General features: G+C 41.7%; 3 protein-coding genes across 3 annotated transcripts in view; 1 reads left to right on the top strand and 2 right to left on the bottom strand.

The window, feature by feature from the left end:
- The window catches only part of sh3glb1a (SH3-domain GRB2-like endophilin B1a), an 18153-nt gene extending 3909 nt beyond the window's left edge, over positions 1-14244 (bottom strand). The window contains exons 1-5 of the mRNA XM_020509068.2: positions 13939-14244; positions 10742-10883; positions 8466-8594; positions 6567-6700; positions 6051-6143 (exon numbers count right to left, since the gene is read on the bottom strand). Coding sequence (XP_020364657.1) covers positions 6051-6143; positions 6567-6700; positions 8466-8594; positions 10742-10883; positions 13939-14001 — 561 coding nt within the window. The 5' untranslated portion in view covers positions 14002-14244. The remainder of the gene's footprint in view (positions 1-6050; positions 6144-6566; positions 6701-8465; positions 8595-10741; positions 10884-13938) is intronic.
- A 2253-nt stretch (positions 14245-16497) lies between these two features.
- LOC109909962 (crystallin J1B-like) lies at positions 16498-39356 on the bottom strand. Its single transcript, XM_020509069.2, has 10 exons — positions 39234-39356; positions 38848-38914; positions 38044-38223; positions 37795-37893; positions 35862-35954; positions 35433-35589; positions 33808-33923; positions 32793-32870; positions 19436-19575; positions 16498-17463 (listed from the first exon to the last, which is right to left on the bottom strand). The coding sequence occupies exons 1-10, from the start codon at positions 39234-39236 to the stop codon at positions 17362-17364; spliced, it is 1035 nt and encodes a 344-aa protein (XP_020364658.1). The 5' UTR covers positions 39237-39356; the 3' UTR covers positions 16498-17361.
- A 14461-nt stretch (positions 39357-53817) lies between these two features.
- Positions 53818-72089, top strand: part of vav3 (vav guanine nucleotide exchange factor 3) — a gene marked incomplete at its 3' end in the record, with an annotated part of 118697 nt that continues 100425 nt past the window's right edge. Inside the window, 1 exon segment of the mRNA XM_031796458.1 lies at positions 53818-54341. Coding sequence (XP_031652318.1) covers positions 54135-54341 — 207 coding nt within the window.

The raw sequence follows: 72089 nt of genomic DNA, 5'->3' as shown, positions 1-72089 counted from the left end.
TTGTGAAGAAGGCTTCAGGGTGCCCAAGAAAGTCCAGCAAGCGCCAGGACCGTCTCCTAAAGTTGATTCAGCTGCGGGATCGGGGCACCACCAGTACAGAGCTTGCTCAGGAATGGTGCAGGCACATGCACGTACATTGAGGCGAAGACTTTTGGATGATGGCCTGGTGTCAAGAAGGGCAGCAAAGAAGCCACTTCTCTCCAGGAAAAACATTAGGGACAGACTGATATTCTGCAAAAGGTACAGGGATTGGACTGCTGAGGACTGGGGTAAAGTCATTTTCTCTGATGAATCCCCTTTCCCGATTGTTTGGGGCATCTGAAAAAAAGCTTGTCCGGAGAAGACAAGGTGAGCGCTACCATCAGTCCTGTGTCATGCCAACAGTAAAGCATCCTGAGACCATTCTTGTGTGGGGTTGCTTCTCAGCCAAGGGAGTGGGCTCACTCACAATTTTGCCTAAGAACACAGCCATGAATAAGGATTGGTACCAACACATCCCCAGAAAGCAACTTCTTCCAAACATCCAGGAACAGTTTGGTGACGAACAATGCCTTTTTCAGCATGATGGAGCACCTTGCCATAAGGCAAAAGTGATAAAGTGGCTCGGGAGAACAAAACATCGATACTTTGGGTCCATGGCCAGGAAACTCTCCAGACCTTAATCCCATTGAACTTGTGGTCAATCCTCAAGAAGCGGTAGACAAACAAAACCCCACAAAATCTGACAAACTCCAACCATTGATGATGTAAGAATGGGTTGCAATCAGTCGGGATGTGGCCCAGAAGTTAATTGACAGCATGCCAGGTCGGATTGCAGAGGTCTTGAAAAAGAAGGGTCAACACTGCAAATATTGACTCATTGCATCAACTTCGTGTAATTGTCAATAAAAGCCTTTGACACTTGTGAAATGCTTGTAATTATACTTCAGTGTTCCATAGTAACATCTGACAAAAATATCTAAAGACACTGAAGCAGTAAACTTTGTGAAAAATTATATTTGTGTCATTCAAAACTTTTGGCCACGACTGTACACTCAATTAGTATTTGGTAGCATTGCCTTTCAATTGTTTAACTTGGGTCAAACGTTTTGGTTAGCCTTCCACAAGCTTCCCACAATATATTGGGTGAATTTTGGCCCATTCCTCCTGACAGAGCTGGTGTAACTGAGTGAGGTTTGTAGGCCTCCTTGCTCACACACGCTTTTTCAGTTCTGCCCACAAATTTTCTGTAGAATTGAGGTCAGGGCTTTGTGATTGCCACTCTAATACCTTGACTTTGTTGTCCTTGAAAACCTCTTTGGGCTGAGATAAATATGACAACAGCCAGTGAAAGTGCAGGGTGCCAAATTCATAATAACAGAAATCCCATAATTAACATTCCTCAAACATACAAGAATTTTACACCATTTTAAAGATACACTTCTTGTTAATCCCCCCACAGTGTCCGATTTCAAAAAGGCTTTACAGCGAAAGCAAACCAAACGATGATGTTAGGTCAGAGCCAAGTCACAGAAAAACAGCAATTTTTCCAGTCAGAGAGGAGTCACAAAAAGCAGAAATATAGATCAAATTAATCATTAACCTTTGATGATCTTCATCAGATGACACTCATAGGACTTAATGTTACACAATACATGTTTTGTTTGATACGGTTCATATTTATATTTAAAAAATCTCAGTTTACATTGGCGCCTTATGTTCAGTAGTTCCAAAACATCCGGTGATTTTGCAGAGAGCCACATCAATTTACAGAAATACTCATAATAAACATTGATAAAAGATACAACTATTACACACAGAATTATAGATACACTTCTGTGTCAGTTTTTTTTTTTTTTTTAATTACGGAAAAAGCACACCATGCTATAATCTGAGCACGGCTCTCAGAGACCAAAACAACACCAACAGATATCCGCCACTACCAGGAATCCCAGTTCCTGTTCAATAATGTCCATCATTTGTCCAAATACCTCCTTTTGTTAGCGCGTTCAGTTCACAAATCCAAATTCATGACGCGCGATCACTAGGAGCAGACAAAGTCAAAGTTCTGTTACAGTCTGTAGAAACATGGCAAACGATGTATAGAATCAATCTTTAGGATGTTTTTAACATAAGTCTTCAATAATGTTCCAACCGGAGAATTTCTGTGTCTGTAGAAATGCAATGGAACAAGAGCTCGCTCTCACGTGAACGAGCGTGGCCAGCTCGTGGCTCTCTGGCAGACCTCTGACTCATTCCCCTCTCATTCGCCCCACTTCACAGTAGAAGCATCAAACAAGGTTCTAAAGACTGTTGACTTCTAGTGGAAGTCTAGATGGAAGCCAATATCCCACTATCTTTGATAGGCAATGAGTTGAAAACCTACAAACCTCAGATTTCCCACTTCCGGGTTGGATTTTTTCTCAGGTTTTTGCCTGCCATATGAGTTCTGTTATACTTACAGACATCAATCAAACAGTTTTAGAAACTTCAGTGTTTTCTATCCAAATATACTAATACTATGCATATCTTAGCTTTTGGGACTGAGTAGCAGGTAGTTTCATCCAAGCTACTCAATACTGCCCCCAGCCATAAGAAGTTAAGTTAAGAAGTTAATTTGGAAGTATGCTTGGGGCCAATGTCCATTTAGAAGACCCATTTGTGACCAAACTTTAACTTCCTGACTGATGTCTTTAGATGTTGCTTCAATATATTCACATCATTTTCCTCCTCATGATGCCACCTATTTTGTGAAGAGCATCAGTCAGTGCATCAGTCCCTCCTGCAACATGATGCTGCCATCACCGTGCTTCATGGTTGGGATGTTGTTCTTCGGCTTGCAAGCCTACCTTTTTCCTCCAAGCATAATCATGGTCATTATGGCCAAACAGTTCTAATTTTGTTTCATCATACCAGAGGACAATTTCTCCAGAATGTACAGTATTTGTCCCCATGTACAGTTGCAAACCGTAGTCTGGCTTTTTTATGGCTGTTTTGGAGCGGTGACTTCTTCCTTTCAGGTTATGTCGATATAGGACTCGTTTTTAATGTGGATATAGATACTTTTGTACCCGTTTCCTCCAGCATCTTCACAAGGTCCTTTGCTGTTGTTCTGGGATTGATTTGCACTTTTCGCACCAAAATACGTTAATCTCTAGGAGACACAACGAGTCTCCTTCCTGAGCGGTATGACGACTGCGTGGTCCCATGGTGTTTATACTTGCGTACATTTGTTTTTGCAGATGAACGTGGTACCGTCAGTCGTTTGGAAATTGCTCCCAAGGATGAACCAGACTTGTGGAGGTCTACAATGTTTTTTCTGAGGTCTTGGCTGATTTGTTTTGATTTTCCCATAATGTCAAGCAGAGGCACTGAGTTTGAAGGTAGGCCTTGAAATACATCCACAGGTACACTTCCAATTGACTCAAATGATGTCAATTAGCCTATCAGAAGCTTCTAAAACCATGACATCATTATCTGTCTTTTTCCAAGCTGTTGAAAGGCACAGTCAACTTAGTGTATGTAAACTTCTGACCCACTGGAATTGTGATACAGTGAAATAATCTGTCTGTAAACAATTGTTGGAAAAATTACTTTTGTCATGCACAAAGTAGATGTCCTAACCGACTTGCCAAAACTATAGTTTGTATCAAGACAATTGTGGAGTGGTTGAAAAACGAGTTTTAATGACTCCAACCTAAGTGTATGTAAACTTCTGACTTCAACTGTAGGTATGTTTTGGAGCAATTTATTGTGCATAATGAACCCATTTGTGAACATTTCAGGGCATTTGTTTCAACCCTAAGAGAAATCAGGACAACCTTTGTTTTTCATTAGGCTGTGTGCTCTGTGGTTCAGGAACAGGAGTTATCAAGCAGAGTGAGGACAATGGCATATTCTTCTGACTCATTTGACTCTAGTAGTTGCATGCAGAAGAAAAAGACCCATAAACATTGACTGATGGCCACTGTGACATTGACAATGGTGTTGGACCCTCTGTTCCTTCCAGCTTTACACTATTATTCCAGAGAGACAGCGCGAGATGGCAGAGAGAGAAGGAGACCGAGAGTAGAGATATGGAAAGAGAAGATGGGAGATAGAGATACAGAGTGAGATGACAGAGAGAGAAGGAGACCGAGAGTAGAGATACGGAAAGAGAAGATGGGAGATAGCGTGAGCGAGAGAAAGATCAGAGTCGAGAGAGATACAGAAAGAGCAAAAGGGAGATAAGAGACAGACAGAGACAGAGCACAAGAGATACACAAACAGCTGCTAACCATGACGCCAGCAGGAGGTGTTCCGGTTCTCAGTTCCAACATGGCTGCTGAACATTCTACTCACCTCGGTCACTTCCTATGGTCACATCTGTTTGTTAGCGCAGTGTGAAACCGTGACAGAGTCATTCTATTAGAGCTACAGCTGCTGCAACACCAAAGCCAACACAACACAGCCTACTATCCTGATAGTGTGTGTGTGTGTGTGTGTGTGTGTTTACAGTACAACTGTCGGACTACAACACACGATAGTGCATGTCAGTTTCCTAGTATTCACAGATCCACAGACTGATACACAAGCTGCACTACAACCACATGACAGTTTCTCAACAAACGCCAAGCGGCCTTCTCTTGCTGTTGTCAACATCCTTCAGGGAAACAGCTGACGGCTGTACCAACAAATTGACTGGGGCCTCCTACAGTACAGTACAACGATACACAGCCAGGTTAAATGTAACTAGTTTCGCTGGTTCCCTTAAGAGGCAATCTGGGATTCGTACAGCATTGATTACATTTCTCCAGCCCCATCCCTCATCTTTTTACCAACACATTGGTGGGGTGACTGACCACTTTGCTGTTGTTTCAATCCCAGCAAGGGGATATGCTTTTTAACCATCACTGCTATGTGTTTCACAACGTCCCCCTTCATGGTATTGTCATTTGCTGTGCCTGTTGTAACAGTCAACAGCTCAATCCTCTGAAGGACATGGTCAGTCAGTCAGTCATGATGACACATACGATCAGATCAGTCAGACTGGTAACAACATGGCTTGCAGGGGAACCCAGGCCACAGCTAAGGTCTAGTGCTAGCTAGATAATGAAGGGTGGGACCACAATACATGGCCAACCTACACAGTCCCCATCTGATGAGGGAACACCACTTTACATCGGTCTTTGACCTTAGATACTATAGTGGAATACGCCCGTTTCAGGCGGTTATGTAGTACAGTATGTGACATCCAGTTCTCTTGTATAATAGGTTAAGTGCTGTAAGTAAATTATTAGAGCAGGATTCCAAAATATTCCCACGCATAATGGAGATATGTGATCATATAGGAAATTATTATGTTTCAGTCGAATATATTTGTTCGGGCTTCACGCGGTTAATTTGCAGTCTACAAATGATTTGTAATTATGTTCCGGGCCCCCTGACCATCCGCTCAAGAAAATAAATGGGGCCGCGGCTGAATCTAGTTGATCATCCCTGAATTAGCGTGTGCATGTACCTGGCTGGGGAGAGGCTAGTTAGCATTAGCCTAGAAACTATTCCACTATAGCTTCAATGACACAGGCCATGCATTCACATGAATGAAAAGGCAACCAACCTTCAGCCACCCATGTGACGTGCAGGAGACTGAACATGTAGCTAGAAAGAGAAGACGTACACAGAGGAAAGGACGGAGTAGAATGGGAGTTCGGAGGAGGAGTGCTACAGGAAAATAGGATGGTGGAAGAGCGAGAGAGAGGAGCTCCAGAGAAATTGAAATGAGGAACTGGCCCATCTCATAACGAGCCATGTGTGTTGGTTAGGGAGGGGGAACGATTCAGCCAATGTTGTGTAACCAAGGCCACAGCGTTGTAGGTCAGTCTAGGGACTTGTGTCTGGAGACTTAACAGACTACGCCCAGATAACTTTCACCCGTCCGACAATGTCTCCCTCTACAAGGTTTTTTGTTGTTCTTCTTAGTAATGTAGTTATCTACAAATGAACACTGTCCTACATTACCACCCACTCCAGATGCGTGTGTGTTTGCGTGCGCGTTTTGAAACTAAAGGGACAGTAAACAGCCCACTCACCACTGCTCTAGCGTCAGGAACTCTGGCTTTCTTTAGCCTGGTTTTTGCAGCGTCCAGATCCAAACGCTTCACCTGCAAAAGCTTCCGTTCTTTCTGCACACAACACAACAAACAATGGCAGATTACTATCAAATCAGCTGCATTATCACATTTGGAATCAAAACAGTTGATGTTAATAGGACTGTCTGGGGCTCGTCATTACATTGAGTAATGACTATGAAACTAGACTAGAGTGTATGAGGGCCTGCCGAGAAACAGCAACATAGCATCATGCCACAAATATGACTGGACTGACTATTACATCTATTAGGCCAATTAGCTTTCACGTGGTGGGCACTGGCAGAGAAAAGGGACCTTAACTCTCTTAGATTCAATTACTTCCAACCACCTAGTTTCAATCTAATAAGGTCATGAACCTCAGGGGAATGAATGGGGACTGGGCCAAAGTAGTTCTGTACTTCACAAGGATTAGGGTGACATTTGGGACGCTGAACGAATCATCCCGTTGATACTCACCAGGATGGTTTTGAAATCTCCTTCTAGAAAGTTCCTGAATGGTGTGAGGAAGTTGATGGCTGAGCTCTGGATGAACTCTCTCTCCGCTCCTCCAATCTGCTTCTCCGTCTCGCCACATTTAATAAGTGCGTTTCCTGTAGGGACAGGAAGTAGACACGGTTTAACCGGGAAGTAGAAATGAAAGGTTTAACTATAGAGACGTCCAGGAGGACACAGACGCTGGACATTTCAGCTTTGCTTTTATTTAATGATAACACATAGGAATTCCTTGGCACCTGGCCAATGTGAATGTTGTGCTCAGCTGAATGAGACAACTCTATATGGATTTGAAATATGTCCAATAAAATCGATTCAGTCACAGGCTACATTAATATCCATAAACGCCCATTCCTCTTTTTATTTTAGCACCTGCATTGTTGATAAGGAATAGCCTATACAGGGTTATACACCTTTCCCCCCAGTTGGTGACACCAGTACATGATAAGGTCACACCAATGTTTTTTAAATAAAATCATTTATAATGGCCTGGCCTGTGTCCAATAACGTTCCTGCATTCCATACAGAACCAGGCTAATAACGACTAGCTATCTTTTAAATTAGCATGCCCTTGTGTTTTTACATTGATTTGGATCGATTTACTGTAACAGAAAAGAGACTTAAATGAATTGCAAAATGTTTGGAAAAAAATATAGGAAAAAAATGAAAATGGGGAGGACTGATTTCCCCTAGTTTCATCAGGGTTTCACTCTCAAAACACTTAATAGAAAAACCCAATTTGGATGTTCCAAGTCTACAACAATGCTTAAACCACGTCAGGGGACCATGTGAGGTCTGGGGAAAATCTGATATTTTTTGTGTGTGTGCACCAGCCAGGTTGTGTTTGGCTAGTGGCGTTTCTGTAGAGCACCTGTAATGGAGTTTGCGCACTGAGCAAGTAGTCTATTAGGTTATATGTTTGCAGCGCACGTGTGACAAGTAATCGACATAACAGTCTGCATGTTCTTCAAAGAGGGCAACGGATGCTACTGGGCCAGATGTCTATGAGTCAGGGGAGAAGCAGGTGGTATCTGATTGTAAGTACCTTGGCATCATGCTTGATTCCAACCTCTCTTTTAAAAAGCAGGTGGAAAAGGTAACTCAAATTCAACCTAGCTCATTTACGATTCTTACAAAATTGTTTCACTATAGAGGCAGCCAAACTGTACTTCAAATCTATGCTACTCCCCCATTTAACCAGTCTTCCTGGCGTCCGACCCATAACGAAAAAGACAGACAAAAATACATTGAAAACATTATCATACACAACGCCAAGAGTGTGCAAAACTGTCATCAATGTAAAGGGTGGCTACTTTTTAGAATCACAAATATAAAATATTTTGATTTATTTAACACTTTCTTGGTTACTACATGATTGCATGTGTTATTTCATAGTATTGATGTATTCACTATTATTCTACAATGTAGAAAATAGTTTAAAAAATGAATTTAAAAAAACCTGGAATGAGTAGGTGTCCAAACTCTTGACTGGTACTGTATATAAAAAATATAAAAAGACAAACATTAAAACGAAGGAATCAGTGTGTGTGTGTGTGTGTGTGTGTGTGTGTGTACATCAGTGTACCAGTTACTCATACATGTCAGTACATACACACATGAATGAGCAGTTGTCAACAGTGCCATTTCTAAGAGATGACATTGAGTTAATTGGGGGAGGGGTTATGACAGTGTTCCCTCCTATCGGCCTTTGTTCACTCCCCTTGACAGATCTGACAGGGGAGGTAAACAGCTTTGTGGAATGAAACGCAGCCTAAAAAATAGACTACCAGCATGTCAAATAAGAAATGCCTGTTTTGATTTTCAGTTGCACTTATTAATGCACCCCAGGTACAACTCACTCACCATAGGCCGTTCCAGGGCCAAACTCACTCCCCGACTCGATCATGGACAGGCCAAGCACCTCGTGGTTGTTCATCCGCGTGGGGACTTTCTTCTCCAGTTTCTCGTACAGAAATTCCTCTATTCTGACATCTGAAAATTGTACGATAAACTCAATTAGAGAGAAAGGAGAGTCACGAGGAAACAAGACTAAGGAGCAACCTTGTGCTGCATGACCCGAGCCAGTTAACAGGGATATCACACAGGCTATCCAGGAAAATCCAGTCTGCGATCTAGTCTAGTAAATCTTCAACAACATTACTGGGGTTCAAAGAGCCTTATAGTAGGCTAATTGAGCTAGCACAGACCTACATAAGATCGTACACTGACTACACAAGTCAATTCTGGCACTAGGCTAACTAACCACCTTTGATGGAGTCTACTAAACCAGAAACTATAGGACTAGCTGCTGAGTACAATCATAATAACTATGCCTAACAGCAAGCAGAAGTAGGTGTGCTTTGGTTGTGAGTGTGCCTGGAGACAAGGTGTGTGTGTGGCCCTAGCAGCAGACTGAGCTATGCAGCACCATGGTGTAAACTCAGAGGGTCGACAGCTGAGCTTGCAGTCGCATAGACACCCAACTGTGGTTTAACAGTCAATACTCATAAGTACACATAGTGTGGTTCGTTGAAGAATTGGCAATATGACTGCATTTACACAGACAGCCCATTCAGATCTTTTTGACCAATCACATCAGATATTTTTCAGATCTGATTGATTAAAATACCAATTTGTAATTTAAAAAAATCTGAATTGGGCTGTAAACGCTGCCTATGTAGCCTAGGCTTAGAATGTAAAGGATTATAACCGTCCAATTGTGGCACAAAAGCTGGATAAAATGTAGCCTATTGGCTATGAAGGGAAAGTGGCTAACCAGTTACTGCATCTTTACCGAGGGGGAACTAGGCCCAAAAACCAACCGTTAAGTGTCTAAGTACTAACTAGGGGCCATTCAATTCCGGTTGGTTCATATGTGAAAAATCCTAACATTGGATACTGATGTTACAGTTTGCCAACAACACGATGGTGGTAGACTTGTTCACCAATGACAATGAGACAGTCTACATGGAGATCAGAGACATGTCAGTGTGGTGCCAGGGCAACAACCTCTCCCCGCAAGGTAAGCAAGACAAAGGAGCTGATTGTGGATGACAGGAAACGGAAGGCTGAGCACGCCCCATTCACATCGACACGGCTGTAGTGGAGCGGGTCGAAAGCTTCAAGTTCCTCTGTGTCCACATCACCAAGGACCAATCATGGCCCAAACACATCAACACAGTCATGAAGAGGGCGCGACAATGCCTCTTCATGAGTCTGAGAAGATTTGGCATGGGCCGTCAGATCCTCAAAAGCTCTACAGCTGCACCATTGAAAGCATGCAGCACTGGCTGCATCCCCGCTTGGTATGGCAACTGATTGGCCTCCAACCGCAAGGCGCTACAGAGGGTAGTGTGTACGGCCCAGTACATTACTGGGGCTGCCATTCAGGAGATCTGTACCAGGCGATGTCAGAAGGAGGCCCTAAACATTTTCAAAGACTCCAGGCACCCAAGTCAGACTGTTCTCTTTGCTACCGCATGGCAAGCGGTACCGGAGCGCCATGTCTGGGACCAAAAGGCTCCTGAATCGCACAGCAACCATATGACTGCTGAAGTTAATCAAATGGCCAACTGGATTATTTTCATAACCCCCCCCCCCCTTTTGTTATTTTTACACTGACATTCTGGGACTTGCTCTAGACACACACTCACACGCGTATCCTGATTGCCTAGTCACTTTCACCCCTACCAGCATGTACATATTACCTCCATTTTTTAAAAACATTTTAATCTTTATTTAACTAGACAACTCAGTTAAGAACAAATTCTTATTTACAATGACAGCCTCCCGGGGAACAGTGTATTAACTGCCTTGTTCAGGGGCAGAATGCCATATTTTTACTTTGTCAGCTCTGGATTCGATCCAGCAACCTTTCGGTTACAGGCCAAAAGGCCGAACCACTAGGCTACCTGCCACATTACCTCGTAACCCTGCACATTGACTCGGGTACCAGTACTCCTTGTATATAGCCTCATTATTGTCATTTTATTGGGTTAATATATTTTCTTTCTTACTTTTTAACTTAGCATTGTTGGGAAAGGGTTCTTAAGTAAGCATTTCACGGCAAGTCTGCACCTGTTGTACTCGACGCATGTGACAAATATAATTTGATTTGACATCAGTGAGTGCAGTCTTACTTGGGTTTGGTTGTAGTAGAACCTCTGTCTGCTTCATGATTCTTTCTGTGTTTTGCTTGGTGCATTCTGCTCTGCACAGAAGGTTCTCCAGGTGAGCATCCAACTCAGTCTTCTCAGCTTGCCCAAGTTTTTCCTCTGTAAACTGAAGATGAAATGAAAGGGTGAGTCTCTAGTGGCTACAAACTGACAAAGGTCATGGTTGTCAAACTAGGCTACCTGTAGCTCAATGAAAGTGAGGCTTTTATTTGACATAAGTACTTGGCACTGTCTATTTACCTCTTCCAAGTTGGCTTAGATTGCCTGACTAGCTAACCCAATCACAGCTCTGATCCAGGACGTTAGTGCAGCTGAAGCCTTCTTGCGGTACTGATGAACCAAGTCTGGAACCAACAGGACCCTTAACAGCTTCTACCCCCAAGCCATAAGACTGATAAATAGTTAGTTAAACAGTTACCCAAATAGCTACCCAGACTATCTGTATTGACCCTTTGCATGTTGACAGGCCATGTCAGAGCAAAAACCAAATCATGAGGTTGAAGGAATTGTCCGACACAGGATTGTGTCAAGGTACAGATCTGGGGAAGGGTACCTTCTGCAGCATTGAAGGTCCCCAAGAACACAGTGTCCTCCATCATTCTTACATGGAAGAAGTTTGGAACCACCTAGACACATCCTAGAGCAATCTGAGCAATCGGGGGAGAAGGGCCTTAGTCAGGGTGACCAATAACCCGATGGTCACTCTGACAGAGCTCCTCTGTGGAGATGGAATAACCATCTCTGCAGCACTCCACCAATCAGGCCTTTATGGTAGAGTGGCCAGACAGATGCTCGTCCTCAGTAAAAGGCACATGGCCGCTCGCTTGGAGTTTGCCAAAAGGCACCTAAAGGACTCTCAGACCATGAGAAACAAGATTCGCTGGTCTGACGAAACCAAGATTGAACTCTTTGGCCTGAATGCCAAGCGTCACGTCTGGAGGAAACCTGGCACCATCCCTACGGTGAAGCACAGTGGTGGCAGCAGAGCCCAGACTTGAACCAATCGAACATATTAGGAGAGACCTGGAAATAGCTGTGTAGCAACGCTCCCCATCCAACCTGACAGAGCTTGAAAGAATCTGCAGAGAAGAATGGGAGAAACCCCCCAAATACAGGTGTGCCAAGCTTGAAGTGTCATACCAAAGAAGACTCGAGGCTGTAATCGCTGCCAAAGGTGCGTCAACAAAGTACTGGAGTAAAGGGTCTGAATACTTATGTATATGTGATTTCATTTTGTTTTTCATTACTAAAAATCTGCTTTTGCTTTGACATTATGGGGTATTGTGTGTAGATTGATGAGTGAAAAACAATTTAATCAATTTTAGAATAAGGCTGTAATGTAACAAAATGTGGAAAAGTGAAGGAGTCTGAATTCTTTCTGAATGCACTGTACGCTGCTGCTACTGTTTATCTGTCCGTTTATTCCTAGTTATAAACTGGGTGATTCGAGCTCTGAATGCTGATTGGCTGACAGCCGTGGTATACCACAGGTACGACAAAACATTTATTTTTAATGCTCTACTTACGTTGGTAACCAGTTTATAATATCAATAAGGCACCTCTGGGGTTTGTGGTGTATTGGCCATATACCACTGGCCTTATTGCTTAATTATAAACCAACTTGTCCGAGTCAGATTTACATGGCTATCAAAATGTCATGCCAGGGTAAGCCTACATGAAACACAGCCCTTATTTATTTATTTTTTTCTCCCCAATTTCGTGGTATCCAATTGTTTTTTTTAGTAGCTACTATCTTGTCTCATAGCTACAACTCCCTTACCGGCTCGGGAGACCAAGGTTGAAAGTCATGCGTCCTCCGATACACAACACAACCAAGCCGCACTGCTTCTTAACACAGTGCGCATCCAACCCGGAAGCCAGCCGCACCAATGTGTCGGAGGAAACACTGTGCACCTGGCAACCTTGGTTAGCAAGCACTGCGCCCGCCCGCCACAGGAGTCGCTGGTGCACGATGAGACAAGGATAGCCCTACCGGCCAATCCCTCCCTAACCGAGAGGACGCTAGGCCAATTGTGCGTCGCCCCACTGACCTCCCGGACACAGCGCTTATTTTAATTGTTTCTAAAATTCCCTCAGGGAAAAACGTATGTAGAAAAAATTATTGGAAGCATTTCCCTGTTTGACCGCTAGGTTTTATGGGTATTATGACACCTCCACTGTGGGGCTCTATGAGAGATGAGATGATGACTTGGAATTCAAGTCATCAAATAAAACAAATGTAATAGACAACTGAAAGATTGTATTGAACTTAAGGGATAAGCAGTAATGGGCAGTCACTGCCATCATTGGCATTTTATTAATTGTTTTATTCTATGTTGCTAAAGCAGTCATCCCACATAATGCATAGTGCATTTAACGTTATTGTTGAAAAGATAATCGAAACCAACATCGAAAACCCCCAATTATGTTTAGTGACTGGCTTCAATATACTTTTGTTCGTCACCAAAGTAAAAATGTTGCTGGAGTGATAAGCTTCTCTCTTCGTGGAAACTGTCGTTTCTCAACAAAAAAATAATTATACATACAGTATATTTTAAAAAAGACTTCACTTTGTTTTCTGCCAGACTAGTATGCGCACGCGTCTGATCTATACTCCGAGGCATGCACATGGAACAGAGTATGGACAGCGCATTCAGAGAAAAATACGTCCACACTCTAGAAACACCTTTACTTTGCTCAGTGACTAAGTATACTTTACAAAATCAAAACACACCACATAGGGAGGGATAAACGGAAAGATGCAGGGCTCAAGCCGCACGTAACGCCCTGGACCAGAGTTGACCCAATCACTGCCTAATTTACTCCCGTTCCAAGCTAGAGCGGATGTGCTGAGTTTACTATTCTAAACTTTGTCAAACAAAACATGTATTTGTTAGTTGGCTGTTAAAGTGTATCAAATAAAGTAAGTCATGTAGAAGTAATGACATTATTACACACACATCTTTAGCCAAATATGACAAATTCCAAACTAGCTAGCTAACTAGCCTAGCAATAGCATATCGCCAGCAGTCGCAGGCCTGAAACAGCAGCGGAGTTTCCGAAGTTGATGCCTCGCTCTCAACATTGTTAGTTAGCTAGCGACATTGTGAAGACCGCAAAATATCTGAATTCAGAAAATAACAACAAATGTGTAAACTTACTTGAACCGCACGACTGAATAAAGTACCGGCGTCTGCTGCTAACCTTTTGACGTTGAAATCCATGTTTAGTTATAGATTACAATTTGTGCTCAAAAAGCTGGTAAATTACTTATCCATACAGAGGAATGGTAAACAAATTAATATTTTCCTTGCTAGCTACGTTTCCCGTGGTTAGATTTTGACAAGAAGCAGCCAAGTGTTGACTGTTTCGTTTTAGGGAGTTTTCCGACTGTCGATGTGTGGCATTCGTAGATAGAGTAGGCGGGGTTGGCAGTGGTCAGAGTTGATCCAAAACCTTTTGTCACCACTAGGGGTCAGATTTGTCTCAAATTTCAGCTGTTGCCTTCAACTCTTCTGTGGGCCATATTAAACTTGAACCTAAAAAACATGCTTAATTGGAACATCTACATTGAAAGTTCTTTTTAGTCCAGGACTAGCCTTATTCTTCCTCTTGGAAACCAGCCCTATGTGTTCAGGGCTAAGCTTTTGCACTGATTTTACTTCATAATATTGTTCAGAGGGTCTTGATGGTGTGGAGGCAATGTTCAATGCATGGGGTATACATGTACATTTTAGTCATTTAGAAGACGCTCTTATCCAGCATACATTTTCATATACAGTCAGTGACATGCATTAGCCATACTAATTTGAGCAGTTAGTATAATTAGTATAATTTGAGCAGTCAGAGATTTGGTGCTGTCACGACTAGCGCTTGAAGTGAAACGTAAAAGGTGCCAGTGGCTTGTTTACTAGTTCATATTTTACAGCTGCTGGATGGTAGGCTACTCCATTACTAAACACTTAGGGGGCCAGGCCGGTTGGTCGGCACCGGCTCACTACTTCAAACACATTGCCGTGGTCCCTTTCATTCATAGTGTTCAAAATGACACTTACTGTAGGTAGGATATCAGTCTACACTTTGTATTTTTTATTTAACCTTTATTTAACTAGGCAAGTCAGTCCAGAACAAATTCTTATTTACAATGACGGCCTAACCCGGTCAAACCCTCCCCAGCCCAAACGATGCTGGGCCAATTGTGTGCCGCCCTATGGGATTCCCAATCACGACCGGTTGTGATAAAGCCTGGGATCGAATCAGGGTCTGTAGTGACACATCTAGCACTTAGATGCAGTGCCTTAGACCACTGTGCCACTCGGGAGCCCAAATCTCCTGCACTGTGAAGCAGAGAGTGAGCCAGAATTGTTTATCAGGGGAAAATGACACGTTGGCCATGCAATGCAGCGTGTGATCTGTTTCTCATTAGTGTGAGTCTGGTCTGTCGGCTGTTTTGTTTCCCCTTTCATCTTTTACAGTGTTTGGTGGTGGAATCAGAAGCATAGCACACACACACACACACACACACACACACACACACACACACACACACACACACACACACACACACACACACACACACACACACACACTCACTCACACACACCTCTGCTATATATGGGCGGGGTCTCCTCTCTCTGACAAGCTGGCTTAGCAGAGGCCTTCTGCCACACAGCTGATAAAGCCTGGAGACCATCACTACAGAATTTCCGTCGCCAGGGAGACAGGAAAGGGAAACTCCCCGTCAGATGTTACAACATGAGATAAGTTGACTTTGTAGGGAACTCAGAGCTTGAGATGTAATCTAAACACTTTGCGCTGACTGACTGAACACAATGCACCAGATAAATTATATTGCCCCCCCCCTCTCTTCATCTCGCTCTCTCTCTTTCTCTCTTTCTCCCTCTCTCTCTCTCTCTCTCTCTCTCTCTCTCTCTCTCTCTCTCTCTCTCTCACATGTAGACATGCACGGACCAGATTTGAAGATAAAAAACAAGACACCTTGAAGATCTGGATACAATTATCTCCGATACAGCCGGTTACCTGCTGTGGTGCCTGCTGGGTTAGAGGAAGTGGGTGAGAAGGATCAAATGACTTCCCCTCATTACTCATAGACAGACACACATTGATACACCGATGTTCCTCCTGTTGGAAGGGCTGTGTTGTGTTGCCTCAGTTCACTGATGACTAGCAGTGAGTTTACCATAACACACCTAGTGAAATATGTAACATACAAAACAATGCAAGAGGAAAATGTAATGATGAAGTAGCCTTAAAATAAAATGTGCTGTCACTACTTTGTCAGTACACATAGTTATTGAGTCTCCTATGGTTATCCGATGTATACAGATTGAAATGTACACATTTTTAAAGACTGGACTCTTGTAATGTAGGCCTATGCAATTTAAGCATTCTTAAGCCATTAACAGGTTGTAGTTTTGAATGCTGATCTGACTAGCCATGGCTTCCGGTTAGAGAGAGCAACGCAGCTGTTTTAAATTATGCCAGCCATATAAATAAGTAATAGTCGATGTTAGCAAAGTCACTATCTCTGATTTTACAAGTGCATATAATGTAATTCAGTCATACTGCTCTCAGTTATAACATCTAGTAGTCAACTTTCACCACATCTTATAGCCAGAGCCATGCAAACCCATGAAAGATTTTACACTGCATTACATCTTATATTCCTGTTTTCATAACCACACTCCATGTCAAAGATATTAAGATATTGGCTTCATTTTATGCAGAGAGTACATTCAAAATCATCATAGGCGCCATTGAGAACATGGTAATATGGAAGTCAGCAATTTTAAGAAAACAGACTAACTCCTTTGAGGGAGGGATAAGTTGCAGTCCCTTCAGTTGTTTCAGCACGGTAAATCTTTGTGTCTCTGTTATTTCACTTCAACAGAACCCATGCCAGAGAGAGAAAGAGATAGAGAGTATTGAAACTAGCTGAAATTCATTTCCTCTTTTGCAAAATACATTTCTGTTCTTTAAATTATTGCAAGCCCTCAGTTTCTCTAACCGGAGCAGAGGTTATTTCAACTGAAAAACCACCCAAAACCATAGAGACAGCATTTCAGAGCTGTAGCTAAGGTGAAGTAAACAACTGCAATATGTGACAAGTTAATAATTTCCTATACATGCAAGCACCACAACACACAAATGCTATTTGTAATCTTCCTCATTTAGTTTAGATGCTATGTTAATTCATTTTATGTACTCAGTTACCTCAAAAATGGTTCACAAGTATCCTCCTCTTTTAATCCTAATGTATACATGACAAGAATATTCCATATTCCATATACTCATCATTTTGCAACATACTGCAGCTTTGACAGAGCAACAAGGTTCAAGTTACATCCGTCAAATGTTACTTTAGAATATAACTTTCATAAACTGTTTTGTCAAAGTACAACTGTGTTATAAAATGGGCTTACAAAGCAACTACCAAAAAACATCATCAATACATAATTCATATTCCCAAATAATATGTTGGACTGGTTATGTTAATCAGCTTTAGCAATACATTCATTTAGTAAATACATTTGCATAACTGCCTTTAACACGATGTGCCAAGTCTAGGCTTGCTGTGAGCCTACAACTTTCTTAGCCAGTCCCAGCAGCACAGGATATTTGAGGGTCCTGTTCTTCCAAGACTCTGGGATTCCCTGAAGACCTGTCTGGAAAGACAAGGGAGGAGGAACAGATAAAGGCTACAGTATATAAAATGCTAAGCCTTCAGAGCAGACACAAAGCAATCCATCCGAGGTCAAACTCATTACCCAGGCTGAAACTATGGACAAGGGATACAGAAACGTTGTTTTTAGTGCTTACTCGTTATATAGGCTACACCTTATAGTCAACATTTGTAAATTGGATGAAGGTTGACTTATAGAACAAATAACTTGAATGATTAGGTTTGAATATCCCGCTGTGTGGAAGGTCTTACAATCAAATGACCATGTGACAACTACAGTGAGGGAATTTTGTACGTTTGCCCACTGACAAAGAAATGATCCATCTATAATTTTAATGGTAGGTTTATTTGAACAGTGAGAGACAGAATAACAACAAAAAATCCAGAAAAACAATTGATTTGCATTTTGATTTGATTTGCATTTTGATTAGCATTTTAATGAGGGAAATAGGTATTTGACCCCCTCTCAATCTGGCTACCAGGTGTCTTTTATACAGGTAACAAACTGAGATTAGGAGCACACTCTTAAAGGGAGTGCTCCTAATCTCAGTTTGTTACCTGTATAAAAGACACCTGTCCACTGAAGCAAACAATTAATCAGATTCCAAACTCTCCACCATGGCCAAGACCAAAGAGCTCTCCAAGGATGTCAGGGACAAGATTGTAGACCTACACAAGGCTGGAATGGGCTACAAGACCATCGCCAAGCAGCTTGGTGAGAAGGTGACAACAGTTGGTGCGATTATTCGCAAATGGAAGAAACACAAAATAACTATCAATCTCCCTCGGCCTGGGGCTCCATGCAAGATCTCACCTCATAGAGTTGCAATGATCATGAGAACAGTGAGGAATCAGCCCAGAATTACACGGGAGGATCTTGTCAATGATCTCAAGGCAGCTGGGACCATAGTCACCAAGAAAACAATTGGTAACACACTACGCCGTGAAGGACTGAAATCCTGCAGCGCCCCCAAGGTCCCCCTCCCAGGACAACTGGGTGAAAGTGTTTTGGTCAGATGAGACCAAAATGGAGCTCTTTCGCATCAACTCAACTCGCCGTGTTTGGAGGAGGAGGAATGCTGCCACCATCCCCACCGTCAAACATGGAGGTGAAAACATTATGTTTTGGGGGTGTTTTTCTGCTAAATGGACAGGACAACTTCAACGCATCAAAGGGACGATGGACAGGGCCATGTACCGTCAAATCTTTGGTGAGAACCTCCTTCCCTCAGCCAGGGCATTGAAAATGGGTCGTGGATGGGCATTCCAGCATGACAATGACCCCAAACACACGGCCAAGGCAACAAAGGAGTGGCTCAAGAAGAAGCACATTAAGGTCCTGGAGTGGCCTAGCCAGTCTCCAGACCTTAATCCCATAGAAAATATGTGGAGGGAGCTGAAGGTTCAAGTTGCCAAACGTCAGCCTCGAAACCTTAATGACTTGGAGAAGATCTGCAAAGAGGAGTGGGACAAAATCCCTCCTGAGATGTGTGCAAACCTGGTGGCCAACTACAAGAAACATCTGACCTCTGTGATTGCCAACAAGGGTTTTGCCACCAAGCACTAAGTCATGTTTTGCAGAGGGGTCAAATACTTACTTCTCTCATTAAATTGCAAATCAATTTATAACATTTTTGACATGCGTTTTTCGAGATTTTTGTTGTTGTTATTCTGTCTCTCACTGTTCCAATAAACCTACCATTAAAATTACAGACGTATCATTTCTTTGTCAGTGGGCAAACGTACAAAATCAGCAGGGGATCAAATACTTTTTCCCCTCACTGTATGTAAATACTAGCTACTTGAAATACTAGCTAGCTACTTCTGATGAATAAAGTTCCATATTTTGATAATATTTGCATGGGCCAGACAGTGTAACTGACTGTAAGTTGCTCTGGATAAGAATGCCTGCTAAATGACCAAAATGTAAATGTAGGGTTTTGCTCCAACCCTACCTGTGCTCCAAAACAGGCCCCTATGAATGAGGCCCTACTGGCGGTGCATCCCCCGCGACGCATGGTTCCCCTGACTGCCTCCTCCAGCTGGCTCAGTGTCAGGACCCCGTGCAGTGCTCCCTGGAATGCACCTGGCAAGGCTGGAGATAAGAACCGCAGACACAGATAAGGACCAAGAGGTAATTGTATTCATACTATTTACTTATGTCATCAATCATTCAATATATTTCTTAAGTTTTATTGGGCAGTGTATGTGGTTACATTTTCCATGTCAATAAATCCTTCTGAACTGAGAGGTGAAGGGAGGAATACACCAACATGAGTTACACACATCCTAACATGAGTTACACACATCCTAGCATGAGTTACATACATCCTAACATGAGTTACATACATCCTAACATGAGTTACACACACATCCTAACATGAGTTACACACATCCTAACATGAGTTACATACATCCTAACATGAGTTACACACATCCTAACATGAGTTACACACATCCTAACATGAGTTACACACATCCTAACATGAGTTACACACATCCTAACATGAGTTACACACATCCTAACATGAGTTACATACACATCCTAACATGAGTTACAACATCCTAACATGAGTTACACAACATTCCTAACATGAGTTACACACATCCTAACATGAGTTACACACATCCTAAACATGAGTTACACACATCCTAACATGAGTTACACACATCCTAACATGAGTTACATACACATCCTAACATGAGTTACACACATCCTAACATGAGTTACACACATCCTAACATGAGTTACACACATCCTAACATGAGTTACACACATCCTACTAACCATGAGTTGACACACATCCTAACATGAGTTACACACATCCTAACATGAGTTACACACACATCCTAACATGAGTTACACACATCCTAACATGAGTTACACACATCGCTAACATGAGTTACACACATCCTAACATGAGTTACACACATCCTAACATGAGTTACACACATCCTAACATGAGTTACACACATCCTAACATGAGTTACACACATCCTAACATGAGTTACACACATCCTAACATGAGTTACACACATCCTAACATGAGTTACACACATCCTAACATGAGTTACAACACATCCTACATGAGTTACACACATCCTAACATGAGTTACTACACATCCTAACATGAGTTACACACATCCTAACATGAGTAACACACATCCTAATATGAGTTACACACATCCTAACATGAGTTACACACATCCTAACATGAGTTACATACACATCCTAACATGAGTTACACACATCCTAACATGAGTTACACACATCCTAACATGAGTTACACACATCCTAACATGAGTTACACACATCCTAACATGAGTTACATACACATCCTAACATGAGTTACACACATCCTAACATGAGTTACACACATCCTAACATGAGTTACACACATCCTAACATGAGTTACATACACATCCTAACATGAGTTACACACATCCTAACATGAAGTTACACACATCTAACATGAGTTACACACATCCTAACATGAGTTACACACATCCTAACATGAGTTACACACATCCTAACATGAGTTACATACACATCCTAACATGAGTTACACACATCCTAACATGAGTTACACCACATCCTAACATGAGTTACACACATCCTAACATGAGTTACACACATCCTAACATGAGTTACACACATCCTAACATGAGTTACATACACATCCTAACATGAGTTACATAAACATCCTAATATGAGTTACACACATCCTAACATGAGTTACACACATCCTAACATGAGTTACACACATCCTAACATGAGTTACACACATCCTAACATGAGTTACACACATCCTAACATGAGTTACACACATCCTAACATGAGTTACATACACATCCTAACATGAGTTACACACATCCTAACATGAGTTACATACACATCCTAACATGAGTTACATACACATCCTAACATGAGTTACATACACATCCTACATGAGTTACACACACATCCTAACATGAGTTACACACAATCCTAACATGTTACACACATCCTAACATGAGTTACATACATCCTAACATGAGTTACATACACATCCTAACATGAGTTACATACACATCCTAACATGGGTTACACACACATCCTACATGAGTTACACACACATCCTAACATGTTACAAGCATCCTAACATGAGTTACATACATCCTAACATGAGTTACACACACATCCTAACATGTTACACACATCCTAACATGAGTTACACACATCCTAACATGAGTTACATACACATCCTAACATGAGTTACATACACATCCTAACATGAGTTACATACACATCCTAACATGAGTTACACACATCCTAACATGAGTTACATACACATCCTAACATGAGTTACACACACATCCTAACATGAGTTACACACATCCTAACATGAGTTACATACAAATCCTAACATGAGTTACATACACATCCTAACATGAGTTACACACACATCCTAACATGAGTTACACACATCCTAACATGAGTTACATACACATCCTAACATGAGTTACATACACATCCTAACATGAGTTACATACACATCCTAACATGGGTTACACACATCCTAACATGAGTTACATACACATCCTAACATGAGTTACACACACATCCTAACATGAGTTACACACATCCTAACATGAGTTACACACACATCCTAACATGAGTTACATAAACATCCTAACATGAGTTACACACATCCTAACATGAGTTACACACATCCTAACATGAGTTACATACACATCCTAACATGAGTTACATAAACATCCTAACATGAGTTACACACATCCTAACATGAGTTACACACACATCCTAACATGAGTTACATACACATCCTAACATGAGTTACATAAACATCCTAACATGAGTTACACACATCCTAACATGAGTTACACACACATCCTAACATGAGTTACACACACATCCTAACATGAGTTACATACACATCCTAACATGAGTTACATAAACATCCTAACATGAGTTACACACATCCTAACATGAGTTACACACATCCTAACATGAGTTACACACATCCTAATATGAGTTACACACATCCTAACATGAGTTACACACATCCTAACATGAGTTACACACATCCTAACATGAGTTACATACACATCCTAACATGAGTTACACACATCCTAACATGAGTTACATACACATCCTAACATGAGTTACATACACATCCTAACATGAGTTACATACACATCCTAACATGAGTTACACACACATCCTAACATGAGTTACACACACATCCTAACATGTTACACACATCCTAACATGAGTTACATACATCCTAACATGAGTTACATACACATCCTAACATGAGTTACATACACATCCTAACATGGGTTACACACACATCCTAACATGAGTTACACACACATCCTAACATGTTACAAGCATCCTAACATGAGTTACATACATCCTAACATGAGTTACACACACATCCTAACATGTTACACACATCCTAACATGAGTTACACACATCCTAACATGAGTTACATACACATCCTAACATGAGTTACATACACATCCTAACATGAGTTACATACACATCCTAACATGAGTTACACACATCCTAACATGAGTTACATACACATCCTAACATGAGTTACACACACATCCTAACATGAGTTACACACATCCTAACATGAGTTACATACAAATCCTAACATGAGTTACATACACATCCTAACATGAGTTACACACACATCCTAACATGAGTTACACACATCCTAACATGAGTTACATACACATCCTAACATGAGTTACATACACATCCTAACATGAGTTACATACACATCCTAACATGGGTTACACACATCCTAACATGAGTTACATACACATCCTAACATGAGTTACACACACATCCTAACATGAGTTACACACATCCTAACATGAGTTACACACACATCCTAACATGAGTTACATAAACATCCTAACATGAGTTACACACATCCTAACATGAGTTACACACATCCTAACATGAGTTACATACACATCCTAACATGAGTTACATAAACATCCTAACATGAGTTACACACATCCTAACATGAGTTACACACACATCCTAACATGAGTTACATACACATCCTAACATGAGTTACATAAACATCCTAACATGAGTTACACACATCCTAACATGAGTTACACACACATCCTAACATGAGTTACACACACATCCTAACATGAGTTACATACACATCCTAACATGAGTTACATAAACATCCTAACATGAGTTACACACATCCTAACATGAGTTACACACATCCTAACATGAGTTACACACATCCTAACATGAGTTACATACACATCCTAACATGAGTTACATAAACATCCTAACATGAGTTACACACATCCTAACATGAGTTACACACACATCCTAACATGAGTTACATACACATACTAACATGAGTTACATAAACATCCTAACATGAGTTACACACATCCTAACATTGAGTTACACACACATCCTAACATGAGTTACATACACATACTAACATGAGTTACACACATCCTAACATGAGTTACACACATCCTAACATGAGTTACACACATCCTAACATGAGTTACACACATCCTAACATGAGTTACATACACATCCTAACATGAGTTACACACATCCTAACATGAATTACACACATCCTAACATGAGTTACACACATCCTAACATGAGTTACACACATCCTAACATGAGTTACACACATCCTAACATGAGTTACATACACATCCTAACTTGAGTTACATACACATCCTAACATGAGTTACATACACATCCTAACATGAGTTACACACACATCCTAACATGAGTTACACACACATCCTAACATGTTACACACATCCTAACATGAGTTACACACACATCCTAACATGAGTTACATACACATCCTAACATGAGTTACATACACATCCTAACATGAGTTACACACATCCTAACATGAGTTACACACATCCTAACATGAGTTACATACACATCCTAACATGAGTTACATACACATCCTGACATGAGTTACATACACATCCTAACATGAGTTACATACACATCCTAACATGAGTTACATACATCCTAACATGAGTTACATACACATCCTAACATGAGTTACATACACATCCTAACATGGGTTACACACACATCCTAACATGAGTTACACACACATCCTAACATGAGTTACATACTTCCTAACATGAGTTACATACACATCCTAACATGAGTTACATACACATCCTAACATGGGTTACACACACATCCTAACATGAGTTACATACACATCCTAACATGAGTTACACACATCCTAACATGAGTTACACACATCCTAACATGAGTTTACACACATCCTAACATGAGTTACACACATCCTAACATGAGTTACACACATCCTAACATGAGTTACACACATCCTAACATGAGTTACATACACATCCTAACATGAGTTACACACATCCTAACATGAGTTACACACATCCTAACATGAGTTACACACATCCTAACATGAGTTACACACATCCTAACATGAGTTACACACATCCTAACATGAGTTACATACACATCCTAACATGAGTTACATAAACATCCTAATATGAGTTACACACATCCTAACATGAGTTACACACATCCTAACATGAGTTACACACATCCTAACATGAGTTACACACATCCTAACATGAGTTACACACATCCTAACATGAGTTAAACACATCCTAACATGAGTTACATACACATCCTAACATGAGTTACATACACATCCTAACATGAGTTACACACACATCCTAACATGAGTTACACACACATCCTAACATGTTACACACATCCTAACATGAGTTACATACATCCTAACATGAGTTACATACACATCCTAACATGAGTTACATACACATCCTAACATGGGTTACACACACATCCTACATGAGTTACACACACATCCTAACATGTTACACACATCCTAACATGAGTTACATACATCCTAACATGAGTTACACACACATCCTAACATGTTACACACATCCTAACATGAGTTACACACATCCTAACATGAGTTACATACACATCCTAACATGAGTTACATACACATCCTACCATGAGTTACATACACATCCTAACATGAGTTACACACATCCTAACATGAGTTACATACACATCCTAACATGAGTTATACACACATCCTAACATGAGTTACACACATCCTAACATGAGTTACATACACATCCTAACATGAGTTACATACACATCCTAACATGAGTTACACACACATCCTAACATGAGTTACACACATCCTAACATGAGTTACATACACATCCTAACATGAGTTACATACACATCCTAACATGAGTTACATACACATCCTAACATGGGTTACACACATCCTAACATGAGTTACATACACATCCTAACATGAGTTACACACACATCCTAACATGAGTACACACACATCCTAACATGAGTTACATAAACATCCTAACATGAGTTACACACATCCTAACATGAGTTACACACATCCTAACATGAGTTACATACACATCCTAACATGCGTTACATAAACATCCTAACATGAGTTACACACATCCTAACATGAGTTACACACACATCCTAACATGAGTTACATACACATCCTAACATGAGTTACATAAACATCCTAACATGAGTTACACACATCCTAACATGAGTTACACACACATCCTAACATGAGTTACACACACATCCTAACATGAGTTACATACACATCCTAACATGAGTTACACACATCCTAACATGAGTTACACACATCCTAACATGAGTTACATACACATCCTAACATGAGTTACATAAACATCCTAACATGAGTTACACACATCCTAACATGAGTTACACACATCCTAACATGAGTTACACACATCCTAACATGAGTTACATACACATCCTAACATGAGTTACATAAACATCCTAACATGAGTTACACACATCCTAACATGAGTTACACACACATCCTAACATGAGTTACATACACATACTAACATGAGTTACATAAACATCCTAACATGAGTTACACACATCCTAACATGAGTTACACACACATCCTAACATGAGTTACATACACATACTAACATGAGTTACACACATCCTAACATGAGTTACACACATCCTAACATGAGTTACACACATCCTAACATGAGTTACACACATCCTAACATGAGTTACATACACATCCTAACATGAGTTACACACACATCCTAACATGAGTTACACACACATCCTAACATGAGTTACACACATCCTAACATGAGTTACACACATCCTAACATGAGTTACATACACATCCTAACTTGAGTTACATACACATCCTAACATGAGTTACATACACATCCTAACATGAGTTACACACACATCCTAACATGAGTTACACACACATCCTAACATGTTACACACATCCTAACATGAGTTACACACACATCCTAACATGAGTTACATACACATCCTAACATGAGTTACATACACATCCTAACATGAGTTACACACATCCTAACATGAGTTACACACATCCTAACATGAGTTACATACACATCCTAACATGAGTTACATACACATCCTGACATGAGTTACATACACATCCTAACATGAGTTACATACACATCCTAACATGAGTTACATACATCCTAACATGAGTTACATACACATCCTAACATGAGTTACATACACATCCTAACATGGGTTACACACACATCCTAACATGAGTTACACACACATCCTAACATGAGTTACATACTTCCTAACATGAGTTACATACACATCCTAACATGAGTTACATACACATCCTAACATGGGTTACACACACATCCTAACATGAGTTACATACACATCCTAACATGAGTTACACACATCCTAACATGAGTTACACACATCCTAACATGAGTTACACACATCCTAACATGAGTTACACACATCCTAACATGAGTTACACACATCCTAACATGAGTTACACACATCCTAACATGAGTTACATACACATCCTAACATGAGTTACACACATCCTAACATGAGTTACACACATCCTAACATGAGTTACACACATCCTAACATGAGTTACACACATCCTAACATGAGTTACACACATCCTAACATGAGTTACATACACATCCTAACATGAGTTACATAAACATCCTAATATGAGTACACACATCCTAACATGAGTTACACACATCCTAACATGAGTTACACACATCCTAACATGAGTTACACACATCCTAACATGAGTTACACACATCCTAACATGAGTTAAACACATCCTAACATGAGTTACATACACATCCTAACATGAGTTACATACACATCCTAACATGAGTTACACACACATCCTAACATGAGTTACACACACATCCTAACATGTTACACACATCCTAACATGAGTTACATACATCCTAACATGAGTTACATACACATACTAACATGAGTTACATAAACATCCTAACATGAGTTACACACATCCTAACATGAGTTACACACACATCCTAACATGAGTTACATACACATACTAACATGAGTTACACACATCCTAACATGAGTTACACACATCCTAACATGAGTTACACACATCCTAACATGAGTTACACACATCCTAACATGAGTTACATACACATCCTAACATGAGTTACACACACATCCTAACATGAGTTACACACACATCCTAACATGAGTTACACACATCCTAACATGAGTTACATACACATCCTAACATGAGTTACACACATCCTAACATGAATTACACACATCCTAACATGAGTTACACACATCCTAACATGAGTTACACACATCCTAACATGAGTTACACACATCCTAACATGAGTTACACACACATCCTAACATGGGTTACACACATCCTAATATGAGTTACACACACATCCTAACATGAGTTACACACATCCTAATATGAGTTACACACACCCTAACATGTTACACACATCCTAATATGAGTTACACACACCCTAATATGAGTTACACACACCCTAATATGAGTTACACACATCCTAATATGAGTTACACACATCCTAACATGGTACACACATCCTAATATGAGTTACACACATCCTAACATGAGTTACACACATCCTAACATGAGTTACACACATCCTAACATGCGTTACATAAACATCCTAACATGAGTTACACACATCCTAACATGAGTTACACACACATCCTAACATGAGTTACATACACATCCTAACATGAGTTACATAAACATCCTAACATGAGTTACACACATCCTAACATGAGTTACACACACATCCTAACATGAGTTACACACACATCCTAACATGAGTTACATACACATCCTAACATGAGTTACACACATCCTAACATGAGTTACACACATCCTAACATGAGTTACATACACATCCTAACATGAGTTACATAAACATCCTAACATGAGTTACACACATCCTAACATGAGTTACACACATCCTAACATGAGTTACACACATCCTAACATGAGTTACATACACATCCTAACATGAGTTACATAAACATCCTAACATGAGTTACACACATCCTAACATGAGTTACACACACATCCTAACATGAGTTACACACACATCCTAACATGAGTTACATACACATCCTAACATGAGTTACACACATCCTAACATGAGTTACACACATCCTAACATGAGTTACATACACATCCTAACATGAGTTACATAAACATCCTAACATGAGTTACACACATCCTAACATGAGTTACACACATCCTAACATGAGTTACACACATCCTAACATGAGTTACATACACATCCTAACATGAGTTACATAAACATCCTAACATGAGTTACACACATCCTAACATGAGTTACACACACATCCTAACATGAGTTACATACACATACTAACATGAGTTACATAAACATCCTAACATGAGTTACACACATCCTAACATGAGTTACACACACATCCTAACATGAGTTACATACACATACTAACATGAGTTACACACATCCTAACATGAGTTACACACATCCTAACATGAGTTACACACATCCTAACATGAGTTACACACATCCTAACATGAGTTACATACACATCCTAACATGAGTTACACACACATCCTAACATGAGTTACACACACATCCTAACATGAGTTACACACATCCTAACATGAGTTACATACACATCCTAACATGAGTTACACACATCCTAACATGAATTACACACATCCTAACATGAGTTACACACATCCTAACATGAGTTACACACATCCTAACATGAGTTACACACATCCTAACATGAGTTACACACACATCCTAACATGGGTTACACACATCCTAATATGAGTTACACACACATCCTAACATGAGTTACACACATCCTAATATGAGTTACACACACCCTAACATGTTACACACATCCTAATATGAGTTACACACACCCTAATATGAGTTACACACACCCTAATATGAGTTACACACATCCTAATATGAGTTACACACATCCTAACATGGTACACACATCCTAATATGAGTTACACACATCCTAACATGAGTTACACACATCCTAACATGAGTTACACACATCCTAACATGAGTTACACACATCCTAACATGAGTTACACACATCCTAACATGAGTTACACACATCCTAATATGAGTTACACACATCCTAATATGAGTTACACACATCCTAACATGAGTTACACACATCCTAACATGAGTTACACACATCCTAATATGAGTTACACACATCCTAATTTGAGTTACACAGATCCTAACATGTTACACACATCCTAACATGAGTTACACACATCCTAACACGAGTTACACACATCCTAACATGAGTTACACACATCCTAATATGAGTTACACACATCCTAACATGAGTTACACACATCCTAACATGAGTTACACACATCCTAACATGAGTTACACACATCCTAATATGAGTTACACACATCCTAACATGAGTTACACACATCCTAACATGAGTTACACACATCCTAACATGAGTAACACACATCCTAATATGAGTTACACACATCCTAATATGAGTTACACAGATCCTAACATGTTACACACATCCTAACATGAGTTACACACATCCTAACATGAGTTACACACATCCTAATATGAGTTACACACATCCTAATATGAGTTACACAGATCCTAACATGTTACACACATCCTAACATGAGTTACAGACATCCTAATATGAGTTACACACATCCTAACATGAGTTACACACACATCCTAGCATGAGTTACACACATCCTAACATGAGTTACACACACATCCTAACATGAGTTACACACATCCTAACATGAGTTACACACATCCTAACATGAGTTACATACACATCCTAACATGAGTTACATAAACATCCTAACATGAGTTACACACATCCTAACATGAGTTACACACATCCTAACATGAGTTACACACATCCTAACATGAGTTACATACACATCCTAACATGAGTTACATAAACATCCTAACATGAGTTACACACATCCTAACATGAGTTACACACACATCCTAACATGAGTTACATACACATACTAACATGAGTTACATAAACATCCTAACATGAGTTACACACATCCTAACATGAGTTACACACACATCCTAACATGAGTTACATACACATACTAACATGAGTTACACACATCCTAACATGAGTTACACACATCCTAACATGAGTTACACACATCCTAACATGAGTTACACACATCCTAACATGAGTTACATACACATCCTAACATGAGTTACACACACATCCTAACATGAGTTACACACACATCCTAACATGAGTTACACACATCCTAACATGAGTTACATACACATCCTAACATGAGTTACACACATCCTAACATGAATTACACACATCCTAACATGAGTTACACACATCCTAACATGAGTTACACACATCCTAACATGAGTTACACACATCCTAACATGAGTTACACACACATCCTAACATGGGTTACACACATCCTAATATGAGTTACACACACATCCTAACATGAGTTACACACATCCTAATATGAGTTACACACACCCTAACATGTTACACACATCCTAATATGAGTTACACACACCCTAATATGAGTTACACACACCCTAATATGAGTTACACACATCCTAATATGAGTTACACACATCCTAACATGGTACACACATCCTAATATGAGTTACACACATCCTAACATGAGTTACACACATCCTAACATGAGTTACACACATCCTAACATGAGTTACACACATCCTAACATGAGTTACACACATTCTAACATGAGTTACACACATCCTAATATGAGTTACACACATCCTAATATGAGTTACACACATCCTAACATGAGTTACACACATCCTAACATGAGTTACACACATCCTAATATGAGTTACACACATCCTAATATGAGTTACACAGATCCTAACATGTTACACACATCCTAACATGAGTTACACACATCCTAACACGAGTTACACACATCCTAACATGAGTTACACACATCCTAATATGAGTTACACACATCCTAACATGAGTTACACACATCCTAACATGAGTTACACACATCCTAACATGAGTTACACACATCCTAATATGAGTTACACACATCCTAACATGAGTTACACACATCCTAACATGAGTTACACACATCCTAACATGAGTAACACACATCCTAATATGAGTTACACACATCCTAATATGAGTTACACAGATCCTAACATGTTACACACATCCTAACATGAGTTACACACATCCTAACATGAGTTACACACATCCTAATATGAGTTACACACATCCTAATATGAGTTACACAGATCCTAACATGTTACACACATCCTAACATGAGTTACAGACATCCTAATATGAGTTACACACATCCTAACATGAGTTACACACACATCCTAGCATGAGTTACACACATCCTAACATGAGTTACACACACATCCTAACATGAGTTACACACATCCTAACATGAGTTACACACATCCTAACATGAGTTACACACATCCTAATATGAGTTACACACATCCTAATATGAGTTACACACATCCTAACATGTGTTTTAGGTTCAAAGATGCAGGAGCTCCCGTCTCCCACTTCAGACGGGAGGGACATTTAAGCACGAGGTCATTAATGACGGGATCAAAGACTAGAGAGAAGGAAAGCACTTTCTTAGACCAGGGATAACTAACTAACTAACTAGCTAACGGATGTGCTGACTGGGATGGTGTGGTTACAGTGCCAAGTCGACAGCCTGGACCCTGCTGCTGCCACAGCCGTGCTGGCGACGCCACCTACCTAGTGTGTGTGTGTGTGTGTGTGTGTGTGTGTGTGTGTGTGTGGGACCTACCTCATGTGTTAGTGAACACAGCAGGTATCAGCTCTGGGGAATGCTTGGATAAGTTGTCCTTCACCTGACAGATTTGTGCTGCAATGGTGAAAGGTAGAGTGAAATGCAACATTTAACACTTCCCATATGCATTTTTTATTACCATACTTTGGGGTAAAATGACATTTTCTTCATTAACCTGCCACTCAAGATTCTATGTCCATTTACATTTACAGTCTTGTGTTAGGTTTTAGGTTTTGACTGGCTGAGATTTGGCTGTTCCCACCATTGTATTAATATTTAATATAAAATATGTATAATCTAACGCTTAGTAAAATAAATCAGTTGAGATCAACATCATTACTTAATATTCTATTTATTTATTTATTTTACCCGCTTTTTCTCCCCAATTTTGTGGTATACAATTGTTAGTAGTTACTGTCTTGTCTCATCGCTACAACTCCCGTATGGGCTCGGGAGAGACAAAGGTCGAGAGCAATGCGTCCCCCGAAACACAACCCAACCAAGCCGCACTGCTTCTTAACACAGCGCGCAACCAACCCGGAAGCCAGCCGCACCAATGTTTCGGAGGAAACACCGTACACCTAGCGACCTGTTCAGCGCGCACTGCACCCGGCCTGCCACAGGAGTCGCTAGTGCGCAATGAGACAAGGATATCCCTACCGGACAATCCCTCCCTAACCCGGACGTTGCCCCATGGACCTCCCAGTCGCGGCCCGCTGCGACAGAGCCTGGCTCAAACCCAGAGTCTCTGGTGGCACAGCTAGCACTGCGATGCAGTGCCTTAGACCACTGCGCCACCTGGGAGGCCTTTACTTAACATTCTAGCTAGGCTGCACATCAAATGGCACCCTATTCCCTAAATAGTGCACTACTTTTGACCAGAGCTCTATGGGTCATGATCCAAAGGAGGGCAGAAAATATGGAATAGGGTGTCATTTGGGATGAAGCCCTAATAATATATGAGCAGAAAGATTGTGAATGTTTATAAGCGGGAGTGGCATTAGAGTCGTACCAATAACAGCCCTGTCCAGGTCCTGAGGGTTGTTTCTGTTTGGGTCGTTGAGCTGGGCCAACACTGAGTCCAGAGCATTGGGGTCAGAACCATGCAGGATGAAATGCTCCAGGAACCTGACAAGAAATGCATTCTGAGCAAAATTATAAACTCAACATGCAACAATTTCAAAGATTTTACTGAGTTACAGTTCATATAAGGAAATCAGTCAATTGAAATAAATTAATTAGGCCCTAATCTATGGAATTCACATGACTGGGAATACCGACATGCATCTGTTTGTCACAGATACCTTAAAAAAGAAGGTAGGGAGGTGGATCAGAAAACCAGTCAGTATCTGGTGTGACCACTATTTGCCTCATGCAGCGCAACACATCTCCTTCGCATAGAGTTGATCAGGCTGTTGATTGTGGCCTGTGGAATGTTGACCCACTACCCTTCAATGGCTGTGCGAAGTTGCTGGATATTGGCAGGAACTGGAACATGCTGTCATACACATCGATCCAGAGCATCCCAAACGTGCTCAATGGGTGACATGTCTGGTGAGTATGCAGGCCATGGAAGAACTGGGACATTTTCAGCTTCCAGGAACTGTGTACAGATCCTTGCAACATGGGGCCGTGCATTATCATGGAGAAAATGAGGTGATGGCAGATGAATGGCATGACAATGGGCCTCAGGATCTCATCACAGTATATCTGTGTTTTCAAATTGACATTGACAAAATGTTATCCATAGCTTATGCCTTTCCATACCATAACCCCACCGCCACCAATGCAGCGTTCTGTTCACAATGTTGACATCAGCAAACCGCTCGTCCACATGACGCCATACACGTGTGGTTGTGAGTTAGACGTACTGTCAAATTCTCTAAAACGATGTTGGAAGCGGCTTATGGTAGAGAAATTAACAATAAATGATCTGGCAACAGCTCTGGTGGAAATTCCTGCAGTCAGCATGCCAATTGCACTCTCCTTCAAAATCTGAGACATTTGTGGCGTTGCGTTGTGTGAAAAAACTGCACATTTTAAGAGTGGCCTTTTATTTTCCTAGCACAAGGTGCACCTGTGTAATGATCATGTTGTTGAATCACCTTCTTGATATACTACATGGATTATCTTGGCAAATGAGAAATGCTCACTAACAGGAATGTAAATGAATTGGTGTTCAACATTTTAGAGAAATAAGCTTTTTGTACTTATGGAATTTTTGGGGGATATTTTATTTCAGCTCATGAAACATGGGACATTTACATGTTGCATTTAACTTTTTTGTTCAGTTTAGATATTGTACCTACCACAACTGTAGTCAGTATTTTACCTTTATTTAACTAGGCAAGTCAGTTAAGAACAAATTATTACTTACGATGACGGCCTACACCAGCCACCCTATGCGAACCGCAATCACAGCCTGTTGTGATACAACATGTATTCGAACCAGGGTGTCTGTATGGACGCCTCTAGCATTGAGATGCTGTGCCTTAGACCACTGCACCACTTGGGAGCCCATTAAATATGGATTGTGTTATGAAGCATGTTAATGGACGTGAGTAATGAGATAAATTACACAATTTATGAGGCCTTTATGCATTAAGAGCCATTATCTGCTCTAAAGGCCTACAGTACCTTGCTGCAGCCAGTGTCATGGCCACACACATATCGTTGTTCTGGGTTACACGTATGGCCGTCTCCACCTTCTCCAACATCTCCGGCATCCCAGCAAACATCGCCACAACGGGAGCCATCTTGGTGACCCCGTCCATCTGACAGTCCACATCACATCCTGAAATGGAGAGTGAAAAAGTAAAATCTTTGATTCCCTCAATTCCTCACGTCCCTCTCAAAGCTCATTGGAGGAGGAGGTCTAAGGAGAGGGACCTTGGAGCCTATCCTCCAATGCGCCTTGAGAGGGAGGTGAGGAATCAGTGACAGAAGGAATCAGCGATTTGACAGCTTGTACTTTTTTCAAACAGGTTGTGTCTAAATGTAACTCATAATAAATGAACCCAGGACAGACGTGCTTCCTTTCAGCTGGTGATCTTTATGTTACTGTACCTGTCTTTTCGTTTCCTGCATCCACGTTCCTCATGAAGGCTTTGAGGCTTGCGTTTCTCCAAGGGCCATCAATGGGCAGGACAGCTTTAGGACCTTTACATTTCAATTGAGAGTGAACAGCTTTAGCTGACTGAAAAAAATGTAAACTCAATGAAAAAAGGAACGTCCTCTCACTGTCAACAGCATTTATTTTCAGCAAACTTAACATGTGTAAATATTTGTATGAACATAACAAGATTCAACAACTGAGACATAAACTGAACAGGTTCCACAGACAAGTGACTAACAGAAATTGAATAATGTGTCCCTGAACAAAGGGAGAGTCAAAATCAAAAGTAACAGTCAGTATCTGGTGTGGCCACCAGCTGCATTAGGTACTGCTGTGCATCTCCTCCTCATGGACTGCACCCGATTTTCCAGTTCTTGTTACCCCACTCTTCCACCAAGGCATCTGCAAGTTCTCGGACATTTCTGGGGGGAATGGCCCTGGCCCTCACCCTACGATCCAACAGGTCCCAGACATGCTCAATGGGATTGAGATCCGGGCTCTTCACTGGCCATGGAAGAACACTGACATTCCTGTCTTGCAGGAAATCCCACACAGAACAAGCAGTATGGCTGGTGGCATTGTCATGCTGGAGGGTCATGTCAGGATGAGCCTGCAGGAAGGGTACCACATGAGGAAGGAGGATGTCTTCACTGTAACGCACAGCGTTGCGATTGCCTGCAATGACAACAAGCTCAGTCTGATGATGCTGTGACACACCGCGCCAGACCATGACGGACCCTCCAACTCCAAATCGATCCCGCTCCAGAGTTCAGGCCTCGGTGTAACGATCATTCCATAGACGATAAACGCGAATCCGACCATCACCCCTGGTGAGACAGAACTGCGACTCATCAGCGAAGAGCACTTTTTGCCAGTCCTGTCTGGTCCAGTGACGGTGGGTTTGTGCCCATAGGCGACGTTGTTGCCAATGATGTCTGTTGAGGACCTGCCTTACAACAGGCCTGCAAGCCCTCAGTCCGGCCTCTCTCAGTCTATTGCGGACAGTCTGAGCACTGATGGAGGGATTGTGCGTTCCTGGTGTAATTCGGGCAGTTGTTGTTGCCATCCTGTACCTGTCCCGCAGGTGTGATGTTCTGATGTACCGATCCTGTGCAGGTGTTGTTACACGTGGTCTGCCACTGCGAGGACGATCAGCTGTCCCTCCTGTCTTCCTGTAGCGCATTCTTAGGCGTGTCACAGTACGGACATTGCAATTTATTGCCCTGGCCACATCTGCAGTCCTCATGCCTCCTTGCAGCATGCCTAAGGCAAGTTCACGCAGATGACCATCTTTCTTTAAGTGTTTTTCAGAGTCAGTAGAAAAGCCTCTTTAGTGTCCTAGGTTTTCATAACTGTGACCATAATTGCCTACTGTCTGTAAGCTGTTAGTTTCTTAATGACTGTTCCACAGGTACATGTTCATTAATTGTTTATGGTTCATTGAACAAGCATGGGAAACAGTGTTTAAACCCTTTACAATGAAGATCTGTGAAGTTATTTGGATTTTTACAAATTATCTTTGAAAGATGTGGTCCTGAAAAAGGGACGTTTCTTTTTTTGCTGAGTTTTACATGTTCAATAACCATACTGTGCAGAATAGTTTAAAAACCCTGGCTTCATGATATCCCAATAGGAAAGTGTTTTTGTCCGGAACATCGTTTTTAAAAAGGGGATTCCCCATAAGTTACCAAAGGGGAAAATAAAACTCTGTGGTATAAAAAACGGACAAAAGCACACAACCACCCTACCCCTCTGGGGGACCAGATGCCTAGTAAGTTATTCACTTAAAAAAAAACTGTTTCTCTTGTCATTGGTCAGATGATGGGGCACAGAAAAGCAACAGTTTGTACACATACAGGAAATGACTGCTGATTGGTTGCCTACCGTTCTTTTGTCTGTATGGGTTATTGAGAGGAAGATCATACACAGTGTCAGGGCCAAAGAACTTGTAGATGCGCTTGGTCAAGTCCTCCACGTTCACATCTAGTGATTACCAATAAAAACATAGAGCATATGAGTATATTATGTCATTCATGGAGTGAACACGATAACACAAACTCGACATGAAATGTTCTTTATTTAGCAAGACCTTGGGCCATTGGATGTTCGTCCTATTGGGTGTCAGTATGCTACCTCCACATTGACTGAGTGACTCTAGCAGTACGTAGGCCTGGTCTCCGTAGCACGTCTGCTCTCCGGTCTCTCTGCGGTAGAATGGGTTAGCAGACTGAGGGCGGAACTCTGGACACGGTTCCAGATCTGACAGAACCTCCTTCAGTCGCTCTGGGTTGTAAATCCAATGCATGGGCTGGGCTGTTCGGGTGGGGTACATAGAAAAGAGAAAGTTACTGGACTGATATTAGTGTAGCCTTAGTTGTATTTTGTCTCTTATTTTGGCATAGACCTAATGTATTGAGTCATTGTTATTGTCTGGGACCCTTATTTCCTGTGGATGTTGTATAAGGTATCTACAACCAGAAATAGGGGTTTCATCAGCTTGGATCCAACTCGCTTCCCTGTCATAATATTCAGTCTTCGGTATGCGTTATGTACTGTGGTTATTAGACATAATGATATTGAACACTTTCCAAATCTAGAACGAGTCCAGATCATGAATTGCCATACTGTACGTGTACGGCTTGTAATATTGCACAAAGCAAGAGCGATCCATCAATCCATATGACATTGATTGTATGTACTTTAATTCTAATGGAACACTATTGATTTTATAACACTGTTGTTTAACTTTGTTGAGAAGGCAGAGTAGGGTAACACCCTTTTATACTCTTAATATCATCACTGGCAGATGTGCAGCTGTGCAGCTGTCTCATACTGATTAACACCAAGACATTACATCAGAGCTATGTTTGAGCCAGTGCTGCAGTATCTTATTGGGATATTACAGTTATTGAAAAGATATCAGTCCCATGAAATTACCTGCTGCGTCTGCCACAGCTGCTCCAATGATTGCCCCCATGGCTCTCTCTGCCACAGTTGAAGCCATCTGTGTAATTTAGTCCAACAGGAACAGAATTAACGGTTAAAATGGCTTTCTCTTGAAATGTACTTCAGCTTTTCAGTTTTTCTCTGTTTTTATTGTACTGGATGACAAAATGTGAATTTTGAATAATTGAAATTGAAAACATTATTACTAGATACTATATTGGCAAGAAAAATAACAATATTTAACATGGCTGTAAAACAAAATATATGAATCAACTAAGAAATGTAACAGACAGTTGACCATACCGCCCTCTGTACTGTACATCATACATTCAAAACAATATGAGTCAAATAGCACACAATATTAACACTTTCCTTACCATAGTTCTCTTCTTATTCTCCCCCCAGCACCACACTGATGTTGTTTTGAAAACCTGACTGACGTTGTGTCATCTGACGCTGGAGGACTGCCCAGATATACTGAGACGGTTATAACACTGCAACGATGACTCGTGAAAAAGGCCAGAGGTCTGAGAGAGACCGGTAGGGGGGCATACATTCTGATCTGTTATTGCATCGCTCAGGTTTAAGATGAGATGGTTTAATAAAATATGTTACTCAGTGAAACCATGGTAACCTTTTTTTGAATATAGTGTTTGCTCCCAGGACACTCATGTGGGTGATCCCCCTCCATTTCCATGTTTGTATGCTTTCCACTCCACTGCTTTGTCCATCAGTTATACACAGCTGATGCCCTCTGGCCGTCTGACCTGATCCCCCTCATCCTAACCCTCTCTTGGGTCTCCCAGCCCATTGATTCGTCAGGTCTCTCCTGGCCCTTTCAGACCAGCCACATACTGACAGTGTTAGGGTTATATCATCCAGACGATCAATACAGGAGAAAAAAAACAATGATTGCCCCTGTGCTAACCTATGGTGCCTCTTCTATCACTTAGGGGCTATAATGCTAGCTCTCAGATCCATTTAGACCGTATCTGCTCTGTCCAGTGTTTTGACAATTCATCTGTAAGACAGTAAACCTCAGCTCAGTAATATTATATTTATATACTAACCATAATACACATATAATATATACATTTTAAATCATGTTTATACCATAGGATTATACTATGGGACAAGGCCTAGGTAAAATCTAACATAGCACAACATGAGAACTGTTTGTTCCTGCAAAAGGCTAATGTTACATTCTGGATGTAGCTTAAATAAAACCACCTGCCCACCCGACCAATCCAGCAACATCATCTCAGGATGTGGAGTGAAAGGAGCCCTGTGGTGTAAAGATATTATCCATTGTCACCAGATGAAATGTCAGTGTGAGCGAGGGCCGAGGAGAGGGTTTCTATATATTACAAACATGATGCCGGGCTCGGGAGAGAAGTGGATTGTGGGAATGTGGGCTATGTGACAGGGCCTGGGTGCTCAGGAGGACTGATCATCTGGCTGCCCAGTGGAGGTATGCCACTATGCCAAGCCTCCGAAATAGCGGCAGGGACTGAGAGAGGGACAGGAGAGGGAAGAGGAGATAGCTTGACAGTGAGCCTGGCAGAGCTCCTGTCTCTCTCTCTCCCTCTATCTCTTTCTCTCTATCCCTCCCTCCCTCCCTCCACTGCATTCCTCTGTTGGCCCTGCCCTGTCAGGCTTCCAATATCCAAATATGAGTTCTAAAAAATAACCATATCAAACCAAGTTGATGTCCCATAATATAAATAAACAGGAAATCTTACTCACCGTTGCTCTCGTGAATCAAAACAGGTGTAAAAGCAGTGAGAAAGTTCAGGACAAATATGTACAAATACGGTCAGTGCTTTTCAGCCGGTCTCCATCGACTGTGTCTCGTATCTCATATTGTATGCCCCAAATCTAAACATAGACTCAGACTCCAACAAACAGTTTTCAATATCTACCAACCTAAATACATTGAAATGAGAGGCTACTTGTTTAGATGACCAGACACCCTCATGAGACAGTGGCACACTATGAGTATGTCCTCTGTGACGAGGATTACGATTCGAAACATCATTCACATTATCAGACAAGGGGACTAGATCCATTTGAAGCCTGTCTGTATGTGCCTATCTATGTTGATGAATCTCAATATTTATCTCAGCACAGTGCCTTCGGAAAGTATTCAGACCTCTTTACTTTTTCCACATTTTGTTACTTTACAGCCTTATTCTAAAATGGATTAAATCGTTTTCTTTCCTCTTCAATCTTCACACAATACCCCATAATGACAAAACTAAAACAGGTTTTTCGACATTTAAAAAAACCCAGAAATGTACATAAGTATTCAGACCCTTTACTTAGTACTTTGTTGAAGCACCTTTGGCAGCGATTACAGCGTAGAGCCTTCTTTGGTATGATGCTACAAGCTTTGCAGACCTGTATTTGTGGAGTTTCTCCCATTTTTCTCTGCAGATCCTCTCAAGCTCTGACAGGTTGGATGGGGAGCGTCATTGCACAGCTATTTTCAGGTCTCTCCAGAGATATTAGATTGAGTTCAAGTACGGGCTCTGGCTGGACCACTCAAGGACCTTCAGAGACTTGTCCCGAAGCCACTCCTGTGTTGTCTTGGCTGTGTGCTTAGGGTCGTTGTCCTGTTGGAAGGGGAACCTTCACCACAGATTTTCATCAAGGATCTCTCTGTACTTTGCTCCGTTCATCTTTCCTTTGATCCTGACTAGTCTCCCAGTCCCTGCCGCTGAAAAACATCCCCACAGCATGATGCTGCCACCACCATTCTTCACCGTAGGGATGGTGCCAGGTTTCCTCCAGACGTGATGCTTGGCATTCAGGCCAAAGTGTTGAATCTTGGTTTCATCAGACCAGAGAAGCTTGTCTCTCATGGTCTGAGAGTCCTTTAGGTGCCTTTTGGCAAACTCCAAGCGGGCTGTCATGTACCTTTAAGTGAGGAGTGGCTTCTGTCTGGCCATTCGACCATAAAGACCTGATTGGTGTAGTGCTGCTGAGATGGTTGTTCTTCTGGAATGTTCTCCCATCTCCACAGAGGAACTATAGAGCTCTGTCAGCGTGACCATCGGGTTCTTGGTCACCTCCCTGACCAAGGCCCTTCTCCACCAATTGCTCAGTTTGGCCAGGCAGCCAGCTCTAGGAAGAGTCTTGGTGGTTCCAAACTTCCTCCATTTAAGAATGATGGAGGCCACTGTGTTCTTGGTGCTGCAGAAATGTTTTGGTACCCTTCCCCAGATCTGTGCCTCGACACAATCCTGTCTCGGAGCTCTAAGGACAATTTCTTCGACCTCATGGCTTGTTTTTGATTTGACATGCACTGTCAACTGTGGGACCTTATATAGACAGGTGTGTGCCTTTCCAAATCATGTACAATCAAGTGAATTTACCACAGGTGGAATCCAATCAAGTTGAAGAAACATCTCAAGGATGATCAATGGAAACAGGATGCACCTGAGCTCAATTTCGAATCTCACATGAAGGGTCTTAATACTTATGTAAATAAGGTATTTCTGTTTTTTTTTTAAATCAACGTTTGCAAACAATGCTTTTTCATTTTGAGATAGTAGACTGAGGATTTTTGTTTATTTAATCAATTTTAGAATAAGACAGTAACGTATACAATGTGGAGAAAGTAAAGAGGTCTGAATACTTTCCGAATACTTTCCGAAGTATGTATTCATCTGAAGAATGATGATACCTACCTGGCAGTCAGATGGTCCTGCACATCGTGCTGTGCTGTGTGGAGTCTCTGGGAGATAGATAGTTGTACTGTAACAGGAGCTGAGTGGTGGTGAGAGGACAGAGGAGGGTTGTGTCCCAAATGGCACCCCATTCCCTATGTAGTGCACTACTTTGGGCCCTGGTGGGCAGTGCACTATATAGGGAATAGGGTGCCCTTTGGGACGCACACGCCTGGTCTGGACATAGGCCACCTCTCCAGTCATATGCTCTGCTGCGCTGTCCTTGGCATCCAGAAACAACCATGCTAGTCCACACCATGCCAGCTGCTAACTGTTCAATCACTTCACTCCCCATCCTCCTCCTCTTCATCCCTCAGAGAGAGAGAGGGAGAGAAAGAGAGATGGAGAGAGCGACAGAAAGAGATATCTCTGCAGAAAATGTAAAGAATTGAATAACACAGAGAACAGTGTTGAGTGGATGTCTAAACTTTACATGTTGGTGATAAGAGTACGGCTGGAAGAGGCCTATACTGAATTCCATGGTTGTCCAACCCCCTCATACAATGATAGCATAAGAAACGGGTACCTAGCAGAAATGGGAGCTGTGTTAGCCCGCACACATTTTTTTGTGAATCATAGCCTATACCTGTCACACCCTGATCTGTTTCACCTGTCTTTGTGATTGTCTCCACCCACCTCCAGGTGTCACCCGTTTTCCCCATTAGTCCCTGAGTATTTATTCCGGTGTTCCCTGTTTGTCTGTTGCCAGTTTCTCTTGTTTTTCTGTGCTCCTGCTTTTTCTTATCTCTCTTTTGCTAGTCCTCCTGGTTTTGACACTTGCCTGCCTTGACTCTGAACCCCCCTGCCTGAACATACTGCCTGCCCTGACCTCGAGCCTGCCTGCCTCTTTGTACCTCCTGGATTCTGACCTTTATGATCTTTTGCCTGTCCAGGGCCATTATATTGCCTGACCCTTGGATTACAATAAATATCAGAGGCTCGAACCATCTGCCTCCCATGTCTGCATCTGGGTCTCACCCTGTGGCCTTATAATACCTGTAATGAATAAGTCACACAGCAATTATTTGGGGATTTTGGACCCTTGCATTGGTCCCTAAGTCTCATTCAAACACTGAATATGAATGCCTATTTCCATTATTTTTCAGAGCTTTAAATGGTGTGTTCTTGGGAGAAAATTGCAATTTTTGTACTTGTCACAACAGTACATGTACCATTATACCCAAGCATGCAACAATTTATTTTCAAAAACATGTAGGATTTCCTGCTTTGTTTCATATTTCCCTGGAAATTAAAATGCATAGAGGACCAGTGAACAGGAGAGAGAGAGGGGGGGAGAAAGAGAGAGCGAGAGAGAACCTGGGCCCTGGCAGTAAACCCCAAAAATAGTAAAATAATGTTTTTCCAGAGATCAAGATCTCAGGAAATTAGACCAAAGTTGATGATGCAGTGAATGAACTTGAGAAAGAAATTAAACGCCATTAAAAAACATTCAAATTCCTGTAAAAATTTGGCTAAAACTAATTTATTGTGTCATTGAACCAATTGCACTTTATGGCAGATGTGGGGTTCACTTGCAAAACAAGATTTCACCCAATGTGACAAACACCCCATTGGAAAACTACAAACAATGCATGCAGGGCAGAATTAGGCCAATATCCACTAATAATAAAATCAAAAAAAAAATAGCAATTAAGTTTTGGAAACATCTGAAATACAGTGACCTCTCTCATATCATTACCAAGCTCTGCAATATCAAGAGCTGAGCAAAGAAAAGGGTCCCCTTGTTCAGCTGGTCTTGGGGCTGAGTTCACAAACCTGTTCTACTAACACCCGAAGCCTCAAGACCAGAACATCTAATCAATCAGATCAAAACAAATTACAACACAGTCAAAACAAAACTACATTAGTTATTGGGAAGCAAAATGCAGTTCAATCTGGCCCTAAATCGACACCGTGGCTAACAATTTGACCATGGTTACTGATCAAAATGTTTTTATATAGCCCTTTGTACATCAGCTAATATCTCAAAGTGCTGTACAGAAACCCAGCCTAAAACCCCAAACAGCAAGCAATGCAGGTGTAGAAGCACAGTGGCTAGGAAAAACTCCTTAGAAAGGCAAAAACCTAGGAAGAAACATAGAGAGGAACCAGGCTACTAGGGGTGACCAGTCCTCTTCTGGCTGTGCCGGGTGGAGATTATAACAGAACATGGTCAAGATGTTCAAATGTTCATAAATGACCAGCATGGTCAAATAATAATTATCACAGTAGTTGCGAGGGTGCAGCAAGTCAGCACCTCAGGAGTAAATGTCAGTTGGCTTTTCATAGCCGATCATTAAGAGTATCTCTACCACTCCTGCTGTCTCTAGAGAGTTGAAAACAGCAGGTCTGGGACAAGTAGGACGTCCGGTGAACAGGTTAAGATTCCATAGCCGCGTGCAGAATAGTTGAAACTGGAGCAGCAGCACGGCCAGGTGGACTGGGGACAGCAAGGAGTCATCATGCCAGGTAGTCCTGAGGCATGGTCCTAGGGCTCAGGTCCCCCGAGAGAAAGAGAGAAAGAGAGAATTAGAGAGAGCATACTTAAATTCACACAGGACACCGGATGAGACAGGAGAAGTACTTCAGATATAACAAACTGACCCTAGCCAACCCGACACATAAACTACTGCAGCATAAATACTGGAGGCTGAGACAGGAGGGGTCAGGAGACACTGTGGCCCCATCCAATGATACCCCCGGACAGGGCCAAACAGGAAGGATATAACCCCACCCACTTTGCCAAAGCACAGCCCCCACACCACTAGAGGGATATCTTCAACCACCAACTTACCATCCTGAGACAAGGCCTAGTATAGCCCACAAAGATCTCCGCCACGGCACAACCCAAGGGGGGGCGCCAACCCAGACAGGAAGATCACGTCAGTGACTCAACCCACTCAAGTGGGTTGGGACGGCATGAAAGAGCACCAGCCAGTGACTCAGCCCCTGTAATAGGGTTAGAGGCAGAGAATCCCAGTGGAGAGAGTGGAACCGGCCAGGCAGAGACAGCAAGGGTGGTTCGTTGCTCCAGAGTCATTCCGTTCACCTTCACACTCCTGGGCCAGACTACACTCAATCATATGACCCACTGAAGAGATGAGTCTTCAGTAAAGACTTAAATGTTGAGACCGAGTCTGAGTCTCTCACATGGGTAGGCAGACCATTCCATAAAAATGGAGCTCTATAGGAGAAAGCCCTGCCTCCAGCTGTTTGCTTAAAAAATTCTAGGGACAATTAGGAGGCCTGCGTCTTGTGACCATAGTGTACGTGTAGGTATGTACGGCAGGACCAAAGCAGAAAGATAGGTAGGAGCAAGCCCATGTAATGCTTTGTAGGTTAGCAGTAAAACCTTGAAATCAGCCCTTGCCTTAATAGGAAGCCAGTGTAGGGAGTAATATGATCAAATTATGGGGTTCTAGTCAGGATTCTAGCAGCCGTATTTAGCACTAACTGATGTTATTTAGTGCTTTATCCGGGTAGCCGGAAAGTAGAGTATTGCAGTAGTCTAACCTAGAAGTAACAAAAGCATGGATTCATTTTTCTGCATAATTTTTGGACAGAAAGTTTTAGATTTTTACAATGTTACGTAGATGGAAAAAAGCTGTCCTTGTCTTGATATGTTCATCAAAAGAGAGATCAGTGTCCAGAGTAACGCCGAGGTCCTTCACAGTTTTATTTGAGACGACTGTACAACCATCAAGATTAATTGTCAGATTCAACAGAAGATTTCTTTGTTTCTTGGGACCTAGAACAAGCATCTCTGTTTTGTCCGAGTTTAAAAGTAGAACGTTTGCAGCCATCCACTTCCTTATGTCTGAAACACAGGCTTCTAGCGAGGGCAATTTTGGGGCTTCACCATGTTTCATTGAAATGTACAGCTGTGTGTCGTCCGCATAGCAGTGAAAGTTAACATTATGTTTTCGAATGACATCCCCAAGAGGTAAAATATATAGTGAAAACAATTGTGGTCCTAAAACGGAATCTTGAGGAACACCGAAATGTACATTTGATTTGTCAGAGGACAAACCATTCACAGAGACAAACTGATATCTTTCCGACAGATAAGATCTAAACCAGGCCAGAACTTGTCCGTGTAGACCAATTAGTGTTTCCAATCTCTCCAAAAGAATGTGGTGATCGATGATATCAAAAGCAGCACTAAGGTCTAGGAGCACGAGGACAGATGCAGAGCCTCGGTCTGATGCCATTAAAAGGTAATTTACCACCTTCACAAGTGCAGTCTCAGTGCTATGATGGGGTCTAAAAGCAGACTGGAGCATTTCGTATACACTGTTTGTCTTCAGGAAGGCAGTGAGTTGCTGCGCAACCACTTTTTCAAAAAAGATTGAGAGGAATGGAGGATTCGACATAGGCCGATAGTTTTTTATATTTTCTGGGTCATGGTTTGGCTTTTTCAAGAGAGGCCTTATTACTGCTTCTTTTAGTGAGTTTGGTACACATCCTGTGGATAGAGAGCCGTTTATTATGTTCAACATAGGAGGGCCAAAAACAGGAAGCAGCTCTTTCAGTAGTTTAGTTGGAATAGGGTCCAGTATGCAGCTTGAAGGTTTAGAGGCCATGAATATTTTCATCATTGTGTCAAGAGATATAGTACTAAAGCCATGACAAAGTACAGGCTCAGTGAGCACGGCCTTGCCATTGAGAAGGGTAGACACAGGAAAACATGTCTCCCTGTAGACGAAAGGCTGTGCAACCACTACACCACAGCAGAACCCGAGACAGAGCTGCATTTCCTGACTAAATGTCAAAAATATAAAACAATTAGAGAGTGTAATTTCCCCAAATTTGAAACCCTTATTCAACAGATTAAAGGACCCCCCACCCACACCACCTATAGCTCATCTCTTGGCAGTAGTACTGTTGACTACTTTATCACTGACCTCAAACCAGAGTCTCTTAGAGCGTTCCCAGTCAGTCTACTGACACCCATATCAGATCACAGCAATATCACACTCTACTTGAACAGAGCTATGCTCAATCATGAGGCATCAAAGCCATAGGAACTGAATAATAAAAAATGCTATAGATGGAAGGAAAATAGTGTGGAAATCTACCAAAAACCAATTAAGCAACAACAAATTCAATCCCTTCTAGACAATTTTTTGGACAAATGGTTTCACTGTAATAGTGAATGTCACGCCCTGACCTGAGTATTCTTTGTTTTCTTTATATATTTTGGTTAGGTCAGGGTGTGATGAGGGTGGTATGTGTGTTGTCTTATCTAGGGTTTTGGTACTGTCTAGGGGTTTTGTAGGTTTATGGGGTTGTTTACATTCTAGGTGTTTATGTAGTTCTATGGTTGCCTAGATTGGTTCTCAATTAGAAGCAGGTGTTTATCGTTGTCTCTGATTGGGAACCATATTTAGGCAGCCATCTTCTTTGGGTATTTCGTGGGTTATTGTCTATACTAGTATTATTATAGCTTCACGGTTGTTGTTTTGTATAGTTTGTTAAGTGTTCTTCGTCTTTATTAAAAGTATGTATTCATCTTACGCCTTAGTCTCCTCCATACGACGAACGTGACAGTAAAAAAAACTAAAACAGTATATTTGACCTCTCAGCTTCTTTACCAAATCTAAAAATGTCAAGCAGGCAACCTAAGAAAATTAACAACAATAACAAATGGTTTGATGAAGAATGCAAAAACCTAAGAAAGAAATTGAGAAACCTATCCAACCAAAAACATAGAGACCCAGAAAACCTGAGCTTACGCCTTCACTATGGTGAATCACTAAAAGAATACAGAAATACACTACGGAAAAAGAAGGAACATCATGTCAGAAATCAGCTCAATGTAATTGAAGAATCCATAGAATCTCATGGAAAAATTGGAAAACTCGAGTTATCTATCCAGAACGGAGATGTATGGATAAAGCACTATTCCAATCTTTTTGGCTCTATAACAAAGCACAAACAGCAAAAACATATACATGATCAAATACAAATCTTAGAATCAACTATTAAAGACTTCCAGAACCCACTGGATTCTCCAATTACATTGAATGAACTACAGGACAAAATACAAACCCTCCAACTGTGGGGTTGATGATATCCTAAAATAAATGATAAAATATACAGACTACAAATTCCAATTGGCTATACTTAAACTATTTAAAATAATCTTCAGCTCTGGCATCTTCCCCAATATTTGGAACCAAGTACTGATCACAAATGTCACCCCAATACCTACCAGGGGATATGGGTCAACAGTAACCTTGGGAAAATCCTCTGCATTATCATTAACAGCGAACTCGTACATTTCCTCAGAGAAAACAATGTACTGAGCAAATGTAAAATTGGATTTTTACCCAATTATCATATGACAGACCACGTATTCACCCTGCACACCCTAATTGACAAACAAACAAACCAAAACAAAGGCGAAGTCTTCTCATGCTTTGTTTTTGACTCAATTTGGCATGAGGTTCTGCAGGGGGCAGACATGTCGGTTAAGCCCACCCTCTTCAACATATATCAACGAATTGGCGAGGGCACTAGAACAGTCTGCAGCACCTGGCCTCACCCTTCTAGAATCTGTAGTCAAATGTCTACAGTTTGCTGATGATCTAGTGCTTCTGTCACCAACCAAGGAGGGCCTACAGCAGCACCCATATCTTCTGCACAGATTCTGTCAGACCTCGACCCTGAGATTAAATCTCAATAGGGCAAAAATAATGTTGTTCAAAAAAGTTCCAGTTGCCAGGACCACAAACACAAATTCCATCGAGACACAGTTGCCCTAGAGCACACAAAAAAAATATACATACCTCGGCCTTAACATCAGCGCCACAGGTAACTTCCCCAAAGCTGTGAACAATCTGAGAGACTTGGCAAGAAGGGCATTCTATGCCATCAAAAGGAACATAAAATTCATCATACCAACTAGGATCTGGCTAAAAATACTTAAATCAGTTATGTCACGAACCGGCTCAAAGCCTGTAACAAAAGGGAGACAACGTGGAGATAAGGAGTAACAAAACATATATTTATTAAATAAAGTAAACTAAGTACAATATACAATGGTGTGTGTAATCAGTAATCAGTAGTGTAAGTGAGTGTTTTGCATGCATGAATGTGATAATGCAGGGTGTTGAAAGATGCTAAAGCAACCAACCAAAAAACCACCAAGAAACACAACAAAGATCTATAAAGGTGTCTGCATGGAGAGAGTGTCTTCCATGAATGTGGAAGAGGACTATTTATCCTGGGACACACCTGGCAAAATGTAACAAACATCAAATTGACACTCTGCATGCAGAACTCTGCAAAAATATCCTCAGTGTACAGCGTAAAACACCAAATAATGCATGCAGAGCAGAATTAGGCCGATACCCACTAATTATCGAAATCCAGAAAAGAGTCGTTAAATTCTACAACCATCTAAAAGGAAGCAATTCCCACACCTTCCATAACAAAGCCATCACCTACAGAGAAATTAACCTGGAGAAGAGCCCCCTAAGCAAGCTGGTCCTGGGGTTCTGTTCAGAAACACAAACACACCCCACAGTGCCCCACGAAAGCAACACAATTAGACCCAACCATATCATGAGAAAACAAAAAGATAATTACTTGACACATTGGAAAGAATTATTTTTAAAAAACAGAGCAAACTAAAATTATATTTGAGAAAGGCCGCCGAAGGCAGACCTGGCTCTCAAGAGAAGACAGACCATGTGCACACTACCCACAAAATGAGGTGGAAACTGAGCTGCACTTCCTAACCTCCTGCCAAATGTATGACCATATTAGAGACACATATTTCCCTCAGATTACACAGATGCACAATGAATTTGAAAACAAATCCAATTTTGATAAACTCACATATCTATTGGGTGAAATACCACTTGTGCAATCACAGCAGCAAGATTGGTGACCTGTTTCCACGAGAAAAGGGCAACCAGTGAAGAACAAACACCATTGTAAATACAACCTATATTCATGTTTATTTATTTTCCCTTTTGTACTTTAACTATTATTACTATTATACTATTATTTTGGAACTTGTGAGTGTGATGTTTATTGTTAATTGTTGTTGTTTATTTCACTTTTGTTTATTATCTATTTCACTTGCTTTGGCAATGTAAGCATATGTTTCCTATGCCAACAAAGCCCCTTAAATTGAAATTGAGAGACAGAGAGAGAGACAGAGAGAGAGACAGATGCTTCCCAGTGTTCATTGTGACAGCAGGAGGAAACAGGAACTGGATATCCATGACATTGTGCCTTTGAGCCTTTGCCATTTCACTCTTATGTGAGGAATGCCATAGCACCAATAGTTCACCCCACCTCCCCTTATTCTGACTGTCACAGCTATGTACTATTGCTGGAGCATGGATCAGATAGCCTGCATCCAAACTGAATTGCTCTGTTTCACTATTGTATCACTTCACAATTTTAATGGCGGGAAGGCCAGTCTGAAATTGTGAAGTGAAACAAGACAATTGAGTTTAGATCCAGCCTGTGACTCTGACACAACAATGGGGAAGTGGCCTGTACCTTTAAAGGCCCTGTGCAGTCAAAAAATAATTTCCTGTGTTTCATATATTTCCACACAATGCGGTTGGAATAATACTGTGAAATTGTGAAAATTATGATAATGCCCTTTTAGTGTAAGAGTTGTTTGAAAAAGAAAACGCCTACAATTTCAGCCTGTTTTGGTGGCAGGGAGTTTTTGGACTTCCATGGTGACATCACCATGTGGTAAATTAGTTAATAGATCAATAAGAAAGCAGTAGCGGAAGCTAGGCTCCCACGCAAAAAAAGTGTGGTGATAATTGCGTTGTCTGCTCTTTAACCTATTAGTTCATATGCCTTGCGACCGTGATATATAGGCCTAAGGCGGAGACAATAAGAAGACACAGAGGCAGAATAAATTAAACCACACCTTTGTTTCATCACAAACTGGAGAGAAACTTCTGTCCATTGAAGTCCACAAAACATGTTGCATGTAACAAACAGTTACATGACCTACAGCATGGTCAAGCAAGTTCATGTTTCCGGAAATATACTACTAAACAATCGTTGATTTAAAACCACAGTGTTACCTCAAGTCGCAAATAAAACAAGAGCTTCCTCCGCTATTCCAGCACCATTTCAACTTCAATATCATCAAATCACCAATGCTTAGTCTAATAGTGACAACTAAAACCATTTAGTCCAATCAATGTAAGCTAAATATGATATGGCTGTCCATCATTCTAATTTGTGTGTGTGTGCGTGTCTGCTGCGTTCATGCAAGTAGAAAAAAAACGTGTTGACTCACCCTACTTGTAGAGAAACGCCAATGCCATCCTCCTCTCTTTCATGTTGATGAAACGGTCTATCACTCTGTCATACAGTACACATTTTTAGTTTTTGTTGTCCTAGGCTACAGTACCTGGCTAAAATGCTTGCTCGCTAGCCTAACTTCCTTTCATGGGCAACAATGCGCCAAGCCAGCTAGTGAGCATTAGTCTACTACATCTAGCTACATATTGAACTTCCATCATCTCAGGCCAGGGGCACAATTACTTAATTTATTATTGGATCAGAATCCCCATTATAATCATTGGCCAGTACAGAGAATTAAGTAAAACCACAAGTTCAAATCCCTAACTCCATCCATGGCTAATTTAGGAAACGGACCATTTTAGCTAGCTAGCTAGTCACTGGAGGACAACAACACAACGAGACGCAACATTTCAAGTTGTTTCTGTCAATTACATTATGCTCGGGATGTGATTGGAATGAAGCCAGATCCAAACTGGCTTCCAGGACCATTCACAGTTGAGCTCACTCAGTTTAGCTCAATTCTTATTGGCTATTATTTTATACTTTTTTTTATCAAGGGAGGCCAAATGCTCGCTGGCTTCCCTTATATTCAATGCTACGGGCGGCAACAATGTCATACTCTTTTTGACCAGACAGCATAAGGTAGTCTACACATACAGAAAAAGAGGGTTGCAGTTTTGCAAATTGAAGGAAAATGATAAAACACAGAGACGAAAGCTAAATTATTTTATATGTTTGGCATCCATGAATACATGCCACTGTAAGAAAAATAGTTCCAAATCTCTCTGCCAATAACAGCTAATTTTAGCTTTCCCCTCCCCACTCAAACCACTCCCAGACAGTCCAAACAAAATGATTACTTGAGAAATTGCTCTTTGCTAAAAAGCCCTTTTTTGTTTCTTTTTCACCATTTGAATTGAACACAATCACAGTAAGGTACAAATTGTTACACAGAAATGATTTTCTGGGTCACAATTAACAACTGCGTTGGACCTTTAAGGCATAAAACGGAAGGAAAGAGAGCTCTGATGGACATATACAGTAGTAGGTGGTGGACAGACCAAAGCATGTACTAGCCTACGAATAAAACCCCATTCTATGATCCAGACTTTGACCTTCCCCCATTCCAGTATAACGAATCCTCTCATGCACATATATATATTTTTTGTATTTGCTATTCAAATCATTCCCCCCCCACTTTTAATTAATGGATAACAACGGAAGCCATCTGATGCACTGCAGACCACAGCACTGCTAAATGGAGAACATAGATGATCAAACCATAACATATTTATATTTTCATCAGCAGAATCATACAAAGGGTAGTCAAATTTTGCTTTTTGGTATTTACAAGGATCTCCAATAGCTGCTGCAAAAGCATCAGCTACTCTTCCAGGGAAACATAATGTTTATCTTGACGATTATCAAATAAAATGAAATATGTAGGCCTACATAAACCGATTGTGCATTATTGGAGTCTTCATTGAAGCAGCAATAGATTTATTTGACTGATAAAGATGCATTCATCTATTCCTATCAATAATTAATAGACTTTCTCTTTGAGGTCACCAGTGCTGCGACAGACAATTTACATATTTAACCAAATTGAACCAAAATCTGTTTTCGATCAATTTAACAGGCAAAACCCATTCTATTTATGTTAATAATAATAATAATAATTTTATGGAAGTTAATTTTTCTGACTAAAGTTAAGTCATTTAATATTCATCCTGTCCGAATAGACTACGGCTACTTCTAAATCGGTCTTAATAGGCTACAATTTTCCAAACAGCACTTTGTGTTTTTTTTTATTTCTAAGAATGTTCTGAGGTGGGTGACACAATGCTAATATCAATGCAGTAATTAACTCTATGGAACATATGAGTGGAAGCGGAAAAGGAGAGGCGGAGGGTTGGTATGGACGGAGAGAGAACGCGCGCGCAAGAGAGAGAGAGAGATGGAGAGAGGCAGGGAGGGAGAGCGCACGAACAGTGTTGCCGTTACTGTCAGCTGTGGAACGGTTCAGTCATCAATGGACAGGGTACACACGTAGCATAGCCTCTTTCAATGTGCCTTTATTTCTGCTATGAAACGGAGGGAAGTATAATCAAATCCGGTTACCTAGTTTCGCTTTCATCGTTTAAATTGCAGATTGAAATGGAGACAACGTTGTGTTAGCGCGCGCTATTGATTAGACTCCAATAGGCTTTATTCCTTGCGGAATATTTGTTTGATCTCAACCATATATTAACAATGATGGAGTATTGGAGGCAGTGCGCATTATGGCTGATCAACTGCAAGGTGCTACCACCCAACCATCGGGTAACATGGGAGTCCGCCCAGGTATTCGACTTGGCTCAGACACTCCGAGATGGAGTGCTCCTGTGTCAGCTTCTCAACAACCTTCGACCCCAGTCCATCAACCTCAAAGAGATTAATCTCAGACCGCAGATGTCACAGGTAAAATAAGAAACGTGTTTACAATAATTTCATATCAAAAACATTAAACGCTTCAAATACTCTGCTAAACCACAATGCCCATATTTTCACCCATCGAATGGAGTAATCAAAAACATAAAAGACTGCACAGAGGGAGGGAAAACCTGTTGGCAGTTTGAATCACATTAGTTTAACTTAGTTCGCTGTGAACTTGGGAATTGTTTCATATCCTCGAAAGTGTTCTTTTTTTTGTCAACGAGGGAAGTTTCCATTATTTTGATCTCTTAAAGCAAAGCTGTACCGTTATCTGAACCGAGTCAGACCTCGCTTGCCCTCTATGGCAACCAGGCCTCAGAGCATTTCATATGATTCTGTACAAAAATCTGACACTCCATTTAGTATGATATGTTAGGTTTCGATGGTATGGATTCATTTTGGATGTTCATCATCCATTTCGTAGGATATGTTACAAATTACAATTCCTATTATATGTTAAGATTTTGCTAAACGTACAGTATGTTATAGATTTGTAATGTACAATGTTATGAATTTGCAAAAGTATGATATGTTAGGAATTCCAATTTGTTGTGGCTAACATTAGCTAGGGTTAGGGGAAGAGTTAGCTAACAAGCTAAGTAGTTGCAAAGTAGCTAAAATGTAGTGAGTAGTTGAAAAGTTGCTGATGGAATAAAATGCTAAAGTTGATGATATTCAAACCTTTGGGTTGCTAGAGTTTCGCATTATACACCTACCTATACACCCCAACCAATCATCCTCCTTTAGTTTCTGCCTTAATTAACCTTATGTCTTATATAACCATACATATAGTCTATGAGACCAGGCTGTCTATAGGTTATGAGATTCACACATTCAGCTGGAGGTAGAGAGGTTGCTTTGAGTATATGGCTTTATATACATCAACAAAACACTTTCAATCAATTCTTATATTTTCCCCTCCCCCATATTTAGATTTATATTTATTTATATATTTAAATAATCAAATGAATAGCCCCACAAAGGCAGTAAAATTACATGGGCCAACTATCACATTTCTCTGTGACAGTACATGACAGGTTTTGTCTATTTTAAATAAGTGGTAGCTGGTCTTTTCTGTGCTTTCCTTGTTTTCCCTTCCCTGTAACAGAGTTGTTTTTTGATTTGTGCCCTTGCATCTCAACACTTTCATCCTTTCCTATTGATTTATTGTCCCATATTGAGTCAATAGCCAGTACAAAGTACAGGTATATGACAATATATATTATGTGCCTAGCACACAGAAAGGCTAACAGACAAACATACAGTGCCTTGCGAAAGTATTCAGCCCCCTTGAACTTTGCGACATTTTTCCACATTTCAGGCTTCAAACATAAAGATATAAAACTGTATTTTTTGTGAAGAATCAACAACAAGTGGGACACAATCATGAAGTGGAACGACATTTATTGGATATTTCAAACTTTTTTAACAAATCAAAAACTGAAAAATTGGGCGTGCAAAATTATTCATTATTAAGTTAATACTTTGTAGCGCCACCTTTTGCTGCGATTACAGCTGTAAGTCGCTTGGGGTATGTCTCTATCAGTTTTGCACATCGAGAGACTGACATTTCTTCCCATTCCTCCCTGCAAAACAGCTCGAGCTCAGTGAGGTTGGATGGAGAGCATTTGTGAACAGCAGTTTTCAGTTCTTTCCACAGATTCTCGATTGTATTCAGGTCTGGACTTTGACTTGGCCATTCTAACACCTGGATATGTTTATTTTTGAACCATTCCATTGTAGATTTTGCTTTATGTTTTGGATCATTGTCTTGTTGGAAGACAAATCTCCGTCCCAGTCTCAGGTCTTTTGCAGACTCCATCAGGTTTTCTTCCAGAATGGTCCTGTATTTGGCTCCATCCATCTTCCCATCAATTTTAACCATCTTCCCTGTCCCTGCTGAAGAAAAGCAGAGCACCTTCTTCCACATGTTTGGTGTGTCTCCCAGGTGGCTTGTGTCAAACTTTAAACAACACTTTTTATGGATATCTTTAAGAAATGGCTTTCTTCTTGCCACTCTTCCATAAAGGCCAGATTTGTGCAATATACGACTGATTGTTGTCCTATGGACAGAGTCTCCCACCTCAGCTGTAGATCTCTGCAGTTCATCCAGAGTGTTCATGGGCCTCTTGGCTGCATCTCTGATCAGTCTTCTCCTTGTATGAGCTGAAAGTTTAGAGGGACGGCCAGGTCTTGGTAGATTTGCAGTGGTCTGATACTCCTTCCATTTCAATTTTATCGTTTGCACAGTGCTCCTTGGGATGTTTAAAGCTTGGGAAATCTTTTTGTATCCAAATCCGGCTTTAAACTTCTTCACAACAGTATCTCGGACCTGCCTGGTGTGTTCCTTGTTCTTCATGACGCTTTTAACGGACCTCTGAGACTATCACAGTGCAGGTGCATTTATACAGAGACTTGATTACACACAGGTGGATTGTATTTATCATCATTAGTCATTTAGGTCAACATTGGATCATTCAGAGATCCTCACTGAACTTCTGGAGAGAGTTTGCTGCACTGAAAGTAAAGGGGCTGAATAATTTTGCACCCCCAATTTTTCAGTTTTTGATTTGTTAAAAAAGTTTGAAATATCCAATAAATGTTGTTCCACTTCATGATTGTGTCCCACTTGTTGTTGATTCTTCACACAAAATACAGTTTTATATCTTTATGTTTGAAGCCTGAAATGTGGCAAAAGGTCGCAAAGTTCAAGGGGGCCGAATACTTTCGCAAGGCACTGTACATACAGATAGACAGATAGGTAAACAGACAGACATACATACAGATAGACAGATAGGTAGACAGACAGACATACAAACAGATAGACAGATAGGTAGACAGACAGACATACATACAGATAGACAGATATGTAGACAGACAGACATACATACAGATAGACAGATAGGTAGACAGATAGACATACAGACATACATACAGATAGACAGATAGGTACACAGACAGACATACATACAGATAGACAGATAGGTACACAGACAGACATACAGATAGACAGATATGTAAACAGACATACATACAGATAGACATATATGTAGACAGACAAACATACATACAGATAGGTAGACAGACAGACATACATACAGATAGACAGATAGGTAGACAGACAGACATACAGACAGATAGACAGATAGGTAGACAGACAGACATACATACATACATACAGATAGACAGATAGGTAGACAGACAGACATACATACAGATAGACAGATAGGTACACAGACAGACATAAAGACATACATACAGATAGACAGAGATGTAGACAGACAAACATACATACAGATAGACAGATAGGTAGACAGACAGACATACATACAGATAGACAGATAGGTACACAGACAGACATACAGGTAGCGTGACTGCCAGGTACAGGTACAGCTCCCCTGTCTTCTGCGTTATTAAAAACAGAGGCTCCTGCCTCCTGCCACGTGTTCCTCTGCTCTCCTGGTTGTCAAAGACCATCTGCTCCTGTCCTGTCCCACGCCAAGCCTGTCCTGTCACAGCCTGGGTCACACCGAGCATGTCACAGTCTGGCCTGGCTCTGGGCTGGGCTGATTATAATTCTCCTTCACATCACAGCTAAATCTGTGTCTCAATGACAACTCTCAGGGGAGAGAGGGGACGGTTACTCCATGTGACGAGTCTAGACCAACCTTTAGAGCACCTGACTGCCACACACACACACTCCCACAGTCACACACAGGCACACACGCACGCATGCACGCACACACACACTCAGTCATCGCACACTCGAATGAAGCAGCCAATGAGTAAGCTGCTTCACAAACCAACTATCAGTGTATAGCTGACAGACAGATTGCGTGACAGAGTGAGTGCATTCTAAAACAATTCTACAATCCTCATGTCAATATGAATTACTTCTACAATAGACTCGTAATCAAGTTTGTTTTTAAAATGGTCAAAGTCAAGTGGACCATTACATTTGCTATTGTTATTGACATTTTGTATTGCTTTTAGTGCCTCAAACAAATGACCATGTTTGCATGGTGCTTTAAGAGAGGAAACTAGGTTGTGTGTTGGTAAGAAGAGAGGTTGAGCTGTGTATTACTCTCAGGGTTAGACAAGGCCAACGGCTACAATTATTGATCGAGAGAAGATCATTATTTGCCAGCATCCGCTCTAAGTCATGACATAATGGCACACTATGTAGCAGGCACATTGGATGTGTCCTATGCTTACCCATTGTAACACTATGTTATTTTTAGACATGGCTTGATGCCATCTTGGATTAGTCATTATGATTCAATGAGGATGATACATACAAAAGTGTAAGCACCTACATCACGTACATCACTGAAGCAAATACGATTCATATTTACAATTCTGCTCAGCCTACTTTCTCTTGATATAATATTTCAGATATAATATTTCTGTCCTTAGGCTTAACACACTACTAGTGTGCTACACCCATTCACACAGCATGCTAAGGAGACCAATTTCCTTTGGTTGTACATCACTATCCAACAACAGAAACTGGAGGGGAAATTTCAAAAAGCCCCTCCACAACTTTCTATCTGCGTCCGAAATTGAACCTTACTCCCTATATGGTGTATGACTTTTCACCAGGGCCCATTCAGAATTAGTACACTAAATATGGAATAGGGTGCTATTTGGGAAGCACCCACTGCCCCCAGCCCTCAGTGCTCCATGGAGGTGTCATTTACATAACGGAGGGTTGGTTGAGATGCATGAATACCACAGTGAATAATTAATTAATACACAGTGGCAGTAGCTATTTTATCATTGGTCCATTTACAAACACATGGGACGCTAGGCCTCCCCTCATCCAGTGGGACCCTGGGGACCGCTGAGAGACCCAGACAAAGGCTTAGAGCGCCCAGAGCACAAAGGACCTGTCTGGTGCACAGAGCCATATCAAAGACCCCTCTCTGAACACAGGGGCCTGGACCCTCAAAGCAGCGGGCCTCGTGGCTGTATTAGACGCGTAATTAAAGCACAAGTCATCAGCTCCCCTGGAGACTTAGTTGTCCAGCAGTGATGGCAGCAGTGGGGTTGGCAAGAGGGAAGTAGTGGAGTGTGTAGTGTGTGTCTCTCTGATGTGAAGTGTGCTAACAGCGTGTCTCTCTGATGTGAAGTGTGCTAACAGTGCGTGTCTCTCTGATGTGAAGTGTGCTAACAGTGTGTCTCTCTGATGTGAAGTGTGCTAACAGTGTGTGTCTCTGATGTGAAGTGTGCTAACAGTGCGTGTCTCTCTGATGTGAAGTTTGCTAATAGCGTGTCTCTCTGATGTGAAGTGTGCTAACAGTGTGTCTCTCTGATGTGAAGTGTGCTAACAGTGCATGTCTCTCTGATGTGAAGTGTGCTAACAGCGTGTCTCTCTGATGTGAAGTGTGCTAACAGCGTGTATCTCTGATGTGAAGTGTGCTAACAGCGTGTGTTTCTGATGTGAAGTGTGCTAACAGTGTGTCTCTCTGATGTGAAGTGTGCTAACAGCATGTCTCTCTGATGTGAAGTGTGCTAACAGTGTGTGACACTGATGTGAAGTGTGCTAACAGCATCTGTGTCTGATGTGAAGTGTACTAACAGTGTGTGACTCTGATGTGAAGTGTGCTAACAGCGTGTCTCTCTGATGTGAAGTGTGCTAACAGTGTGTGACTCTGATGTGAAGTTTGCTAACAGCGTGTGTCTCTGATGTGAAGTGTGCTAACAGTGCGTGTCTCTCTGATGTGAAGTGTGCTAACAGCGTGTCTCTCTGATGTGAAGTGTGCTAACAGTGTGTGACTCTGATGTGAAGTGTGCTAACAGCGTGTCTCTCTGATGTGAAGTGTGCTAACAGCATCTGTGTCTGATGTGAAGTGTGCCAGCAGCGTGTGTCTCTGATGTGAAGTGTGCTAACAGCGTGTGTCTCTGATGTGAGGTGTGCTAACAGCGTGTCTCTCTGATGTGAAGGGTGCTAACAGCATGTGTCTCTGATGTGAAGTGTGCTAACAGCGTGTCTCTCTGATGTGAAGTGTGCTAACAGCGTGTCTCTCTGATGTGAAGTGTGCTAACAGCGTGTGTCTCTGATGTGAAGTGTGCTAACAGCGTGTGTCTCTCTGATGTTAAGTGTGCTAACAGCGTGTGACTCTGATGTGAAGTGTGCTAACAGCGTGTCACTCTGATATGAGGTGTGCTATCAGCGTGTCTCTCTGATGTTAAGTGTGCTAACAGCGTGTGACTCTGATGTGAAGTGTGCTAACAGCGTGTGACTCTGATGTGAAGTGTGCTAACAGCGTGTCTCTCTGATGTGAAGTGTGCTAACAGCGTGTCTCTCTGATGTGAAGTGTCCTAACAGTGTGTGACTCTGATGTGAAGTGTGCTAACAGCGTGTCTCTCTGATGTGAAGTGTGCTAACAGCATCTGTGTCTGATGTGAAGTGTGCTAACAGCGTGTGTCTCTGATGTGAAGTGTGCTAACAGCGTTTGTCTCTGATGTGAAGTGTGCTAACAGCGTGTCTCTCTGATGTGAAGTGTGCTAACAGCATGTGTCTCTGATGTGAAGTGTGCTAACAGCGTGTCTCTCTGATGTGAAGTGTGCTAACAGCATGTCTCTCTGATGTGAAGTGTGCTAACAGCGTGTGACTTTTGAGCTGCTGTGTTCAGTCAAAACCAACATCCAGTTGTTGTTGTTTTCTCAGGGTAAGACAAGTTATGTAGTAACAGTTATGCAGTACAAATACACCTAGAAATCGACTCAAACATTTCTTGTGACAGGATTTTCCTTGAACCTGGAAACATTTTGACTGGGCCCTGTCTTTCAAGAGATACGAATAATGAAAGCTAGAGATAAATTAAATGGATATGAGGGGTATTGGCCTTCTTCGTTCTCCATAAAATCCACAAGGTCACAAGTTCTAAGGAAAGGAGAAGTGTAAATCTGATATCCACAGAATAGCTTGGATGCTGTTGTAGTATTTTCTCATGGGAGTGTGTCTACTTGTGAGAGGAACGTGCAACAGGTGCAGCAGGAGTGAGTTAAAAGAGAGAGTGAGTTTTTTTTTTAGGTATGTGTTTATCTCTGTGTGTGTGGATGTTACAACACGGTAGTATGAAAGTGTCAACTGAGAGGAAGTGTAGATGGGCAAATGGCTGCTGAGACTGTTATGCTCTAGAGTCTAGACCAAAAGGTTTTGTAAGCTGTGGTTTGGTTTCAGTATTAGCTGCACAACGTGGCTTATACGTGAATGCACACAATGCATCGGCAGCAGCAGTAGTACATATAGGCTTCTTTCTAAAAGACTGTCTCTGAGCTTTGGCACACTAAGGAAGTGAGGAGACGGAATAGAGGAAGGAAGTGAAACTTGACATGCCTGAGCCAAACCCATTCTGTCTAAAAAAACACACAGAAGCAACCTGACTTAGTACATGACAAAGCTTCAGAGTTCCCATTTAAGTAAGAACATTACTTCAAGAGGTGGAGAGAAGAGAGGGGGGCGGGAGAGAAAGAGATAGAGCGGAAATGGAAAGAGTAAAGAGAATTGTCAGTGTTGGGACACTTTGATGATGTCATCATTACTGATTTTGTTCCGAATGACTCAGAATTCTCCTAATCGTCCAAGTTCTGCATTCACCTGTATTTCCCTTGCTGGAATAGATTTAGATGTTTTGGGAAATTGTATTCTATGATAGTGGTGGAAAAAGTACTCAATTGTCAAAATACCATAATAGAGTCCTATAGGGCGGCGCACAATTGGCCCAGCATGGTCCGGGTTAGGGGAGGGTTTGGCCTGGGGGGGCTTTACTTGGCTCATCGCGCTCTAGCGACTCGTTGTGGCGGGCCGGGCATCTGCAGGCTGACCCCGGTCGTCAGTTGAACGGTGTTTCCTCTGACACATTGGTGCGGCTGGCTTCCGGGTTAAGCGGGCAGGTCTAAAGAAGAGTAGTTAGGCGGGTCATGTTACGGAGAACACATGGCTCGACCCTCACCTCTTCCGAGCCCTTTGGGGAGTTGCAGCGATGAGACACGATCGTAATTGGATTGCAATTGGATATAATGAAATTGGGGAGATAAAAAATACACAATGTATTTTTTACCCCAAAAATACAAAATAGATTAAAAACATTCTATAAAATTTGTAGAGTAAAAGTCAAAGTCACCCATTAAAATACTACATGAATACAAGTTTAAAAGTATCTTGTTTTAAATGTAGTTAAGTACAGTGGTGGAAAAAGTACTCATTCTTGAGTCAACGTAAAAAGTACAACACTCAATCAAATTCCTTGTAATAAGCAAACCAGGGGGCACACTTTTCTTGTTTATTTAATTTACAGACAGTGAGGGGCTCATTCCAACACTCAGACATAATTTACAAGTGCAGTATTTGTAACAAGGGAGTCAGCCGGATCAGAGGCATTAGGGATGACAGTGTGTTATATTGATAGGTGTGTGATTTGGACCATATTGCTGAGGTGGCATATGGTAGAGAAATTAACATTCAATACTCTTTCAAAAGCTCTGGTGGACATTCATGCAGTCAGCATACCAATTGCGCACTCCCTCAATACTGGAGACATCTGTGGCATTGTGTTGTGTGACAAAACTGCACATTTTAGAGTGGCCTTTTATTGTCCCCAGCACAAGGTGCATATGTGTTATGATCATGCTGTTTAATCAGCTTCTTGATATGCCACACCTGTCAGGTATATGGATTATCTTGGCAAAGGAGAAATGCTCACTAATAAGGTTGTTAACAAATTTGTTCACAACATTAGAGAGAAATAAGCTTTTTTTTGCATATGGAAAATTTAAGGGATCTTTTATTTCAGTGCATGAAACATGGGACCAGCATGGTATATGGCCAATATACTACGGCTAAGGGCTACTCATGCACAACGCAACACGCAGTGACTGGACACAACCCTTAGCCATGGTATATTGGCCGTATATCACATTCCCCCAAGGTGCCTTATTGCTTATAAACTGGATGCCAATGTAATTAGAGCAGTAAAAACCCTATTCCGTGTTTTGTCATACTCGTGGTAAATGGTCTGATATACCACATCTGTGAGCCTATCAGCATTCAGGGCTTAAACCACCCAGTTTATAATATAGAATATGTACCTCTGCAGAGCGCCAGTCAATTTTTTTTGAATACTATATGAGGAATTATGTCATTACATTTTATGATTTTCAAAAAGGAAGAGAGTCTGATCTCCAATCAATGTTTATTGCGTTTTTTTGACCTACCAGACTGCTTCATTTCATCAGTATTGTTGTAAGTGCTTTCTGAGAGCTTTTTCGTCAATACTGACATAGTTACATTGAAAACAATGGCCATTGATGATAGCGTTTAACTCTATTTAAATCCATGTCTAATACGAATCGGATGGGAACAACACAAAATGAAACACATGAACGTCAATGTCCCCATTTGTTATATGTTAACACAGCTTTTTATTTCTTTGTCCTTGTCATTGTCTTATTAGATATCAGACTCGTTATTCATGAAGTGTCTCAGAGTGCTGATCCAGGATCAGCTCTCCCCTGTCCATGTAATCTTCTTCAATATGTCCTAAGAGGCTAAACTGATCCTAGATCAATACTCCCACTCTGAGATGTCCAGATGATGCACTCGAGGGAGAGATGTTTCTGTAGCCTGCAGCACCACTGCAACCTTTACTGTTCATCCAATCTCCAGTGGAGCATTGAAAACCTCCAGCCAAATTAAATGGACATTATTTTCTACCCGGCTAAAAATAGATAGAGCAGTCAGTCAGTCAGGCAGTCAGTAATGATAATGCTTAAAGCAAAGAGCACTTGGCCTTGCAGTGTGTAGCCTAGTGTTTCAGTGGTGTACTGTATTAACAATATGTATTTCATATCATGTTTCTCCACTAAGTGTGAATGAGGATGTCTAATGCTTCTCATGCTGTGTAATAGTGGGTATTGGTGATACTTGGTCATCTCTGCTGAGCTCTATTTAAATACTGTATGTCTATTTTCATTGTCTTTTTTCGGAAAGTATTCAGACCCCTTGACTTTTTCCACATTTTGTTACATTACAGCCTTATTCTAAAATGAAACAATAAAATAAATCGTATCAATCCATACACAATACCCCATAATGACAAAGCAAAAACTGGTTTTTCGATTTTATGGGGCAAATTTATGAGAAGATTTACATAAACATTTACATAAATATTTAGACCCTTTACTCAGTACTTTGTTGAAGCACCTTTGGCAGCGATTTCAGCCTCAAGTCTTCTTCTTCTTGGGTATGACACTACAAGCTTGGTACACCTGTATTTTGAGACTTTCTCCCATTTTTCTCTGCTGCTCCTCTCAAGCTCTGTCAGGTTGAATGGGGAGCGATGCGGCACATCTACTTTCAAGGCTTTTCAGAGATGTTAGATCGGGTTCAAGTCCGGGCTCTGTCTGGGCTACTCAAGGACATTCAGAGACTTGTCTCGAAGCCACTCCTGCATTATCTTGGTTGTGTGCTTAGGGTTGTTGTCCTGTTGGAATGTGAACCTTCGACCCAGTCTGAGGCCCTGAGCTCTCTGGAGCAGGTTTTCATCAAGGATCTCTCTGTACTTTACTCCGTTCATCTTTCCCTCAATCCTGACTTGTCTCCCAGTCCCTGTCACTGAAAAACATCCCCACAGCATGATGCTGCCACCACCATGCTTCTCTGTAGGGACGGTGCCAGGTTTCCTCCAGATGTGACGCTTTGCATTCAGGCCAAAGAGTTGAATCTTGGTTTCATCAGACCAGAGAATCTTGTTTCTCATGGTCTGAGAGTCCTTTAGGTGTCTTTTGGCAAACTCCAAGCGGGCTGTCATGTCATTTTACGGAGGAGTGGCTTCTGCCTGGCCACTCTTCCATAAAGGCCTGATTGGTGGAGTGCTGCAGAGATGGTTGTCCTTCCGGAAGGGACTCCCATCTCCACAGAGGAACTCTGGAGCTCTGTCAGAGTGACCATCAGGTTCTTGGTCACCTCCCTCCTTCTCCCCCAATTGCTCAGTTTAGCCGGGAAGCCAGCTCTAGGAAGAATCTTGGTGGTTCCAAACTTCTTCCATTTAAGAATGATGGAGGCCACTCTGTTCTTGGGGACCTTCAATGCTGCAGAATATTTGTTTTACCTTCCCCAGATCTGTGCCTCGAGACAATCCTGTCTCAGAGCTCTATGGACAATTCCTTTGACCTCATGTCTTGTTTTTTGCTCTGACATGCACTGTCAACTGTGGGACCTTATGTCTGTGCCATTCCAAATCATGTCCAATTTATTACATTTACCACCAATCAAGTTGTAGAAACAGGATGCACCTGAGCTCAATTTTGAGTCTCATAGCAAAGTGTCTGAATACTTATGTAAATAAGGTATGTCTGATTTTTATTTTTAATACATTTGCAAAATGTTCTAAAAACCTGCATTCCCTTTGTCATTCTGGGGTATTGTGTGTAGATTGATGAGGAAAACATCCAATTTAATCCATTTTAGAATAAGGCTGTAACATAACAAAATGTTGAAAAAGTCAAGGCGTCTGATTACTTTCCAAATGTACTGTATATCCCCGTGGTGGAGAAGAGTGTTAATAATTACATACAGAAGCACACTATGGTACGCTCGCACAGACACACATGAACACAGGATCAGACACCAGTTGACCTGTCTTACACACCCTCTGCAGCTGGAAACCACATTTATGATATTTTACTGGATAAGGAGGAGGAGGGGAGGGGGAGTGAGGGGACAAATAGGAGGATGAGATGTGAGGAGTAGGAGGGGGAGGAGGAGGGGCGGACAGACAGTATTCATGCTCCAGTGAGAAGACAAGGGTCGTACGCCTTGCCTCTTTCGAGAGAGGCTGGAGAGGGAGAGCCTTGGATCAGGTCATTACAGCTTATGAGCAGTAAAGGTTTATGTGTCCCCTAACACACACTACTGTGCTGTGAAGCTCTACATACCCTGGCCTGGCCAACACACTACTGTCCTGTGAAGATTTACATACCATGGCCTGGCCAACACACTACTGTCCTGTGAAGATTTACATACCCTGGCCTGGCCAACACACTACTGTCCTGTGAAGATTTACATACCATGGCCTGGCCAACACACTACTGTCCTGTGAAGATTTACATACCATGGCCTGGCCAACACACTACTGTCCTGTGAAGATTTACACACCCTGGCCTGGCCAACACACTACTGTCCTGTGAAGATTTACATACCATGGCCTGGCCAACACACTACTGTCCTGTGAAGATTTACATACCATGGCCAACACACTACTGTCCTGTGAAGATTTACACACCCTGGCCTGGCCAACACACTACTGTCCTGTGAAGATTTACACACCCTGGCCTGGCCAACACACTACTGTCCTGTGAAGATTTACATACCATGGCCTGGCCAACACACTACTGTCCTGTGAAGATTTACATACCATGGCCTGGCCAACACACTACTGTCCTGTGAAGATTTACATACCATGGCCAACACACTACTGTCCTGTGAAGATTTACACACCCTGGCCTGGCCAACACACTACTGTCCTGTGAAGATTTACACACCCTGGCCTGGCCAACACACTACTGTCCTGTGAAGATTTACATACCATGGCCTGGCCAACACACTACTGTCCTGTGAAGATTTACATACCATGGCCAACACACTACTGTCCTGTGAAGATTTACACACCCTGGCCTGGCCAACACACTACTATCCTGTGAAGATTTACATACCATGGCCTGGCCAACACACTACTTTGCTGTGAAGACTTACACACCCTGGCCTGGCCAACACACTACTATCCTGTGAAGATTTACATACCATGGCCTGGCCAACACACTACTGTCCTGTGAAGATTTACACACCTTGGCCTGGCCAACACACTACTGTCCTGTGAAGATTTACACACCCTGGCCAACACACTACTTTACTGTGAAGATTGAAGGACATTTACCCATGAATCTCTCTGGCCTCCACCACATCTCAGCCAAACTATCACAACCCTCCGTCTCTCATGACCCCATCACAGAATCTCTGCATCACTTGACCCGCTCCGTAAACAGACAGAGCACCAAATAACATAAACCGTACTGCTATCCATCAAGGTGTACACATACATAACCTCTAGCTTCAGGTGGATGTGGGTTGGGAAACATTTCATGGAAAATGCCGAAAGATATAGAAACGTTGTTACTCTTTATGGGCGACTTCCCACCCTTTTGAAATACCTCGGGCTGTACATGAAAGCACATAAGAGGCGTTGGAGACGACAAATGTTATTAGTCTGTGGCTGTGTCCCAAATCCCACCCTATTCCCTATATAGTGCACTACTTCTGTGTACTGGTAAAAAATAAAAAATAATAAGTAGTGCACTATAAAGGGAATAGGGTGCCATTTTGAACGTAGCCTACTGTATGTCCCTGGGTTTGGATCAGCTACTGTGGACCGTAGCTAGCAGGCCGGCCAGCTGAGGCCAATCAGTCATCTCTCATTAATAATGTAATGAAACAGGGCTGTCATGAAGAGCTGTGCCTGTCAGTGCTGCATTAAATAAGTCTGTACTGTTAAATAGAAGAGTCAGGGTGAAAGTTAGGATCTCTCCCAACCCCTCCTCTCTGTCTCTCACTCTGGATTTCTCAATCTCTCTCTTTCTGTAACCTTAGGGATGAGCAATGAAAGTGAATACAACATATGTGTTTTGTTGTCACATACACCAGATAGGTGCAGTGTAATATGCTGTTAAGTAGTACGGCGCCCCTGGAGAAAATGAGGGTTAAGTTCTTAGCTCAATGACACATCAACAGATTGACCACCAATCAATCAAATTGATTTATAAAGCCCTTTTAACGTCAGCCGATGTCACAAAGTGCTATACAGAAATCCAGCCTAAAACCCCAAACAGCAAGCCATGCAGATGTAGAAGCACAGTGGCTAGGAAAAACTCCCTAGAAAGGCAGGAACCTAGGAAGAAACCTTGAGAGGAACCAGGCTATGAGGGGTGGCCATACCTCTTCTGGCTGTGCCGGGTGGAGATTATAACAGAACATGGTCAAGATGTTCAAATGTTCATAGATGACCAGCAGGGTCAAATAATAATTATCACAGTGGTTTTAGAGAGTGCAACAGGTCAGCACCTCAGGAGTAAATGTCAGTTGGCTTTTCATAGCAGATCATTCAGAGTTAGAGACAGCAGGTGCGGTAGAGAGAGATAAAACAGCAGGTCTGGGACAGGTAGCACGTCCAGGGGAACAGGTCAGGGTTCTATAGCCGCAGGCAGAACAGTTGAAACTGGATTAGCAGCACGACCAGGTGGTCTGGGGACAGCAAGGAGTCATCAGGCCAGGTAGTCCTGAGCCATGGTCCTAGGGCTCAGGTCCTCCTAGACAAAGAGAGAGAAAGAGAGAGAGAATTAGAGAGAGCATACTTAAATTCACACAGGACACCGGATAAGACAGGATAAATACTCCAGATATAACAGACTGACCCTAGCCCCCCGACACATAAACTATTTCTGCATAAATACTGGAGGCTGAGACAGGAGGGGTTGGGAGACACTGTGGCTCCGTCCGACTATACCCCCGTACAGGGCCAACCAGGCAGGATATAACCTCACCTACTTTGTCAAAGCACAGCCCCCACACCACTAGAGGGAGTGGATAGCATACCTTTCGGTTACTGGCCCAACGCTGTTAACTGCTAGGCTACCTGCTGCCCGTATAAATGAATTGCTGGCGTATGTCTCAGTTCGTTTTTTGATTCGAGTGCAGACTGCACTGATGAGTATTATCCTTCAGACCGGGTGTGAGAAAAATACATCATTCTGTGGCAGTTACTGGAGTCTAGTGTGTAGTATGGAGTCTACTCTCCACCGCCTAGGAGGTTTATGGACAGAGTACAATCTGAGGGGGTGTATCTCTGGATTGTGCATCCTGCTGTTTTAGCTGTCTGTCTTCTGGCTGGGTTTGACCCTTAGCTGGACCTGGTTGTAAAAGGCGGACAGATGTTCCTCTGCAGTCAGCACATAGTCATTCGCCTACACTCCAACTCAGGTTTCCTAATGACACAGCTGAGAACAGGTCCCAGCTCTCACATGTGTGTGACATATACAGTACCTCAGGTCTGGCCTGCGTCCCAAATGACACCCTATTCCCTATGTAATGCCCATATGGCTCTGGTCTAAAGTAGTGCACTACATAGGGAATAGGGTGTGCCATTTTGGATGGAACCCTGGTGATCTGTTTCCATGTCATAGGCCCATACATTAAGCTATACATTACCGTGGTCCGTGGCCCCCTGTTTTCCTCCTATAGGGTTTCATATGACACCATTTCTTCTCACCTGACACAATCTCAAGAGACGGTCATAAGATACAGTAGGTATGAGTCATAGAGAAAGCATGCAGGGGTTATGTCATTCTGATGCAATACCCTGTTGAATACGATGGTATTCATTGCTACAGAGCTATAGTTAAACCATTGTTCTATCTGTCTTGTCTATGTGAGATGCTCCAAGCAGTAGCACACTAGCCTGGAATCCAAATTCATATGCTCCACTTGACCATTGTATCAGTTTAGATTCCAGGCTAGTAGCACACAGAGGCTGAATCTAAATGGTACCCCATTCCCTACATAGTGAATCAGTTGCCATTTCAGATGCAGCCTGGCACTCTCGCTCCCTGTTGGCTGGGCTGGGTTGTCTGTGGGCATATCAGATTGAGTGAAAGGACAAACAGAAAGTGGCCTCTCAGGTCTCTAATCTCATTCACTGTACATCAGTACGTCCTCTGCTTCCTCTGTGACAGAGTCGGCCATCTAACCGGCTGTTAATTGACACTCATTAACCAAAAGGGATGAGATGAGTCTAACTCAGTTTGGCTTTTCATGTGGGAGATTTTAGACCAAATAGAGTAGGATTTGATTAGGTAGTATTTGGTAGGCTAGGCTACATACAATACACACTGGGGTTTTAAAAGACCCCCACACTGTGGTTGCCATGGAGCTTTGGAGCATATTGAAGGGAATACATAAGCAGAACGAAATAAGATCCTTATTATGGAGCTAAAGCGCTCTGAAAAGATTCAACACAGCAATACCACATGACTTGAAAAGCAGAATGTGGGATTGGATGGTGGTAGAGACCATTTTCTCTTTGTCTTATTTCTGCAGATGGTTTTGGCATGGTGCTTCAGATATGAAATGCTACACCTTCATTATACAGTGTTGTGGTGAATTCTCCCTACACTTACCCTTGCATCCTTCCTGGTCCCCTTCCCTACTCTACAGGTTAACACACACACACACACACACACACACACACACACACACACACACACACACACACACACACACACACACACACACACACACACACACACACACACACACACACACACACACACACACACACACACACACTCTCTCTCTCTCTCTCTGACACAGGCCCATGTTTCCATGCTCAGTCAAGGCTCACTGATTCGGGAGATGTCTGCCGGGATGCAACAATAAGCCGCGGTGTGAAATCGTCATTCCATGTCAGGAGGATGGTTTTGAGAGGTACCCACACCAGTCAGGCCTCTCTCTGTACTGTACAAGAGCCTTAGGGGGCTGAGTGTTCCTAATGCAGAAAACAGCTCAGTGTGAAAGGATCCCGAGCCTCCCTGGTGCTTGCTCACCACCCCCGTCCCTCCCTGCACCCAGCATGCTTCACCCCAGTGCTACAGAAAGGGTTTCAGCCCACTGAGTCTAGTGCTGTGGGTTGCAGATGCCTTTCTGTGAGGCTGCTGTTTCCTTCAGATACTAAAGCTCTTCGGGTTGCTCAGAAGCCCCCGGGCGGCCGTCTCCAAGATGTGCTCCTCAGATAAAACGGCATGCATACAAGTGTAAACATTCAACATTATTTACTAGCTGCCTGCGTGCCCTTCACTCTGACTGTCTTATCTGGGGTTTTCTGCCCCAAGGCCTTTCTTGGGAAGTCATCTGTAATGCCTGATGCGATTTGAGTGGAGCAGAATTTAATATTTGATGTTTGTGCCCATCATCATCTTCACAGACGGCTCTGATCTCGTGCCACAGTTCAGGAGGATAGCTAAATATTGGATCGAGAAATATGAATAGAGAAACTGTTATAATGAATAGAGAAAGATGACTTTGCCTCTCTCAGTGGTTTGACTTGTGTATTCTGTTTTTTTAACAATGCATTGTTTACTAGTATTGTAACACTGTTCTAGTAACCCAGACTCGTTGACTGCATCTACTGCCGTGCCTAGCAGAGTTACAGCATCACACAGACAACAGCTGTGCTGTTGTAGAAATGAGAGAGAGAGAGAACAACCGATAAAAAAACACTTCCTGTGAAAGCCTGCCTGTGAGTCAAAGACCAAACGAAAAAGAAGTAAGCAAACAACCCCATCTCTGAAGGGTTTCAGTCCAGCCCTGAAATAAGGCTTGTTAAAGCCTGGTTACTGGTTATTCACTGTACATCAGTACGTATTTGTGAGGACTGATGTCATTCTAACAAACTGTTGTGATAAAGTCTTGTATTGGAGAATGTTGCCATCAGCATATAACATAACAGGACACCATTTAAGATTGTAATCTTAATACAGTAGCTGAAGGCTCTATTATGTACATTCGTTGTTGGGGATATCCTGTGTTGAGTGACTTAAGTCCATCATTTGGCGATTATGGTTTAAATATGCACATTTCATGTCAATGACCCTGCAATTCATAAATGTCAATTATCCTGC

The sequence above is a fragment of the Oncorhynchus kisutch genome, linkage group LG18 (assembly GCF_002021735.2).
Source record: "Oncorhynchus kisutch isolate 150728-3 linkage group LG18, Okis_V2, whole genome shotgun sequence".
Lineage (NCBI taxonomy): Eukaryota > Metazoa > Chordata > Actinopteri > Salmoniformes > Salmonidae > Oncorhynchus > Oncorhynchus kisutch.
Note: the sequence above shows the minus strand (reverse complement) of the source record. Positions and strands in the feature narration are given on the sequence as shown.